The sequence below is a fragment of the Borostomias antarcticus genome, assembly GCF_949987555.1.
Source record: "Borostomias antarcticus genome assembly, chromosome: 11".
Taxonomy (NCBI): domain Eukaryota; kingdom Metazoa; phylum Chordata; class Actinopteri; order Stomiiformes; family Stomiidae; genus Borostomias; species Borostomias antarcticus.
Window position 1 is genome coordinate 18,145,608 of NC_140244.1, and position 71,511 is coordinate 18,217,118.

At 44.4% G+C, this 71,511-nt stretch overlaps 5 protein-coding genes across 8 annotated transcripts in view; all 5 read left to right on the forward strand.

Moving 5' to 3' along the window:
* The window catches only part of klhl12 (kelch-like family member 12), an 11,610-nt gene extending 6,709 nt beyond the window's left edge, over positions 1–4,901 (forward strand). For both annotated transcript variants that reach the window (XM_084446027.1, XM_084446028.1), the window contains 5 exons: positions 1,123–1,318; positions 1,480–1,638; positions 3,205–3,303; positions 3,389–3,575; positions 3,970–4,901. In XM_084446027.1, the coding sequence (XP_084302153.1) occupies positions 1,123–1,318; positions 1,480–1,638; positions 3,205–3,303; positions 3,389–3,575; positions 3,970–4,099 (771 nt within the window). In that variant the 3' untranslated portion in view covers positions 4,100–4,901. The remainder of the gene's footprint in view (positions 1–1,122; positions 1,319–1,479; positions 1,639–3,204; positions 3,304–3,388; positions 3,576–3,969) is intronic.
* An 802-nt stretch (positions 4,902–5,703) lies between these two features.
* On the forward strand, positions 5,704–9,497 carry LOC311315444 (tubulin alpha-1 chain-like; the record flags this gene model as incomplete). The annotated part of the gene is made up of 5 exons (XM_084446114.1): positions 5,704–5,712; positions 6,784–7,009; positions 7,839–7,987; positions 8,102–8,782; positions 9,076–9,497. The coding sequence occupies 5 exons, from the start codon at positions 5,704–5,706 to the stop codon at positions 9,370–9,372; spliced, it is 1,362 nt and encodes a 453-aa protein (XP_084302240.1). The 3' UTR covers positions 9,373–9,497.
* A 1,680-nt stretch (positions 9,498–11,177) lies between these two features.
* On the forward strand, positions 11,178–30,728 carry kdm5bb (lysine demethylase 5Bb; the record flags this gene model as incomplete). The annotated part of the gene is made up of 28 exons (XM_084445967.1): positions 11,178–11,330; positions 13,176–13,253; positions 14,015–14,137; positions 14,242–14,412; positions 15,029–15,085; positions 15,529–15,720; positions 15,955–16,048; positions 16,221–16,306; positions 16,722–16,880; positions 17,193–17,312; positions 17,400–17,558; positions 17,810–17,991; positions 18,237–18,399; positions 18,876–18,995; positions 19,093–19,287; positions 21,018–21,199; positions 21,413–21,537; positions 22,154–22,304; positions 22,429–22,543; positions 22,913–23,268; positions 25,672–25,810; positions 25,985–26,164; positions 26,248–26,406; positions 26,745–27,230; positions 27,801–27,885; positions 28,003–28,208; positions 29,305–29,577; positions 29,822–30,728. 28 exons carry the CDS (start codon positions 11,178–11,180, stop codon positions 29,957–29,959), a joined length of 4,647 nt encoding a protein of 1,548 aa, XP_084302093.1. The 3' UTR covers positions 29,960–30,728.
* Positions 30,729–39,427: 8,699 nt separating this feature from the next.
* On the forward strand, positions 39,428–45,224 carry LOC311314909 (ras-related protein Rap-1A). 3 transcript variants are annotated; one of them, XM_084445438.1, is made up of 9 exons: positions 39,428–39,505; positions 40,557–40,702; positions 42,130–42,218; positions 42,395–42,463; positions 42,762–42,818; positions 42,916–43,056; positions 43,582–43,725; positions 43,833–43,961; positions 44,506–45,224. In XM_084445438.1, exons 3-8 carry the CDS (start codon positions 42,162–42,164, stop codon positions 43,920–43,922), a joined length of 558 nt encoding a protein of 185 aa, XP_084301564.1. In that variant the 5' UTR covers positions 39,428–39,505; positions 40,557–40,702; positions 42,130–42,161; the 3' UTR covers positions 43,923–43,961; positions 44,506–45,224. The 3 variants fall into 3 exon arrangements, with proteins under 3 accessions (XP_084301564.1, XP_084301563.1, XP_084301565.1); XM_084445437.1 differs by having other exon boundaries at positions 43,833–43,948; XM_084445439.1 differs by having other exon boundaries at positions 39,444–39,505; positions 40,643–40,702; positions 43,833–43,948.
* Positions 45,225–47,170: 1,946 nt separating this feature from the next.
* Positions 47,171–52,250, forward strand: xkr7a (XK related 7a; the record flags this gene model as incomplete). The annotated part of the gene is made up of 3 exons (XM_084445975.1): positions 47,171–47,752; positions 50,689–50,888; positions 51,298–52,250. Exons 1-3 carry the CDS (start codon positions 47,226–47,228, stop codon positions 52,248–52,250), a joined length of 1,680 nt encoding a protein of 559 aa, XP_084302101.1. The 5' UTR covers positions 47,171–47,225.
* Positions 52,251–71,511: the final 19,261 nt, after the last annotated feature.

Here is a 71,511-nt window from a genome sequence, read left to right on the forward strand (position 1 = left end):
TTAGGTTGAGGGAGGTGGTGAATTACAAAAGGAGAGAGAGGACAAAGGTTTAAGGTGTTTGGAAAGCAAAAGGCAGGGGACTGGATCAATAGGTTTTAAGAACAAAAGCTGAGATCTGAAAGGTCTTGAGGCCAGTTGTAAATTCTATGACAGGCTGCATGTGACAAATAAAGGAATCGTCAATGCTTAATCTTCAGGAGAGATATGCAGGCTACTGGAGGGGGGCCGGCATGCCCACCGTTGTCCGAGTTCGACCAGCGCGTTATTGGTGCCATAATAGGGACAACAGCACTGTTGGGTTTGCGCGCCGCTGGCAATATGGATACAGACACCAGGGACACGGACTACCACCCTCTCCGCAGCAGACTCTCCGTCTAGCGCACTAACAAACATCCAACTGTAGAATCGAGGTGACCGCAATCACCAATTGATGAAATGGTCATGGATTTGTTGGTGTTATATATACAGTACAGCGAAATCTCACGGTGCTTTTGCAGAACGGTCGAAGAATTAAAACAAAACACAACACTCATTAATTTACACCAAAATCACAAATTATTAACACAATCTAAATATTTTATCAACATCTTCAAGACTAATCAACACGAATAACAAGCAATTCGGTGCGAAATGATTTAAACGATGACATATCAGATATTCTGACGCACACGTTTACAATGGAAAAAAATATGGTTATGATTAGGACACGTTATTGGGAATTATGCAAATATAATTGTATTTCAATCATATATCATCCAACTGTAGAATTGAGGTGACCACAATCACCAATTTTGCATAGTCTACATTTCCGCACTCAAATGGCCTACTTGCGACTGCTATTCAGTGTTCGTATATTCTGTTCTTAGCTGAGAACAAATCCCAGATGAGAAACCATTGGTGAATGCCAGAATTTTCTTAGAAACAGCGTAAGTACAGTTTAAGAAGAAATGCTTCTTAAGAACTTCTTTACTTCATTGGTGAATGAGGCCCATTGTACCTACTATTAGAACAACGTAGTATATGTCTTATGTTATGACGTGGCTTTATTCAAAGTGCATCTCAAATGGCGCTTAGTTGTATCTTTCTGACCTTGTGAAGTGACCTCCAGACTTATTATTACAGAACATTGCTCGGAAGAGGCGCTATGTGGCCACGGTGGCCCTCAATGACCGCGTGTATGTGATCGGCGGCTACGACGGCCGGTCCAGGCTCAGCTCTGTCGAGTGCTTGGACTACACAGCAGATGAGGATGGCGTCTGGTACACGGTCGCCACCATGAACGTCCGTCGTGGCCTCGCAGGCGCCACCACGCTCGGAGGTAGAGGAACCTCTCTGATTGATAGCTTGCACCCCAACAGGTGCTGCTGTTGTCAGGCACTCACAATAACAAAGTAATCTGAAGGAAGTTTGACCGTCCCTGAGGTCTTGACCTGAAGAGTTTGATAATGACATGAGTGTTGTTTGTATGTTTTTCTGTAGACATGATCTATGTTGCTGGAGGCTTCGATGGGAGCCGGCGGCACACCAGCATGGAACGCTATGACCCCAACATCGACCAGTGGAGCATGCTGGGGGACATGCAGACCGCCAGGGAGGGAGCTGGGCTGGTGGTGGCCAGCGGACTCATATACTGCCTAGGTAGGTCAAGATGTTTCTTGAGGTATGAAAATAGTCTACCGACGGCTATTATCATGCCTTGATGCAGTGTATCAAAGCTAATGCAAACTGATGTGAAACTTTGAATCTTTTTTTTAATATATATATATATATATATATATATATATATATAGTATATATATATACTTTTTTTTTAAGGCTTTTCTGCTTTATTATGATAGGACAGTGTAGATGACAGACAGGAAAGGTGGGAGAGAGAGAGAGAGAGAGAGAGGGGAAGACATGCAGCGAAGGGCGTGGGCCGGATTCAAACCCATGCCGCTGCAGAAAGGACTAGCCTTTACATGGTAAGCGCCCCAGCCCGTTGAGCTACCGGGGCGCCCCCAGTGTATCAAAGCTAAGGTGTAAAACATCCCTCTATCCATCCTTAATCAATCAATCAATCAAAGCTTTATTTGTATAGTGCATTTCATACCCAGAGGCAACACAATGCGCTTTACAGAGAACAAGGGAGGTGGGCATACGACCCACTCTCTACATATTCCAGAGGGAAGCAAAAAAACAGTAATCACCCGGGGGCCAGATAAGTGAGCTGTAAAAATTCTTCCCTGACCCCTCTCAACAAGGCGATCGAGCAAGCTCCAGGAGTATGTTTGTCTACCAGCTAAGAACATTTATGAAGCAATACATTGCATTGAATTACATTTCAGAGTGAGAGAGGCTAAAAGCATCATAGGAGAGAGAATATTCTACAGACATGCTACATCATCCACAGTAGACACAGGGGTATCTATCGGACTTTGTGAGGTCTGCTGGTGACAGTGGGGCATCCACTGAACCTGGTTAGAAGATAGGAGGGAGAGAGAGAGGCACCAGGGAGAGGGAAGGCAGAGGGAAGGCAGAGCAGGGTTAGTAGCACATAGAGTCATTCAGACCACACAGATATTGAAACAGGCAACCTGGGGCAGGCTCCTGGAATATATTTGTCTAATGGCTAAGAACATTTAAAGAACAATAAATAATAGTAAATTAAGTTTAAATTAAGTTTTCGGAGCAAGAAAGGCTAAGAGCATCAGGTCCAGGCCAAAGCCGGATGTGGACTGATGTGTGTCTTGTGTGTACATGTGTGTGTGTGTACTAAATACTACGATATCCACAGCTCCGCAGCTGACACTGGACCTGGTTAGAGGATAGGAGGGAGAGAGAGAGACACTAGGGGAGACAGAAAAACGGTTAGTAGCACACTGAGTCATTGAAGCAACACAACAGTCAGAACAAGCCTGTTTCAGGATAACCAGCTTCTGTACACTACTTGATATACATACATTGCATAGCAGGACAAGTATCAATGTATACAGAGGATTCACAGGTAGGTTTGAGGCTGCCTTTCTGTATCTCAGGGTCCTAGCTAGTGATTGTAGGCTAGGTCGAAAAGGTACGTCTTGAGGTCTCGCTTGAAGACCTCCGTTGTTTCAGCCCTTCTTAGGCACTCCGGTAGAGTGTTTCAGAGGTTGGGGGCATAGAAACTAAAAGCTGCCTCTCCATGTTTCTTGGACCCGGTTAATGACCCGGTTCCTGTGTTCACAGGTGGGTACGACGGGCTGAACATACTCAACTCAGTGGAGCGGTATGATCCCCACACAGGACACTGGACCAACGTCACTCCCATGGCCACCAAACGCTCAGGTGGGGTTTCCGGGGGTGACAGCGGAACTGGATCACCTGAACACGGTGTTAGAGCTGCGTGTGACCGGTCTGCTCTCTGTTGCAGGGGCGGGTGTAGCCTTGCTCAACGACCACATCTATGTGGTCGGTGGCTTTGATGGTACTGCTCATCTGGACTCTGTGGAGGTTTATAACATAAGGACAGACTATTGGACCACGGTGGCCAGTATGACCACGCCCCGGTGTTATGTAGGGGCTACCGTCCTCCGCGGGCGGCTCTACGCCATAGCTGGGTAAGCGTGCATGTCCAGTATGAATGGTCTTTGGAATGTCTAGTATGAATGGTCTTTGGAATGTCCAGTATGAATGGTCTTTGGAATGTCTATGGTCTTTAGAATGTCCAGTATGAATGGTCTTTGGAATGTCCAGTATGAATGGTCTTTGGAATGTCTATGGTCTTTAGAATGTCCAGTATGAATGGTCTTTGGAATGTCCAGTATGAATGGTCTTTGGAATGTCTATGGTCTTTAGAATGTCCAGTATGAATGGTCTTTGGAATGTCTATGGTCTTTAGAATGTCCAGTATGAATGGTCTTTGAAATGGTCTTTGGTGTGATTGGTGTAACGCCATACAGACCAGGTTTGCATCTGGTTAATTCTCCTGTTCTGTTATTCATCTGTGTCCAGGTATGACGGGAACTCCCTTCTCAACAGTATTGAATGTTACGATCCGGTGATCGACACCTGGGAGGTAGTGGTCACCTCCATGGCCACACAGCGCTGCGATGCAGGGGTGTGTGTCCTCAGAGAAAAGTGATCTTCACCATGACCAACCTTAGAAGAGAGGAGTCAGGTGGAGAGGACAGGCAGCTTACTGCTGGATATTCATGTGCCACTGCCATGGAGCAACAGAGGATGTTGAGTCCAATTTGCAATAGGTGCTCCAAAAAATCTCCGTATTGCAGCTTCATCGGACTTTCATACCTGAAATTGAACCCCCCTACCAAGGGGCTGCAACAGAGATTAGCAACAGTGTGCAACAGACTTTATATCACTGGAAGTCTCCTCCAAGAACCCCAAATACCACTTGCATGACTCTTTGGTGATACTTGTTGCCGTGGTTTCCTGTGAGATTACAATTGTAATGTCTTCAAAGTGCAATATATTTCTACTCAGAAAAATACACACGGAGCAGAAAAGTACAGACTCCTGCTGCTATTTGCCTTATGCCCCAGTGGCTCTCATGACAACACCTACATGTTGTGTGTAGACTATGATGATTGTTATCATGACATCAAGTACTGTATAATCATTAAGCATTAGCCAGATTATTAGATGGTCAGTACACTTTGTGACTAGTTTTTGTCATTCTGTATGAAGAGCTTTTAGCAACAAATCAAATGTAATATTGTTTTAAAAGTTGTTGTTTTCAATATAAAGAGACATACATAAGCTAGATCTGATTTTATGGAAAGGACTTTGTGGACTGCTGTACATGTCTTGTTCTGTCTTGTTCATCTCAAAAGAACAGTGAGTGAGTGTATGGTTCTTCGAGACACGCAAGTCGCCTGACATGTTCCATTTAAAAAATAATGTCCAGTCCACAGTTGTATCAGTCATTTGCTCTTGTTTTGAAAGTAAATAAACACTATGCCGATACATAACATTGAATGTGTGTCTTAATTTTTAAGTTACCAATTTACCTTTGTTCATTAGTGTTTTAACAAAGCTGATCTTATACCCCCAGGTGAAATTGAATAGGTCTACATTTCCATAAAGGTTATGTTAACTCTAAACCACCGAACCTAAACCTGGTTGAGTCGTCTACGGTTTAGCCTCGGCTAGCTTACCCTTCAAATGAACTTCATATCACTTGTTTGTTTGCGTACCAGCCACACGCATTAACCTGAGTCGTTGGGGTTGTTCATCGCGCAGGATTTGGGGGTCGAACAGAGGGATGTATAAAAGCAACCCTCGCATCTACTCGAGGCAGATGACGTTGCTGTGTTGGCGGAGACACGTTGCTCGTCCAAGTCGACATTGCTGAAGCGTATTTAGTCGATTGAAAGAGCCTTTTCAACTCCTGATTTTACGCACAACAGCTATCAGGACAATGGTGAGTATTAACCCTACGACGTATGTTTTCCCGGATGAAATAAAAAAAAAAGTTATTTGTTTGTTAGCTGAATGTTTATTGCTTTGACTTGAAAGGCCTTGCAGCTCCAGACAGAACCATTCCACAAAATAAGAATCAAACAATAAACATCACAAATCTAAAATCGCATTCAACCGCTGTACTAGACTATTTATTAGAAGCAGAGGTGAGATAAAGCAATGCGCTATTGTTCCTGTATGTCGGAAATAAATGTGAAAAGGACAAGAGAGGAATCTGAGGAATCTTGTGGAGAGCATTGGGTGAGGATGTGGAATGTATGGCCGCAGCTGGTTGGGTTAGCCAAATGCCTGAGCACTTTGAAAAACTCTTAAACCTATTTCATATAAAATACTATTGTTCCACATGACCCTGGTCTATTTATATAAGGGGGTCGTATCATGTAGGCTATAATAACTATATAAATATAATAACAAAAGTTGAGTGGTTGGCATGACCATTGGACATCATTTAGACTAAGGATTTATCTGCTTTGTCAAACACCAGCCACTAAAAAGTATCAGAACACTTCTAAACATAGTAGTAGGATTTGTTACTTTCATTGATAGAGCAGACAACACTTTATAATGACTACTCTTTATGACTTAGTGAACACAAGCGTACATGCTTGCAGTTGCATAAAACTGTGGATACTTTTTATCATATGTCAGCAAATGATCATTGCAAGAACCTAATCCCCTTCCAGTATACAGATACATAAGTGTGCAATTGGGACAAGTGGAAACATGTGTCAAGTTATGCCAGAAGCACTTCATCTCGTTTCTGAAACGTGACACCACAATTTGTGCTTTCAGGACAACCCAGTTTTTAAAATGGTCGTCATGGACGCCTACGTTCTACGTTCTCTCTGTTTCAACCCTTAGAGCATCAGCAGGCAACAATAAATTATTTCCTCCCTCAGAACCCTGAACCTCAAGCCAGGACTGGTTTATGTCACATAACATGTTCATTTGAAGTCGATCGCTCACCCGGTCACGATCTGCAATCAAACCCGTTCCCCGTTCCCTTCCCCACTCAGGATCTTTCTCCCCTTAGCTTACCACCACAAGGACACAGGACCATGGAATGACATTTCCATGGTCACATCGCCCAGTCTACACAACATCTGTAAATTCCTGGAAATGGCCCCATTCCAACATAGCATTCTCAATAATTTCAGTCCCTGACAAAAAATCCTAACCTGAAGGTCTGTTGTGGTGGCAGGGTGTTACCCTGCCCTAAATCAGATGTATTTTCTTTGGTCACAATCAGTCAGGATATTTTATGGATATACACACACTATTATGGTTTGTTTCAGCGCTAACCCAAATGTTTTTTTCTCCCGACAGAGAGAGTGCATCTCTATCCACGTTGGCCAGGCTGGGGTTCAGACAGGCAATGCCTGCTGGGAGCTCTTCTGCTTGGAGCACGGCGTGGCACCTGATGGTAACTTTCAGGATGTGCCAGCGGACTCTAATTCTCGTCCGGATCCGTTCAATACTTTTTTCAACACCGGAAGCTCTGGACGCCATGTTCCGAGGGCCATATTCGTGGACCTTGAGCCAACGGTGGTTGGTAAGCGACCCGTTTTCTGAACTCTTTTGTCTGCTTTTCCTCTCTCTGCACCCTAAAAGCTTGAACTATATATGTGGTTACATGTATGGGTCACACAGAACTGTACATTGGCAAAGCATGCTGGGAGCTGTACTGACTGGAGCAACAGGAGAATTGGTGGTGGTGGCGACGCCTGTAACACATTGTCCAATGAGAGGGGCTGTGGAAAGCATGTACATTTGCCTGTGTTTGTGGACCTAGACAGTTATCAATGGTAAGTAGTGCTGAGAGTATAGAGCTAAGGGAAAATGAAAGGGGAGAAAAAAAGGATACTATAATAGTAGTAGCAGTAGCAGTAGTAGTAGTAGTAGTAGTAGTAGTAGTGGTAGTAACAGTAGTAGTGGTAGTAGTAGTAGTAGTAGTAGTGATAGTAGTAGTAATAGTAGTAGTAGTAGTAGTAGTAGTAGTAGTAATAGTAGTAGGTAGTAGTAGTAGTAGTAGTAATACTACTAGTAGTAGTAGTAGTAGTAGTAGTAATACTAGTAGTAGTAGTAGTAGTAATAGTAAAAGTAGTAGTAGTAGGTACTTTATTGATCCCTGGGGGGATATTGCACTGTTACAGCATCAAAGGACAACAGAGTAACACAATAGCACATGCCAGACTAAATACACATTTACAATAGATGCAAAATATACAGAAATCCAAATACTGTATACAAGAGTGCAAATAAACAAGTGTTTAACAGTAGTAGATTTCTTAGCATGCCTAGACTGTACAAACATGCCTAAGGTGTGCAAGTATGCCATGTTTATCAAGTAAAAGTACAAAATGTATGGTATATTCTCTCAGATGAAATAAGAACTGGCAAGTACAGACAGCTGTTCCACCCTGAGCAGCTCATCTCTGGGAAGGAGGATGCAGCTAATAACTACGCTCGTGGACACTACACTGTTGGGAAGGAGATCATCGATGGTGTACTAGAGCGGGTCCGTAAAATGGTGAGCATATAGAACATTGTGACACCCGGCTGTAAAGACAAATAAAAGTCTTTATAAGATATATGCATTTTGAATTAGCTGTTGTTTTAATGTGTTAAAACCATCTGTCCTCAGACTGACCAGTGTACAGGCCTTCAAGGATTCCTGATCTTCCACAGCTTTGGAGGGGGAACCGGCTCTGGCTTCACCTCTCTGCTGATGGAGCGCCTGTCCGTCGACTACGGCAAGAAATCTAAGTTGGAGTTTGCTATCTACCCAGCACCGCAGGTGTCCACCGCTGTAGTGGAGCCATACAACTCCATCCTGACCACCCACACCACCCTGGATCACTCTGACTGTGCCTTTATGGTGGACAATGAGGCCATCTATGACATCTGCCGTCGTAACATGGACATTGAGCGTCCGACCTACAGCAACCTCAACAGGTTGATCGGTCAGATAGTTTCCTCCATCACTGCCTCCCTTCGCTTTGACGGAGCTTTGAATGTTGATCTGACCGAGTTCCAAACCAACCTGGTGCCCTTCCCCCGAATTCATTTCCCTTTGGTGACCTACTCACCCATCATCTCAGCGGAGAAGGCCTACCACGAGCAGCTGTCTGTTGCTGAGATCACAAGTGCCTGCTTCGAGCCAACCAATCAGATGGTCAAATGTGACCCTCGTCATGGCAAATACATGGCGTGCTGTATGCTGTACCGTGGTGATGTAGTCCCAAAGGATGTGAATGCTGCCATCGCCAATATTAAGACCAAACGCTCTATCCAGTTTGTCGACTGGTGCCCCACTGGGTTTAAGGTACTGTATGTGACATGAGTGTGGTCATTGCGGTATTGCACAGACGTGGGTCAAAATACTTTTTGAAATCCTTTCAATTTACTTACTGTTTGCTTGAGTCTGCCTCGCGTGTCATTTTGGCGGAGCCTGCATTTTTGGAAACATTCCATTGGTTCCATTGTGTCAGACAAGAACAAGCACAGATAAGTAACTAAAATAATTTCAAAAATGTATTTCAACCCAGGTCTGCTAGAAACGGCTCACACACGCCACAGGTTTCTTGCTTGCTTATTTCTCTCTTTGTGTCCGAACAGGTGGGCATCAACTATCAGCCCCCAACCGAGGTTCCCGGGGGCGACCTGGCCAAGGTCCAGAGAGCTGTGTGCATGCTGAGCAACACCACCGCCATCGCTGAGGCCTGGGCCCGTCTGGACCACAAGTTTGACCTCATGTACGCCAAACGAGCCTTTGTGCACTGGTATGTTGGCGAGGGCATGGAGGAGGGAGAGTTTGCTGAGGCCAGAGAAGACCTGGCCTGTCTTGAGAAAGATTATGAGGAATTGGGCAAAATGAGTGGTGATTCTGAAGATGAAGCCTGCGAGGAATACTGAGCCACAATGCCTGCAGCAGCTGTCAGCAGCATACAGCGTTGAGCAGATAAAGGGAGTAACAATTTCTGTTTTTTTGTTTTTTTTACATTTCTGCCATTTTCATATTAAGTTGTAGAAATTGTATCCATAGCCAAATACACGTGTTTATTATTACCTTGAAAGTGTCAATTTCAAAGGGCTTTCTTTGCGATTATTTTTTGCAGGTTTAAGCCTCTTAATAAAATCTTTATAGTCATACTGACTTCTCTCCCCATAATTGAATATATTCATAAATGTTTGAATTTATAAGCTTTTCTTTTTTCTATATAAAGGCAGGCCAAGCTGGCTCGTTTGTCCAGCCTATAAAATATTGTTGTGTCCTGTTGATCTGTTAAAAATGTAGCAGCATGAATGATTACAACATTTGTCCAACGTTTCCAATCTAGACGTCAACACGCCTTGGGCAGAGAGGGAAGATAAACCGTCACGGGAAAAAGTAGCCATGTTTCCATCCACACGTTTTATGCGAATTAAGTCGAATTAGAAATGCCTTATGGAAACAGTAAAATTCGATTAAAAGTCATGAAATCGACAAAAAGTGTGTACTGTCGATTTCGTCGGATTTTCTCTTGTTCGATAAAAGGCGTTTGTGATAAATGATTTATCCGATTTAAAGCTCTAGATGGAAACGCACGTTCACCGGCTTTATTCGCATTCATATTTTAGCGATCCTCACATAATTCGATTGACAAGTGGATGGAAACATGGCTCGTGAATCAGACTGCAATGTACGCCCATCTAAGTCAAGAACCGGCTGTACACGGGTTACTAAACGGGTGAACCCAAATCATCCATAGTGACTATTTAAAGAACAAGTCCGGGTAGTGGTGAAGGCACCTGAAAGTATTCATCCGCGCAAGTAAACACAGCTAGAAACATCACATTGCCTAATTGATTACACTTAGAATTAACGCACCAACAATAATGTTTCATATCCTCGATAGATCGAATGATATTGGCCCTGGGAGGACGCGATGTTTTACTGCCAACACTGAACTTGAAGATGCGTTTAATCTGTTTGGCTGGGCATAGCTCATCATGATGCACAAGCAATAGTAGCCTATGTGTGACACATTAATTTACAACAACATTGTATTGGGTTTAGATTCTTTTGTAGGCCTATCTTAATAAATGTTGCTCTCTCAATTAATCAGCATTGCCATAATCAGCATGCACATCACGTACGACATGTTTTGAAAGTAATGATTAAATCAGTAATTGAAATCGAATGGATCATGGTGTCGTTTTTTAAAATTAACATTACATATGTATTGCCCAATAAAATATTAGGATGAGGAAACGACAAGCTTGTTGTTGCGTTCCATAGGGATTGGAATAATGAATATGACCAACATGGAAATATAGGCAACATATCTATGTTATCAAAAACATCTTCAGCAATCCATATTAAACCATTAAACAGTTCTGTTTAAGTTGACAAAAATTCATAAAATATAGAAGATGAATCTTATAAATTGCACAAGATTTAGACACGCTATTTGGTATCTATTTCTTCATGCGGACGTGTTCACTGCCTTAGAACATTCGTTTCACTGTGGATGCGTGTATGTGTGTATGTGCGTGCGTGTGTTTGAGAGAGAAAGAGAGAGAGAGTGTGTGTAAGCTGTCTCTCATGTTAGTCTCTGTCGAGCCGAAGAGAATCTGACGTTGGAAAATTAGTACACTTCCAGACAATTCATAGCACGGTGACACCTTGTTGCCATCGGTCGACCTGTTTGTTCTAGCTCCAAGATCGGCCCATAACGATGACCCAGCCTCGACCGGACGAGTTCAAGTCTCCTCCGGAGTGTCCAGTTTTCGAACCCAGCTGGGAAGAATTCGGTGATCCTTTTGCTTTTATCAATAAGATCCGTCCAATTGCGGAAAAAACTGGAATTTGCAAGGTTCGCCCACCTCCGGTGAGTGTGACTTAAGTGATTCCCACTAATTCAACAGATATTACATTTTTTTACTTACAGAATAAGGATGGATAAATCACAAGCACTGGGACCGGGGTTTAAAGGGACTTTTCAACATGGCGGAAAGAAGGCTATGCTGATTCTTTTGTGTAGCAGCAATCATAAAGTTGAATGTTTCTGATATCATATTTATAGTTGATAATGTTAATAAACGTGAATATAAATAAAACCCTGCATATTGGCAGGCTATCGATATTTTACCTAGCTAACACGGTGACGCCTTTGCTAGTTTGACAGCTCTTGTACTAGCTAGTAGTGTATGATATGGTATGGGACCGGCTAGCTAGCTAGCTAGCTACGCTATAGCATGGTAAGTTATGGGGTATGGTGTGGTGGATAACTAGCTTGGTAGCTAACTATAGCTCGTATACCTCTTCATCCGATTAGCTATCTGGTTTGGGTAGCAGATGTCAAGTAAGCACTCCTGAGACTGAAAGCAGTGTATGCTTAGCACCTGGAAATTAAATAGCTAACTTGCATAACGCTGATACAATACAGTAACGTTACCCATCAATATTAGTTCAGGCCTCCTTGCTAAAGAAGCCTACAGTAAGCTAGCTAGAGAATTAAGTTAGGCTAGGTTCAAGTTGATCGAGTGAGCGAGCTGTCATATAGCTAACGATATATCTGTCTATCATAAACTAACCCTAGTTCATCTCATCAGACACTACTTGGTAGGTTGTTTTGAGATTGGTTTCTTATTCTTAATCTCCTTTTTGGCTACAGTGGTATCTCTGGAATAAGGGCATTCTTAAATTAATATAGTAAACTAAACTCTAAACCAAAGTCATATCATGACATCCAACTGTATCCACATACAATCAACAATTATGTGGAAATGTCACCCTTGGTGCCACTTTGTTAGTGGAAGTGCGTCGTACCTATGGATATTCACTCAACAAGCCTTGTCTTGTGTGTCCTCCATGTTGGCTTTGTGGAGCTGGGTCTGTTCAGTGTGTTCCATCTGGCCATTTTGTGTGTCTGTGGGAGATGTTGGCTGTTGAGTTCACATGAATTGGTACATTTCTCCAGGTTGCTATGTAGTAACATGTTAGCTACCTTTGTCCAAGACAAAACTGTTTTTTGTACAATCTAGGCGTCCTTGATTTTCTGTAGTAAGAGTGGGATCAATAACAATCGACTCTTGCCTATACAATACACAATAACAGTTGACTCTGTACAACTGTGTACTTGAATTTTAATAACTGCACCGCCTATATTATGGACACAGTCACAGTCATCCATGATTGGATGGAATAAGTAGATGAGGGTCAGTTTGATAGACTGCTAGACTACAGGTAGTAAATTGCCAGTACCTTATAATGTCTAGTTGAGTACCTAGGAACTGGAATGAGGAATTGATTGGTGCTGATAAGATATTGTAGGACAAGGGATAACAATATATTTTTTTAAATCCTACCATCTGTAATCAATGGACCTACTAGTTTAGTCTAAAGGGTTTCGTTTATTCTTTTAGATTGATAGTCCGAAATTTGTGACATCATATATTTATGTTAAATACTTTGATTAATCAAATTAGATTAGCCTATTTCAGTTGTCCTATATGTAAGGAGATAGGATCATCCAGATATCAAGGCCTCTTTTTGCCAATACATAACCCTGGCTTAATTAGCTTGCTTCCCAACAGGAGCATTTATATGTAGTGATGACCTTCTCTCAATAGATACATTGTTACAGTTAACGTTAGCTAGCTTTTGACTTAAGTTTAAACCTTTTTCTTGTCTTTTTTGTTGTTGTTGTTTTTTGTTTTTTTTTCCTTCATAGGACTGGCAGCCTCCATTTGCTTGTGATGTTGACAAACTTCACTTCACTCCCCGGATCCAGAGGCTCAATGAACTGGAGGTAAGTCAGCCTGCTCTTTCCTTAATAATGTACCCTAATGTTTTACATAGTTATCCAATATGCTTTGATGATGTCATAACCATCTTGGGGCCATTAGAACACCTAATCTACTAATTGTAATATGATAACCTAGAATAAATAATAGGCCTAGTATAAAATGTACTCTTATACTAATAGCATTATTTGGCGTTCTTTTATGTAAAAATAAAATATAAAAAGAGCAATAATTGTATTAGCATGCTGAATATGGAAATAAGATATCAAATCAAATTGTATTAGCCCCTAGGGGACTAATGTCCATAGGGTTTTAGGGCCAGTTACCTCAAGGCCTTAATCATAATAGTATATTCCAGTGGCAGTAGTAGGCCTATATCAACAGCACGTGGTATACTGTAATAAAGGTAAATTACAAGTCACTCATAGGGTTATGCACACAAATGGATTATGATCTATGATAGAGATTATGATTATGAACTATGAAGTCTGTGGTACTATGGGTATCTTAAAGGTCTGAACAGATTGCCCAGGAAATCTGTCAATGAGATGTACATCTGTCCTAATGACATATTACATACAGTAATACTAATAAAATGGGACTATTGTTTGTACATTAACCACCCCAATTGAAGCTTTGCTTTATATGTCTTTGTGGTTGATGGGGTCAGTCAGTAAAAAAAGAGGTATTTTTACCTCATTAATTGTCTACAATTCCATTTTTATGGTGACTATTGTCATTGTCACCCATTTATCCCTGTCCCTAGGCACAGACCAGAGTCAAGCTTAACTTCTTGGACCAGATCGCCAAGTTCTGGGATTTGCAGGGATGTGCCCTAAAGATTCCTCACGTGGAGCGGAAGATTTTGGACTTGTATAAACTCAATAAGGTTGGATCAAATTACGACATATTATTTATTGACCACACGGTTATGAGCAGGAAAACTAAACACCTATCCACTCGTAACCTAATTTTGAGAAATATGTTTTGCAGCTGGTTGCAGATGAGGGTGGATTTGATATAGTATGCAGAGACAGGAAATGGACCAAGATCGCGATGACCATGGGCTTCGCTCCGGGAAAGGCTGTGGGCTCTCACCTACGCTCACACTACGAGAGAATCCTTTACCCCTACAACCTCTTCCAAAGCGGAGCTAATCTCCTGGTGAGTTGGACTGATGCATCCCATTCATAGTTAATCTGCCTGGGACTGTTGAATTAGCATGTAGAGAGCTCTCAATGCTAGCTGCTGTTTCAAGCACTAGTGCAAGTGGTTTGTGTGTAGGTAAGCCGAATGGTGCTTAACCCTGGTTTGAGGCCTGCCGGTCAACCCAAACAACATAAACTAGACAAAAGCTTCATTATTTTGTAATTTTGCGATTTCTGTATTAATTTAGTAAACCCAAAGCCTAAGGCCATGTCAATATACTTGCTAAGACAAAGCACTTATCTCTAGCTGATGAATTCCAGTATTGGGTTTTGGACATGGATAACATTGTGTAATATGTTCATAGATTGAATTGGTGGTGAATGTCAGGAGATGGAGAAATGTGATTTGTCCCCTTCTGAATACTTGGAGAGGAAAACTGTGGCGTTCAATAAACCTATTGAGCACTAGTAGCTTATCTTCTTGCGTCTAGTCACTAGACAAACCAAGACTCTGAGCCAATACCTCTGCAAGAGAAAACCTATTGAGTGAGAATGGATTGGATCTACATGGCCTCTTATGTAGAGGTCACTCTAAATTGTTGTGTAACTATCCAAGCTTTCTCTTGCCGTAGGCACCAGAGATAGCATCCAAACTGCTATGTTTAGTGGCTGATCCCGAGCTTGAGAAGGTATGTTTGTGTCATGGTTAATAAGTCAGTAAGTGTCCAAATTAACCGACGTCGGTCTAAACGCATGGTATTGGAGTGCAGGACAACTGTGACTCAACCATTATTCCAATTAATGAAATGTACATTTCCTTTTGGTCGCACACTAACATAATAATAAACTGCTTGACTTAAGCACTCGGCTCTCTAACCTTTCATGGGGAAGTTAGGCTCACGGGTGAATGTATGAAGATGTAAAACACGGTGCCTCTACGTCCGGCAGATTAGAGTTTAATACCTTCTCCACTACTGATTTATATGTTATTAGTGATGCATTGAGGCCTTTTACACATTTTGAAGTGTAGTTAGGAAATCCTTCCTACTTTCTGTCTACTGTTGGAATATAACTTTTTGTAAGGTCGTAATGCGTGAAGCTAATATCTTTGGTTTGGTACCTGTTCCTCTAGCCGAGCCAGAAGCCCCCCCTGCCTGGGGATGCCAGCAATAAGGAGTACAAACCACATGACCTGGCCCAGCGCCAGTTGGTCCTGCCGGCCGAGACCTGCCCCAACGCCCGCCGAGCCAAGCGCATGAGATCCGAGGTGGACGCTCTTGAGCAGAGCCTCACACTCTTGTCAGAAGAACTCCTATTAAAACCAGTAATTCAAATCACACGTCTACCCCACCCAACCCCCCCACTCCACCCCCCACCCCCCTCTTTTACTTGTCCATGTTAAAAGTAACATGGAGGAGTTGATAGCGAAAGACAGTTTGAATATGATTTCCTCCTCATCAGCATGCATGACGCTGCTGCGTTATGTGTTTATTGTGTGTCAGGCTCTCTGGAGTGTTGCTCTGTAACGATGGATGAAACTCTGCTCCTCTCCCTCTAGGCTGGATGTGTGAAGACCGAACCCGGAGAGCCTGGGGAGAACAGGCCCAACCTGAGGAGGAGGATGGGCTCTTTCGTAGCCAAGCCCGAGCCAGGTGAGGCAGCACACTGCAAACCGCTCATTCGATTAAACAAACAGTGCGATTAATCACGCCCTAGATAAGGTAAGGTCACATATTTGAGAGGCACACTATGTGTTCTTACTTATATCATTTAGCTCTCGTTATTCCTCATGCACGCCTGTATATGCTTATCTCTGCCCTACAGAGAAAGAGATCCCCATCCTAGTGAAGCAGGAGCCCCTGGAGAGTAAGGCAGACAAAAACAAGAAACCTGCTCCTGTAATGAGTACAGTAAGTTTTCATTTTGTTATACTATGCTTTTAAACCTGTAGCACTCTGAGATTTTTTAAATGAAAAGTGTGTTACAAATAAAATGTATTATTATTATTATTATTATAGTAAGTGAAAGTCTTTTCCTCTCTCTCGATGGGCAATCATTAATAAAATCCTCTCTTGGCTGTACACTTGGAAATATATATATATATATATATTGTATAACCATTTTCTGTGTACAATTTGGAGTTTCCCATCTCTCAACGAAGGATGAGTTATTACTGTTGCTTGTTTTGAGGGGATGCTTTGTCTCTGGGGAAAGTAGAGCCTGCACACAGGATTTTTAATTGACACCGCTACAAGCCCTTCTTCAGATGCTTTGTCTCTGGACCAGCTGTGTCTCAGCCCCCGTGTCCGTCCCGTGTCCCCCCAGGTGGACCTGTACGTATGCCTGGTGTGCGGCAGCGGCAGCGACGAGGACCGCCTCCTGCTGTGCGACGGCTGTGACGACAGCTACCACACCTTCTGCCTGATCCCCCCCCTCAGCGACATCCCCAAGGGGGACTGGCGCTGCCCCAAGTGTCTGGCTCAGGTGAGAAGGGCTCTCTGTTTACCTCCTCACACAGACTAACACTTTTTTCTAACACTTTTTACCTCACTAATGATCCATGGAGCTTCCCCGTGTGGGGAGGGGGTGTCTGGGAAACGCAGTCTTCTCTAACACTGACAAATAGTCTGTTGTTGTATGTGAAAAAAAGTTTGTATAATTTGTCATGTTTTTTCATCTGAGTTCAAGTGATCCTAACTCTAACTATAGGATTTAATATAACAGCAAATAAAACGGCATAGCATGCCAGAAGAGTAGCACGGTATTTAACGTGTGCCCCGTACCTCTTCTGAACAGGAGTGCAGCAAACCTCAAGAGGCGTTTGGTTTCGAGCAGGCGTACAGAGACTACTCCCTACGTTCGTTCGGGGACATGGCCGACTCCTTCAAATCTGATTACTTCAACATGCCGGTTCACGTAAGTGGAAGATTTTAGGTCAGATCCAGGCTCTAGTTGTGTTGTGAACGTCGTGCACGTCAACCTCTTGTTGTGTGTTTGTTCCAGATGGTTCCCACAGAGCTGGTGGAGAAGGAGTTCTGGCGCTTGGTGGGGGCCATCGAGGAGGATGTCACTGTGGAATATGGAGCAGACATAGCCTCCAAGGAGTTTGGAAGCGGGTTCCCAATCAAAAATGGAAGATTCAAGGTTGCCCCTGCAGATGAGGTAAGCCACACAATAACCTTGGGTCTATCGGCGTACCCATGTTAGTCAAGAATGACCTTTTTAAACATGTTTTTGTTCTGCTCTGTCTTTCCTTCTGCTGTAACGCCCTCATTTCCCCTCCTGGGATTATTAAAGTCATATCTTATCTTTCTTTACATTATTCAGCTGTGAAATGAATGACCAGTGCGCCCACAACACACACAGTAGACGTATGCTAAGCCTAAGCTCTTGTCTTTCTCTCTCTGGTGCAGAAGTACCTGAAGTGTGGCTGGAACCTGAACAACATGGCCATGATGGACCCGTCGGTGCTGACCCACGTCACGGCAGACATCTGTGGGATGACGCTGCCCTGGCTCTATGTGGGCATGTGCTTCTCCTCCTTCTGCTGGCATATCGAGGATCACTGGAGCTACTCCATCAACTACCTGCACTGGTGATGATCCAGCTAACCAATTTCTTAAGATGCAATATTGAGAGCACACTCTGGGCCTATCGGCTTAGCACACAATGTTTTGGATAATGTCACATTTCTCTCATGAAAGGGGATTTTAAATCATCTTTGCAGAGAATATTTGATGTGACTTTGTGTGTTTTGATAAATGCACATTTTAACACTTAACAGTGGGTTTTATGTTTAAAGAATCAGTTTGTGTAAATCTTTGTGGTTTCCCTCCCCAGGGGGGAGCCTAAGACGTGGTACGGAGCCCCTGGCTTTGCTGCGGAGCAACTGGAGGCGGTGATGAGGAAACTGGCCCCGGAGCTGTTCGACTCCCAGCCAGACCTGCTGCACCAGCTGGTCACCATCATGAACCCCAACACCCTCATGTCTCATGGAGTTCCAGTAAGACTCGACCTCACTATGTTCACATCAGAACCTCGGAGATCCAAACCTCAGAGATCCCAAACGTTCACATCAGAACCTCGGAGATACAATCCTCAGAGATCCCAAAAGTCTGGTCAGCTGAACGGGTGTCAAAACTGGAAGTAGCCGTAAAATTTTACTATAATGTGACAAAATGGCTAGTAAAAAACGCAAGTATAGTTGGTTATTTGATTGCATTTTCAATGCCTTTCCGATTGTTATAGAGGGTATTTATAGATTTATTCTGAGTGTAAAGAAAATAAAATATTATATTTTGTAAAATTGGTGTATTTTGACGTCACTTTAAGAGTTTCAAACATTCCAGAGATCCGATTGACGCTCATTCCCCACGGGTCGGGATCTCTGAGGTTCTGCTGGACTCGTTTTCCTCAGGTTTGAATACTGTGCTGTTTTCAGTCCTTTAGAATTCACCCTCCTTTTCTTCTGCTCACCAGATTTACAGGACCAACCAGTGTGCAGGTGAGTTTATCATCACCTTCCCCAGAGCTTACCACAGCGGCTTCAACCAGGGCTTCAACTTCGCCGAGGCCGTCAACTTCTGCACCGTGGACTGGGTACGCCTCCCTTCTCAGCGACCGTGGTTGTAGGTGCTGTGAATCTGTTGTAAAGTGGGCTGTGGGTAAACGTCACCGTCCTCTTGGGTGGTTCCAGATGCCGTTGGGCCGGCAGTGTGTGGAACATTATCGTCTACTGCACCGGTACTGCGTCTTCTCCCACGACGAGATGATCTGCAACATGGCCTCCAAGATCCACAGCCTGGATGTGGTCCTGGCCTCCGCCATCCATAAGGACATAGCCGCCATGATCCGGGTGGAGAGAGACCTGCGAGAGAGAGTCAGAAAGATGGTAGGAGACAGACTTCACTTGTAGGAGTCAAAAGCGTGTATAGTTGAGACTTAAGCTTCATTTATACTCAGTCGACAAGCGTCGTACGACAAATGTCTGTTGACAGAAAGTCGAAGTCGACCGACATTTCGCATTTATATTCAGTGAAGTGTCTGATCACCTTCATGGTAACTTGCAGACGCGTGGCTGATTGATCCATGGCAACGAACGTGCCTTCTATCTAGCTATCCAATCACAGCTGTGCGACGAAAGTAACGGCGTCTGCGACATTAGAAAGTTTGGCAGGTGCAAGACACCCCTGTCCGACACAAAACAGTATAGACGGTGAGGTCCTTTGAAGTATAAATTGGCCATTATCACCAAGATATTTCAGCTTTGTGCTGTCCCCCTAGTGGCTAGCTACTGCAAGTGCATTGCTGTAATACATAATAAACCAGACTTTTGCCTTTGACCATTCATTAGCTCACTTAAAGATTCTGCACAGGATCATCACATTATTTTGGATATGATATGAGAGTATATGTATGAATAGGGGGTATTGTGTGACAATTCCACTATTATCAAGCAATAATGCGCTAGTGTTTGAGCTAATGAGACGTGGTAGTGTCAATAGTGTGTCAAGCACCTAATGTATTTGAATTGTGTTGCTCTTGCACTTTGACTTTAGCGCTAGATTACACTGTTAGTCACTTGTTTAGAAAGGAGATGCACTTGTGAGTTCTGTTAAGTAGTTGTACACTGACTTTTCCTAAACTAAATGCAGTTATTGTAAGTCGCTTTGGATAAGTTGTGAGTTCTGGCAAGTAGTGGTACATTGACCACCTATGTTAAATGCAATAGACCTTTCCGACCTGTCAATCATGTGGAGAATAATAACCAATAAGGTTGCTTGATTTCTTAAGACCACGCCTTTGATGTCCCACAAATAAAGCTTGTCCCGCGTTGTGTTCATAGATTAGACATTAGTTTGAAGAAAATGGTTCTTAAAACATACAGAAAACCAGCCTGCAAGCTGCTGAACCATAATGTTATAAGAAAACAAGCTGCATGATACTTTACACCTCCCTCCACACATCAGTTTACAGCAGCGCCGACACAAATAGCTACAAAGCTAGTAACGCTAGGTGCTTGATGTACAGTAGCTAATTAGCCCATATCTAGTAGCTAACAGATCATTCCCTCAGGCCTATTTTCTAAGAATGGACGCCACTAACTTACTCACCCTGCTTTACATGTGCAGTTAGACTCCTCGATTTTGTCCTGATGAATTTCAATCTGGAGTTTGTGAGGCGTCTGTGCCTTCCGCAGAGATCACCAACACCTGCTGTAGCATGAACTCGTATGTTGTCACCTTCTCCATTCGAAATCGAAATCTCACGGATATATCCTTGTGTAAAATGGTTCAGGCCTTCTTGTAGAATTCTCTTAGACAAAGTAGGCAAATAACATACAGCAATATTGTCAGGAATCCTTGAGAGTATCATTAGGTATACATTTGCTGTTCGATGGACATTTTATTAACTTGCTCCAAACCCTGTGGGGCATAGCAACAGTAACTAGGGGGGGGGCGAAGGTCTGTTATTGTAAGTCTCTTTGGATAAAAGCATCTGCTAAATGGCTGTAATGTAATGTACTGTAGTGTTATCTCCAGTTAATGTAAAACCACAGCCCAGGCTCTCCCTGTGGGCTCTGTGTAAAGCCATGGCTGTGTTGTGGTCTTGCTCCCAAAGGGGGTGTCGCGTTGTAAGGAGGGGAAATACGATCACCTCCAGGACGACGAGCGGCAGTGCGCTAAGTGCAGGACCACCTGCTTCCTGTCCACCATCACCTGTCCCTGCAGTCCCGGTGCGCTGGTGTGTCTCCACCACGCCCAGGACCTCTGCTCCTGCCCCGTCAGCAGCTACACACTGAAGTGAGTCCTCATTGAGAGGGACCAGACACTCAAACACACACAGAGGACAAAACTAAATAAAGAAATGTTACGTATTTGATGATATTATAATTCTCTGTGACAAAGAAGATCTGTGTTCCACCCGACGCATCTCGCAGCGCTCTGTTCAAGTCCACCCCGCTTAAGAGACCCATACCAGCGAGTTAAACCCATTACGTTCCTCTCCTCCTGTAGTTACAGATTTACACTGGACGACCTCTACCCCATGATGAACGCCGTGAAGCAGCGAGCCGACCCCTACGACGAGTGGGCCTCCCGCGTGACCGAGACTCTGGAAGCCAAACTGGACAAGAAGAAAGGTGAGCGATGAGGTCGGCTCCGTCGGCGTCGCGGCGGCGTGCGTCCGTCCGTCCGGAGTCTGTTCACGCGGACATGACTCTGATCATTCCGCTCCGAGATTTATTACAGGCGATAGTTATAACACTCACCATTCCATTCTTTATCATAAAGTTGGCTGGCCATCTCTGTCTTCAAGGCGTAACTATCACTGGTTTATGTTCATTTATAAAAGCATTGCTGGCAGACCTCCACTGCACCTGTCATCTCTGCTGGTTCGGAGTGTCGGCACTCATCACACTCGATCAAATGATCTTGTTTTTAAGGTTCCTCGTTCTCGTACAGAACCTGGATGGGCTGCATTCACTTATGATGCTCCGTATACCTGGAACTCTCTCCAACAGACATTGTATGCTTCCCTCCGATACGGAGTTCAGAGACATGGCTCTAGACATTGGTTCATCAACTTGTCACTGTTTTGGATCTTAATTGTGTTATTGTTGTAAATTGCTTATGTTTTGTTGATGTTTGTGTTTGCTTGTGAGCTCGTCGGCATTGGAAATGAGGGAAACCTCAATGGCCCCACGAGTTTAAATAAAGGTTTGAATTGAATTGAATGGACCCTCCTCCTTCTCTCAGGCCTGCAGGTCTTCCGCTCCCTCATCACGGAATCCGAGTCCGATATGTTCCCCGACAACGACCTGCTCCGCCAGCTGCGTGTGGTCACTCAAGACGCGGAGAAATGCACCTCGGTGGTGCAACAGCTGCTCAGCGGCAAGAGGCAGACCAGGTAGAGACCGCTCGGCGCCATCCGGCTAGCGGCTCGCACATTTCGAGCTTCGAGCGTTTAGTTCCCAAAGCACCGGTTTTACTCCTAGTTTTGTCTAAAGACTTGTCTGGCGTCCCTGTCCTAGGTATCGCTTTGGCGGAGGGAAGTCCCAGAGCCAGCTCACTGTGGAGGAGCTGAGGTCATTCGTTCGACAACTTTACAACCTCCCCTGCAGTCTGAGCCAAGCTCCTCTGTTGAAGGTAGGTAGCGGGTGACACAGCGCTTCACGCCGTCGCTTCCCAGGACAGCGTCTGAAACAAACATTTGATTAAACAATGTGTTGTATAGGGGGCGCCCCGTTAGCTCGTAACCCGATAACCCGGTAGCTCAACGGGCTGGGGCGCTTACCATGTAAAGGCTAGTCCTTTCTGCAGCGACGTGGGTTCGAATCCGGCCCACACCCTTCGCTGCATGTCTTCCCCTCTCTCTCTCCCACCTTTCCTGTCTGTCACCTACACTGTCCTATCATAATAAAGCAGAAATGCCTTAAAGAATATCTTTAAAACAAAAAAACAATGTGTTGAAGACATGTTAGCTGATTAATATTTGAAACTTTTGTCTCATCTCAGGAGCTCCTGAACCGCATCGAAGACTTCCAGCAGCACAGCGAGAAGGTGCTGGAGGACGAGGCGCCCAGCACGGAGGAGATCCAGGCCGTGCTGGATGTCAGCTTCGACTTTGACGTGGAACTGCCCGAGCTGCCCCGTCTGAGGGTCAGGCTGGAGCAGGCGCGCTGGCTGGAGGGGGTCCAGCAGGCCGGCGTCCAGCCCGCCGCCCTGTCCCTGGAGACCATGAGGAGGCTCATCGACCAGGGGGTGGGCCTCGCCCCCCACCCCTCCGTGGAGAAAGCCATGGCGAGCCTGCAGGAGCTGCTCACGGTGTCCGAGCACTGGGAGGAGAAGACTAGCAGCCTCCTGAAGGCCAGGTGAGGCTGGCGTGTAGGCCTCTATGTTCTAGGGCTGCACTGCAAACTTATGTTTTATTGATAGCAAATTATCCAAGGCTGTCATGCTCTGTTAATAGTTCAGATAGAAAAGAGTTTCAAATCCATTAGCAGAGGTGCAAATCATTATATCGCTCACAAGTTTTAATCATAGATTGTCCTCGTCTTGCTTTCATTAATGTATACAAATATGCACTGATTTTTACTGACTTATTATGTAGCGTATTGTCAGTGCCCCTGATTGTGCCTCATTTTAATTACAGCTAGTGCAAAATGCTGCCGCTAGAATATTCAACAAGATCAACAAAAAGTGAGCATGCATATCTAGTTCTGCCTTCATCCCATTGGTGCCCGGTGCCTTTTAATAACCACTGTCACCAGCGTTCTCAAAAAGCTTTTAATGGCATGGCTCTCAGAATGTACATCTGTGCGCTCCACATACCCACAATGAACTATTACTGAGTCGAATGTTTGATTTGTGCATCTTAGAGCTAGAGGCTCATTTAGATATTTTTTGGGATATTATTTACGAGCGTAGAATGTTGGCAAATTCTGCTCTTGGTTTGCTTGATAGTTTGGTTGTTATGAATCCTATCAGTCTTGGTTTTTTGTTTTAATCAGTTTTAATAATTATGCGTAGCTCGTATCACAACGTTTGTATATGCAATGGTTTCAGACTGTATTGTGGCAAGGAGCCTGTCTAGTTATCTGTTTTAAGCTTCATGGTCCACTACTGTCACGCTGTGATGTCCGCCTTCACTCAAAAGATCTAATGTTTGCCAAAGGTGTTTCTCACGAGTGCGTAACTTGGGAAATCTTGATTTATTGTTCTGAGCAAGAGTTTGCAGCCATCTTTACCAATAATTATCAATGCACCTCAGAAAATGTCTTCATACAGTACTGTACAAGGTCAATAGGCTGTCCTTACCACCTGGTTGTGGATGATATTGGGTGGAAGGGATTTTAGATCGACTCCTGTACGTCGCATTTATCAGAGCCCACCACTGGGGGGCGCTCGGCACAATTACTTTTTCCCATTGCCAAGTACATTTTGCTTTGTACTTCAAAAACTATGCTTGGTGTCTCAGTAAGAGTAGTCTATTCTAATTAGAAGCCTGTCTACTTTCTAAAGCCACAGTGTTCAGAGCTTGAGGTGTTTAGTAGCTCTTTTGGTGCTTGTTCTAAATGTTAGGATTCTCATAGGTTAGTATCGGGGTTAGGTGCATTGTGGGTATCTAAAATCAACGTTGGCTATTGTCGACATTATCTTGTTTTGATAGTTGCGAGAGCTGGCTGACTAGTATGCTCTTCTTTGGAAAATGTGGCGCGCACCATGGGCCCACATTTCAGTGGGGTAAATAAAACAGTTTGATTAAAGCTGATCAAATGATTTGAAGACGTTGTTCAACTGTAAGTACATTTGTACAGGGTAGCCTGCATTTAATTAAATCTAGCTAGCTATTTGAGGTTCACACGATTAAAACTGGCCACAGTCGCATTCTTGTTGCAGCAGTAGAATAATGGGTTAAACAATCACATTCCCGAACTCAAATTCGGAGAGCATGCGCCAAAAAGTCACGTTAGTCATTTCAAGAACAGTGTTGTGGACACATTTTAAAAGAACAGTAGATGATCATACTGTGACGATCTGCAGCTCAGGTAGGGCGAGTAGAAAACAGACGAGAGAGATGCGATATAGAAGGATGACACCATTTAACGTTACACACAAGTTACACACACAGGGGCAATAGTGACTGCACCAACACAATAAACCTGACTAGCTGGCTAGCCTAAACTCTCAGTTCCTCAGCCGCCCAAACACAAGAGAGTAACATATCTTGTGTAACATCTCTTGTGTAACAGCTTTTATATCTATCCTATAGTGGTGCATCCACTCCCCCTTGACCAGCATTTCCCTGCCCCTCGAGCAAACCCCTCCTAGTTAACCTGGGGCTCGCTACGATACATTGCATGGCATTTTTTCATCCTTTTTTAATTATTTTTTTTATATTGTCGTCTTCATTACATATATTTTGTCCTACAGAAAGTTTGTTTGACTTAACTATTTTAATCACTGATATTTTACTATTCACTACTTAACTTTTGAATAAACTCGTACATTTTAGACCAAACAGAAAAGATGATGTGCCTATATGCCGGCTCTATAGATATATTTAAACTAGAAAAGCCCACTCCGCTTACACATTCAACAACTGCACATGCTGACGACATGCATCATGGGTGGGGGACGACAGCTTCACTGTGCACCTGTTCCAGGAAGATGTGGGCCCTGCTTCTGGGCCTCATTTTCACCCAAATTGTAGTGCTGTGTGCAGGTTGTCCAGTCTCCAGAGCCAACTGCTGTTGTGTTGTGCTCTCTACCAGGCCACCCCACCCCCTAGAGACCCTGACCGAGGCTGCTGAGAAGGCAGCCTCCATCCCCGCCTACCTCCCCAACTGTCTACTGCTGAAGGACACCATCGACAGAGCCAGAGAGTGGCTTCAGGACGCTGAGGAACTCCAGGTATGGAAGTACATGACTTTTTTTGCGAGAAATACTGGCTTCCAGGCTACATAACCATGGTATGGGACAGGTTGACTATATACTTAAATGACTAACCAGGAAATACTGTTGGTTCTAGATATGGGCTATAACAGGATAACACTGCTGATTAGAGCATGAATGTTTCTGTTCCAGGTCAGAGGTCGTATCCCCGTGCTGGACAGCTTGTCAGACATAGTGCTGCGGGGCCAGGCCATCCAGGTCCACCTGGAGCCTCTAGAGGCCCTGGAGGCCCTGCTGGCGGAGGTGCAGGCTTGGAAAGAGGGCGCAGCTAAAACGTTCCTGATGAAAAATTCTCCCTTCACTTTGCTTGAGGTACAGTAATGCCCCCAATATTTGTCGGATCAATTTTCCGGAGAGTCCTATAGAGGCGCTAGAATTAAATATTTATTTTACAGGTCCTGTGTCCGAGATGTGAGGTTGGACATGGGTCTCCCAAAAGGAAGTCCAAGAAAACGAGAGACAGCCCTCAGCACAGCAAGAAGAGGATGGTGCGTCTGGGTTGTCTGAGTGATGTGGAGAGGGCCCTCTCAGAGACCAAGGACTCTACATCTGCTGTAAGTGTGCTAACACTGTCTCACCACCTCACATCTCACTGTACATGACAGGGGCCAAGGGCTTGCTAGGTGTAACTGTAACTAGACTTGCCCATCAACTAGATTATGCCTTGCTTAGAGTTTATTAAATAAATATATATCTTATGAATAATATATTTTTAATCTCTACTTTTTTATTGACCTTTTTACTGTTTTTTTTCAACATATTATATGATATTTTTTTTCTTTTTCTTTTTTGTACAGCGCTTTGGGTTCGAGAAATGCGCTTAATAAATTAGATTTATTATTATTATTATTATTATTATTATTATCTTTAAATAAACCAATCTCTTCACCAGATGGCTACTCTGGAGGAGGTGCGGCTAAGGGAGATGGAAGCTCTCTCTTCTCTCAGGGCAGCTAACGAGTCGAAGCTCCTCCCCACCGCCGACTGCATGGACCTGAAGGTGTGCGTGTGTCAGAAGACGCCCATGGGCGCCATGTTACAGTGCGAGCTCTGCAGGGACGCCTTCCACAGCGTGTGTGTGAGGGAGGCGTCCGGCGCCCGCCTGGCCCAGCCCTGGCTCTGCCCGCTCTGCCTGCGCTCGGAGAGGCCGGCCCTGGACGAGGCCCTGGAGCTGCTCGCCTCGCTGCGGCGCATCCCGGTGCGCCTGCCGGAGGGCCACGCGCTGCGCTTCCTGGTCCAGAGGGCGGTCAGCTGGCAGAACCGGGCGCAGCGGGTCTCGGACGCCTGTGGCCTGCCGGAGCTGGAGGAGCGACCGGGGACTCCGCCCACGCCGCCACGCTGGGCGCTCTCCGGCCACGCCGCCGACAACAACCTACAGGTCACTCGCCGGCCATCCTCTCCACTACTGCACACACACACACACACACAAGAAACATCGGTCCTGATGACGGTCTAACCAAAACGTTGGCAGATTAAAAGCAGAGAAAAAGTGTGTGCGGAGGTCATTCTTCATTTGAAACTTTTAAGGGGATTTACTCCCAGCACCACAATTGTGAGAGTGTGCATGTTGGTATTTTCACTTCCTCTCCACTACGCCTGATAATCTAACAAATAACCATCCATTCTAAAGTGCTATGAATAAACTGTGAAACATTAGCTTGTAAAAAAAAAAAAAAAAAGAGATGATTTCTGTTCCATAACTAACCCTAACGCCATCAGCAGAGAGGTGCTTTAATCATAGATTGTCCTCATCTTGCTTTCATTAACGTATAAAAATATGCACTGGTTTTTACTGACTTATTATGTAGCGTATTGTCAGTGCCCCTGATTGTGCCTCATTTTAATTACAGCTAGTGCAAAATGTTGCCGCTAGAATATTCAACATTACACACGAAACATTAGCTTGTTAAAATAAAAAGCTGATTTGTGTTCTTCTCTTTGAACACAGGCCCCGTATTTGACTCCAGAGTGGAACAGGACAAGCCACGCCCAGACGGTCTTCTACACAGAACAGCCATGCATACCTCTGCAGGGTGAGCGCCAGTCCAGTCTGACCTAGACTATCACATTCACACCGTAACGAGGGACAGGGAGCCGTAGTGTGTTGTGTTCTTGGTGGTGTGTGTTCTGATGCCCGGTGTCGTCGGCAGGCTTGCGTCCGGACCTGGAGGAGCTGATGGTGGAGGGGCTGCTGCTGCAGGTGTCCTTGCCAGAGATCCAGAACCTCTACCACGTGTTACTGAACGGCGTGAATACCCAACACACCAACGGACGCACGTCGCCACAAGAGGAGCCCTCGGACCGGGACGGCCGCAAGCAGTGCAACTCTCAGGGAAGAAATCTGCCACAGAATGAGGTGAGTAAGCGCTCTGTTAAATGAAGGGAACAGAGTTCAATTCAATTCAAATGTATTTGTCACATACACAATTATACAGAGTACAATGCACAGTGAAATGCTTAAAATACCCATCCGGCAAACACAGTTAAAAGAATAAACAAGCAATAGTTTAAAAGATTAGTACATATCATAGAGTTGTATGTTCATCATGTCAAATGCATGACCTTTTTGACCTCTGCTCCAGCAACAGCGCAGGGCAAGAGGTCATGTTTTCAGCGGCGTGTGTTGATTTGTTTGTTCGTCCATTCGTCCATTAGAAGGATTACGTAAAAACTGCCAGACCTATTTTAATGAACCGTGGTGGAGTGGTGTAGCACGAGCCAACTTAGAACCCATTAAACTGACATATTTCAACATGGGAAAGTCACAGAGACACGTGGTTTGGACTGGCATAAAGCTCTCGACCTAACGAATGCAGCGATACCAAATATGTCCTCCTCACACGCACGTGAGTGTGCACAGAGCCACGAAATGCATTCATGGGCGGAGGTCTGTACTCTCCGAGCATCACTTATAGTTCGGACTGTGATGGGGTTCTGTAGTAGAACGCCAGTAGAGAACCAAGATGGCGCAGACCTATTCTGCAGCCGCCTTGCCGGCTCCACAGAGATTACGCTATTTGTTAGTTAATTGCGTCTTATTACTGGATACTTGCTCAAACAGTTGTTGTAACACTCACCTATGACTATCAGACACTCCTAGACATTGGATATAAATCGGCCGTATAGAAATGGTACTTATTGTGTAATTAGCAAATTTGTAACATGCAACATTTCACTGTAGCTGTACACATACATTACATGTGACAAATAAAGAGATCTTGATCTTGATCTTGAAGAAGACTTGAAAGCCGAACGTCCGTCTATTAAAGAGATATGGAGCCAGAGTGTGTGACACTTATTTTTACCCACTGTTAACGTTTATTTCCAGTGATCAGCACCTCATTACCCTTGGTGTGTGTTACTTTTCCTACAAACTGTAGTATATGTTACCCATTCTTGAATTTCCAGTAATGGAGTAGACATGAACAGTGTGCTGTGTTTGGTGTGTTCAGGATGGAGGTCCTGATGCTCAGAGGGAGGTGTTGAGTCCAGCGGAGAAGAAGGCCAAGCGAGGCGCGGAGAGAGCCGCTCTGGAGGCCAAGCACAGAGGCCAGGCCAAGAAGCTCCAGCACAAGCGACGGAAGATGAACAAAGAGAAGAACATCGAACGCAGGGCGGCCTCCACCTCCTCTTCCCCTCGCTCAGACTTCTCCCAGTCGGATGACTCCGACGAGGAAATGGCCGTGTGTCCGGCAGAGAGATGCCAGCTGCCAGAAGGAGACGAGGTGAGCCGAAGCAGCTTGGACAAACGGGCTGAATTAGCCCTACATGTGCATCTCACACTTGAAGTTCCAAAAGTAAAAACATGAGTGAGCTACTCACTCATCAACAAGTGTGCTGGTGGAAGTGGAAGAGAATACCTACCATTCAATTACATATTGATATCTAAATTCCATATTGATATCTGGCTTCATCTGAGCCATATTAGGTTGGTATGAGCGTCGGTTCTGAAAGGCGTTCTGTTTCCAGGTGGACTGGGTCCAGTGCGACGGAAGCTGTAACCAGTGGTTCCACCAGGCCTGCGTGGGCGTGTCGGCCGAGCTGGCGGAGAAGGAGGACTACGTCTGCGTCAGCTGTACAATAAAGGACAGACACATGAGGAAGTGAGGAGGAGAGAACACACAAGGTTATTTTTTTTGAAGGAAAGCTGGAGGTCTGCCCGTCTTCACTCCATTAGCAGCCCCCCCGTCTGGGTGTGTCACTGACCCCGCCTCCGTTATGCCCCCCCCCCTCCCCCCCCCACACCCTCCCCTCCCTGTCCTTCCCTCTCCGTCTCCTTTGTAACAACGGTGCTATCTCCTCTTTATTGGATTGTTGTCCAGAACTATACTGTTTGGTTACTTTTTGTATTTTTACATATATTTCTTTCCTCCTATGAACTCTTTGTGGTCGTCTAATAAGTATCGGGATGTGAGAGTGTGGTGCATGGGTTTCCATCACACCGGTGCAAAGGAGCCAATCATGACGCACCCTATAAAGGTCAAGGGTCAATATTGTCTTCTTTGGAACCTCCTTGCATGCAAAATCAGAGACGGGGAGAGGATAGAGGATTTCCCCTTTAAAATAATGAATAAATAATAGAAAACCTTTTTTTCTTTCTACCCCAGTGTTTAGTACATGCATCTTAATAATATAATTATTCCCATTTTTTGTAGATTAGTTTTATTTATCTGAGCAATAATGTTTGTTTGAATTGACTTTAATGGCTTGATCTCCGCTGAACTGTGTGTTGGTTCTTTAGCAATGGTTTGATGTACAGAAAGCTAATAGGTTGTTGGATGACAGTTATGGAGTAGCAATGTAGCAGACTGAAGGATTAAAAAACTATACATTTTTGCCCCAATATGTGCTTGGGTAGATTACTTTGGGTGGAGAGTGTGGGGTACTTTGGGAGGAGAGAGAGTGGGATACTTTGGGAGGATAGAGAGTGGGATACTTTGGATGGAGAGAGTGTGGGGTACTTTGGGTGGAGAGTGTGTGGGGTACTTTGGGAGGAGAGAGTGGGGTACTTTGGGAGGAGAGAGAGTGGGGTATTTTGGGTGGAGAGAGTGTGGGGTACTTTGGGAGGAGAGAGAGTGGGGTACTTTGGGTGGAGAGAGTGTGGGGTACTTTGGGAGGAGAGAGTGTGGGGTACTTTGAGAGGAGAGAGTGTGGGGTACTGTGGGAGGCGAGAGTGTGGGGTACTTTGGGAGGAGAGAGTGTGGGGTACTTTTGGGGGAGAGAGTGTGGGGTAGATAAAGACATTGCCGTTTATATTGTGGAATAAAATCTCTTGTTCTAATATTAAAACGTATCAAGCTATTTTCACTTGATCATTTAACCACTAGATGTCCCCATAATAAACGTTTTTTTTGTACAATACTCTCCTTTCGGCTGTGGCACGATGCGTTTGGAATGCATGTAGCTGGATAATGTGGCTGCTCGCGACAAGAAAAGCACCTGTGCAAACTGCATCGTGTGGGCAGAAGACGGTGGGTTTAACTGGGAAAAATAATTGTGGTTGTAAAATCCTGAAGACTGTTCCCAGATGGTTGACTAATACATTATGATTATGATCTATGATCTATTTCACATACCCTATTTGGGGTGGCCCTTGCTCTGAGGCCTGACGGACTATTTCAGTGCACTGCTCAGATCTAAAAGAGAGCGGTGAGAGGCGGTCCGGATGGGTCCACCTGATCGGCCGACATTCTAGTCCCAATGCTCTCACGAGAGGGGTGGACTCCGAAAACTGCAACAACCTCGTGTTGAAGGCCTTTTCATAGCTTACAATTCGCATGTTTTGAGGAGAACGTACGCTGTCAAAGACAACTAAGAGCATTCTCGCGAATAACAATGTCCAGGATAAAGTTGCGGAATAAGACGGTCCCCGAGAGGCAGGAGAGCGAGGAGGAGGACTGCGACATTGATAACCTGCTGGCCTCTCTAACCGCCGCTGAGGTGGAGGAGTTGGAACACGAATTGACGGACATTGATCCGGACCCGGCTGTGCCTGCGGGTCTCAGGCAGAGGAACCAGACTGAAAAGCAACCGTCAGTCAAATACAACAGAGGGGCCATGCTGGACTTCTGTGAGCGCGAAACCAAAAAACTAATTCAAAGAGAGCTATCCTTTGAGGTAGGAGGACACCATTTTACTTTACCCATAGGTCCTGAGGAAATATAGGCCTAGTTTACTCTAGTTTGGCCTGTACACATGAGTGAATGTCATTATGTCAGTAATTGGGGACACTGCAATTGGGTTCTACTCCAGATTGTCAAGGCTTTTGTCAACATTTGATAACTCACTTATCTAATATAGCCTATAGGCCTACTTCTCTTCAATTGAACTGTAACAGAAAATGCAACGATCAATGGCCATGCTCTAATGACTGAGAATAACCAATGTAGATTACACTCTTCCGTGCTAGTTTATTTGTTAAGATTCCACAGAGAAAAGATTAAGACCTAATTTGGGTTTCTCTGAGTCAGCCTTGTGGCCATCGGCTATAACAGGTGGCAGGAAACATGATCTATATGAAGACAGCTGGCAGACCCCTAATGAGAACTCTTGTTGTTTGTGAAAGATCCAGGGCAAGTCGATGGAAAACCCAGTGAGAAAAGGCAGAATGCCATCGGCTCACTGGGGCATCATCACTCTCAAGAGTTGCTAGGCAGCGCCATTTTTCTTATAAACAAACGATCCCTTATCAGGGTTCACTGTTGATGAAAAAATGGTTTTGTTGTCTTTATTTGAGGAACACAATAAGGTGAAGAATATATTTGTATGTGCATAGATGATAATATGCACATATCATGTCATCTAATAGGTTGACCACTAAAATATAGCATGCCAGGCCTGTTTAGCCTATGAAAAGTGGATAGCCTAATTGCTCACTATTAGAATGTGTCGACAAAATTAAATCTTACATTCCATCGCTCTTTTAGCTCCTCTAGTTCAGGAGAAGGTTTCGCTGATCTCTAGTGGAAAGGACAACTTGGAATAATGCAGGCATCCTCGTGCTGGCATGCTGCTCACAATTTGAAGACGAATAAAATTCCTGACCAGAGGCTGCAACCCACACTGCCTTTTAAGGACACGCATGCGGGAGTTCTTTAGACAGTGGCTTGTAAATCCCTTCCAACACATTGCGTGCCGAGGGATACAAAACACGGACTTTTCATAAACAGAGGTTAGTTTAGATTATATTTAGAAGGTTACTATATAGTTGGGATCTCACAAAATTACATTAAAAAGAAAATGGTAGTCACAGTGAAATAAATACAACCAGATGCAAGGGATAATGATTTTGTAACTCATATAATGTGATGTACAGTAGGCCTATAGAAACTACAATCTTTTGTCATCACTGTCCCTCTGAAGGGGGAGCTGAGGCCTGCCAGAGGGAAGAGGAGTAACCTGAGGAAGATGGGGAAGAGCTGCGAGAGTTTTTTCTCCATGTCAGACGACCAGAATGACCTGGACTTTGACGGTTTTGATGGGGACAAGAAGCAGGACAGACCCAAGGACACAGAGGGAAAACTGTACAGCAGAGAACTAAATGATGTTGGCAAAGGTCAAGGGGTCAACGAGGAGAGAAGTCAACTTAATAGGTTGAGAGAGGCTGAACGAGATAAAGGTGTTGAGAAAAATCTAACTGGAGAGGAGCAGATAGGGGTGAAGGAGGAGTGCGTAAAGAAGAAGAGCGATTTCAAAACGCTTGACCTCATCTCCAAATTACAAAGCCAAAAGGACAATAAATCCGAAAAGGACAAAACAGAAGACTGCAGAAAGAGAACAGGCTGCAAAACAAGAGAACTCGTTTCAAAGATGACGAGGGAGAAGGAGGTGAAGGAAGCAGACAGGAAGGAGAAACCACAGAAGTTGAAGTCTAGTAAGATAAGAGGAATGTTTTCAAAGGAAACGGACGGGGAAACAGATCTTAGGGGAACCGACGGGGAAACAGATCTTAGGGGAACCGCCATGAAGGAACAGAGGGATACTGAGAAGGACCATGAGAGACGTGACACCGGGTGGTGCAGTAAACAAAGTCGCCTCCAGAGGGAGACAGCGAGAGACGACGAAGAGACAACAGAAAAAACTGTCAGTAAATCCTGTCATTCCTGCCAGGTAGAAGGAGAGAGCAGCAGTGGGAAAGAAAGTCCAGCAGGAGAGGAGGTAACTGAAGAGGGAGAGGAAGACGTCTCCGGCATGTTCGACGAACTCCTTGAGAGAGTCAGAAAAGACGATCCGTCATTGACCGAGCTCAATGTCAACAACTCGGAAGTCATAAAGACTCGGACTCTCATCCAGTTTGCGGAGGCGTTATTAGACAACAAGCACGTCAAGACCTTTGCTTTGGCCAACACCCGGGCTGATGACCACGTGGCCTACGCTGTTGCCTACACTCTGCGAAGCAACACCTGTCTGACCAGCGTCAACCTTGACTCCAACCACCTCACAGGTAAAGGGATCCTGGCCCTGGTCTACTCCTTACAGAGCAACGCGACCGTGACCGAGCTGCGCTTCCACAACCAACGACACATTTGTGGGGGGAAAACAGAGATGGAGATGACCAAGACCTTGAGGGAAAACTCCACGCTGCTGAAGCTAGGATACCACTTTGAGCTGGCCGGCCCGAGGATGACCATGACCAATGTCCTGAGCAGGAACATGGACCAGCAGAGGCAGCGCAGGATGCAGGAGAAGAAAGAGGCGGAGCAGAGAACCCCAACATGTCAGAGCACCCTGTCATCCCAGCGGGCTAAACCATCTGGAGGGGGAACCCCAAAAACCCATCTGGACATGGAGCACACCAAGAAGAAAAAGAGCACATTGCCTCTGACCAAAGAGAAAGGGAAGCCTATTTCTAATGTCTCCTCGGTCGAACCCTCACCGAGACTCTCCAACAAGGTGACCGCTGAAGCAGGTGGTGGACGACCTGGACCAGCGTATCCTTCGCCTCCCCCTCCTCCACCGGCCCCTGTGTTGGAAGGCCTGTCCTTACGGAAGACCCTCACGCCAGTGTCCCAAAAAAAACAGAATGGGCAGACTTCACCCCGGGACAGAGGGAGGAACTCCAGGGACAAGCTGCTGTCCTCCATTCGTAACAGCGCTATGACGGTTCTCAAAAAGGTTAGACCATGTGAAAAGTTGGCTATGCATGTTTACCGTGAGATGTGGTTCTGCCGGCAGAGAGACTCAAAATGGAATTAGTTTGCGATGTAATGTGACAAATGACAGGAATTAATTGTATATCTTTGTTGCGTGTTATTGACCATAATATCCATTAGAATCAGGTTAATTTCCTTATAATTACTGAACACAGCAGCCTCCTTGATCAGCTTGTTTCTCTCTTGCAGGTTGATGTTCCAAAGCTGCTTCGTTAAGTTCTCACTGCTGAGATGCCGGCGAGATGTCTGATATATTATCTGATTCTGATATGTTATGGAGTAAATGATTTTTGTTGAAGTATGTTTCTTCTCTGTCAGTGGAAGGGGTTCTGCAAAGTGGACAGACTGGTATCTAGCCTGCCCTCATGAATCTGTGGTCTCACATGTTACTACATCTTCTCTTTCACTTCAGAATGTCTTTACACTTTTGTCATAAAGCTCACAAGAGGAATTCAATTACTGTATATTCACTGGAATCAATGGACCATTAGAGAGAAGAGTAGGGCAGAGCAGCACATTAGGCTTAAACAGGAAACCACCAACCACAGTCACCATAACAGGAAGTTGTGAACCTGGTAAGATGGAGAGAGAGAGACGTTATATGTACTGTAGGAGCCCAAGATGAACTGCAGTGCACAGTACTGTATATAAAATCATGACATGTGAAATAGGGAATTCTGTTTTGATGGGACATTAACTTGTTTGTTTGAATGAAAGTTCCACTTTGAGTAACGTGCAACATGAGGTATGTAACGGGTGTATTTCGTTTGCAATCACAAATGTATGTCTCCCCCAGGCTATCCTGACTGCAGACAGTCTCGTGTAGTCTCTCTCATAGTCTCTCACTGCCCTGCATCCAGGAGATGGCCATATTTGGTAACTGCTATGAAGATGATATGATGTAAGAATACGTTCTCTGTTCTCTTTAATTGGCCTTCTGGGTGATGTCCAGATGGGGGCTTTGTTCTTTCATGGTGGACAAAAGAGAGAGGAGGAGGAGGAGGTGCATGGTAAAGAGAGAGGAGGAGGAGGAGGAGGAGGAGAAGGTGCATGGTAAAGAGAGAGGAGGAGGAGGAGAAGGTGCATGGTAAAGAGAGAGGAGGAGGAGGAGGTGCATGACAAAGAGAGAAGGAGGAGGAGGAGGTGCATGGTAAAGAGAGAAGGAGGAGGTGCATGTTAAAGAGAGAAGGAGGAGGTGCATGGTAAAGAGAGAGGAGGAGGTGCATGGTAAAGAGAGGAGGAGGAGGTGCATGTTAAAGAGAGAGAAGGAGGAGGTGCATGGTAAAGAGAGAGGAGGAGGTGCATGGTAAAGAGAGACGGAGGAGGTGCACAGTGGTAAGAAAGGAATGGAAAAGGCCAGTTCTGAGAGCACAGTGTCTTCTGAGAGCAGTCTCTTTTCCCTTTGAAGAATAAGCTGTTCTCAGTAGTTTACAGTTACTGTTGTCTACCTGAACTCATTCACATCATATAACAACAATCCAGAAAGTGACATATATATCTGTTGATTAGTAATAAGTAAATGTGAAATGAGGGTGCAAGTTTATATTACATATAGCATAAGAGTTCAGCCTCTGCTAGCAGTCTACAGGGATATGGGCTGTTAACAGAGAGAGGAAGGAATATGCTAATTATGTTCTTAAGAATGTTGAAGATTTTACATACTGTGAGATGTATTTAGACTTTATGGTAGCTTGTGATTAATTTGATCCCATAGTTCAATTGAGACCCAGCACAGTCTGCCCAGTGTAATTCAAATTCAATATTTGTAACAATGGCATTTACAATGATTTTGCAATAACATGTCTCTTCTCTTTCAAAGTATCGATGCAAAAATATAATTCACAGCTACATTTGTAGGCACCTATCTAGTAAGTAGAGGGCAGCTGAACATTTAGGTGTAATAGGAGGACATACACAGACTGTAGTTCGATATGATATTCAAATAAAATGCACTTTGACAAACCCATTGGTACATACACAAGTAGACACAGGCTATCAGGTTGTAGGTTTAGAAGAAGCTGCAAATGGTGGATCTGTATCTGTTTCCGATGTGTGCATCATAGAGGCTTGTGATTAACCGTCTGTGGCACATCCTTCCTAGAATTAGCAACACGTTATTTTCACGTCTGGACAATGTCTTTGGACTCAGCAAATTATGGTATTGGAAAGGGGATGGTTTCTATTTTTTCTTGCAGTGAAATGATTTATGTGTAAAAAGACAGTTTTTCTTGCCAAGTGAGTTTGAATGAAGTACACATCTGAATTGTGATATTTAAGTCAAGTGTCAGTTATGAGTTTGGCGGGTACAGTATTTGTTTTGTTAGACTTTGGGATGAGATAACTTTTTTTCTACCTGTATTTTCATTCATTTATTTTCATTCTTCCAGTGTGATGAAAAGTTACTGTTGTGTTTTCTTTTATCAAGTTATATTCTGTGATACAAGTGGACGAAGCGAAATTGCAGCACATTGACCAGAAGGTGGAGGTTTAAGACATTGCCTGTGCATGCATGTCCAGATGGATATCAGAATATACCTAAATACTTGTCATGAACCCCACCGCCTTCATTAGAACAGCATCAGAAGTAGGCTATCAGATCCAGTTAATGTTTTGCACGCAAGTTATTTTCCCTCAAACTGATATGATATTCAAAATGGGTCATATTTTGTTTGTACATTAGCGTCCTCCCTCCTCTATCTTTTTCACATATACACACCTACTGCAACTTTGTTTTTCAGGATGAAGATGACACATATCATCTCTATCAGTAGAATAGAATAGAAAGTTTATTTGCCATGCGTAACAAGTATGGGTACAGGGACATCGGAGTTCTTGTACTCACTTGTCCTCACAGTATCTTATAATTTCATTACATTACATTCATTTAGTTGATGCTTTTATCCAAAGCGACTTACAATAATTGCATTTTGTTTAGGAAAAGTCAGTGTACAACTACTTAACAGAACTCACAAGTGCATCTCCTTTCTAAAACAAGTGACTAAGCATAATCTAGTGCTGAATGCAAAGTGAAGAATAGCAAACTAAAAATACAATAGGTGCTTAAGAGGGAGGATCCTGGTAATACTTTTTGAAGAGATGAGTTTTGAGCCTGTGGCGAAAGAGGGGCAACGACTCTGCTGTCCTGACATTAGTGGGCAGTTCATTCCTCCACTGTGGGGCCAGAACAGAAAAGAGCTGTGACCGTGTCGATCGACTGCAGGGGCCTCAGAGTGACAGGGCAACCAGTTGCTCTGAGGTAGCAGAGCATAGTGGTTGGGATGGGGTGTAGGGTTTGACCATGGCCTGGAGGTGGGAGCTGTTCCTTTCATTGCCCTTTAGGCTAGTACCAGAGTTTTAAACTGTATGCAAGCTGCGACGGAGCCAGTGTAGAGAAGGGAAGTTGTGTGGGAGAACTTGGGGTGGTTGAACACCAGGCAAGCAGCAGCTTTCTGGACAAATTCCAGGGGTTTAATGGCTGATACCAGGACCCCAGCAAGGAGTTGCAGGCGGGAGATGACAAGGGCCTGGATGAGCAACTACGCCATTTCATCAGTGAGGAAAGAGTGAATCCTCCTGATGTTGTAGAGCAGGAATCTACAAGAGTGTGTAACGGATGTGATATGTGCGGAGAACAACAGTTGGTCACACCCAGATTCCTCGCAGTCCAAGTTGGCATCACCAATATGTCTTTAATGATTATGGCCTAGTCTCGGTGTGGGCAGCCCTTCCCCGGGAGGAACAGCAGCTGTCTTGTCCAGGTTGAGCTTGAGTTGGTATCGCCATCCACTCCAAGAAGTCAGTCAAGCACTTAGCTATGTGTGCCTCCCCTTGTGTGTCAGAAGGGGGTGTCATCAGCATAGCAGTGATATGAGAAGCCATGCGAGCGAATGACAGAACCCAGAAATATAGAGGGAAAAAAGGAAAGGACCCAGGACAGACCCTTGTGGAACCCCCGTAGTCAGACTACGTGGTTCCGACATCTACATTCTCCATGTCATTCTCGTTTTATTAATGCAGATGCTATGCTATAGATTATAATTCGCAAAGAAAACTGAAATCCATAAACACTTTACTAATTTATGTTATTATTGCTTGCTGGTTGTAAGTGTGGAATGTGAGATTTTAGTTTCCTGCAATTGCAGTCTCAAGACACAGGAAAGTTGCAGACATTATTCCTGAAAAACCTGCCTACTGTTGCATTGATCAAATTATTATTAATTTTGTTTCTGGGAATAAATTTATTTCACCCAATTAAGTGTATTTGTTGGTTTTTCCAAAGTTGTGTATACAATGTATTATAAAATCAGATTACAGTTCACTATCACAGTGATGTTTGTGTTTATTACTATGAAGCCAACTACTTTCTAGCTTGTTGAAATAAACCCCGGTGGGATGAGCCCTCGTTGCCATTTAAGGTTTGTCAGTTCGGTGGGGATGACGTTTGCAGTGTCTGCTTTGCTAAAGAGGTTCAGCTGAGAAGCGGCGAGGAGAGGAAAACACGGTGAGTAGCTACAACATCTAGAGAAGCGTGTAGATTTTCATTGAAAAGCTAGCAATTTGACAATTTATGTTTTGACATAATGTGACGGACATTATAAATTGAGCTTGGTAGTGACCTTGGTTAGATCAAATCAATATAACATATGGTTGTAGCTACGATCAAGTATTAGCTAGTTAGCTATCTTTTGCTAAAATGGCTTTAAGTTCGCCTAGCTAGGTGTTAGACAGCAGCATTACGCTACTCCCACATCCTGAAAGCTCTGACTAGTTAGCTAGCTTTATCTAATGTAGTGCTACATTTTAGCTGTGTTTAAGTTGGGTCGCATTTATCTGCAATCTGAGTGATGTAGCCACTAGCCAGTTATCTGGTTAATGTTAGCTAGCTAGCGTACCCATTTAGGCTAACGTTAGTTGGCTAGCTGCATGTTGGTCATCTAAACTAGCAAGCCGGGTGGTAGAAGGGAGGCTAGCATGTGAGCTAGCCTCCCTTACGCCCAACGTGCTACCTGCTAGCTAGCTAACCAACACAGCCGGCTAGTTATTCAAAGTAGCTAATTAGTGCTAGCTAGCTATGCGGACTGAAGGCAACTAAACTAGCTAGCTAACGTTAGTCAAAAGTGTGAAAATAAGTTGTTGCGGGAAGTAATCGCTTTTACGTTGCTAATGGTAGCTAGCGTAACATTAGCTAACGAGTTAGCTACATATTTGCTAGCTAATTTACTTTGGGAGCTATACATAGTTGGCGTACTCCTTGCTAACAAGCTAATCGGCCCAGATCACTGGATACATGTTATTGGTACCTAGCTAGTTTAAGTGACCACACATCCTTCTCACTAAACAGGACAGGCCTCATGAATAGAAATGTAGATGGATAATGGCCTACAGCTCAAACCAGTTACCATAAAATATTGTATTTCAAATGTTTTTGAAAAACGTTAGGCTACGAATGTATCATGTTCATATTGGTAAATCGTTCTCAGTATTATTCTCTGCATCCAAACTTACATTTTAGATCAAAGTTTAAAATCTATGTTTCTTCCAATTTCTGTCAGGATCCTTTGGAGTAGCCCGACCTAATTTGTTGGCTCCCACTACAGCCTCTACACCTGCCCACTGACACTAGTGTGCTCTGCTCTAGGATCTGCTGGCCCCCCTCACCAGATGTAGTGGGGAGTTGTCATCTGCAGCCGTGTATACGGTAGGAGTTATTTTGCTGCAATATATCCAAGTTAATTGCAGAAACCACATAGCTGGATAATACGCTAATAAGTGTCTGGACAATTTGTTTCAACAAGCTATTATGTGGAAGAATGTAGTCTGCTAGTGGCTGGCTGACATCATGGCCTCTCAATATGGTAGCACTCCATATCAGATACGATTGGCAAGAATTCAAAGATTAGGATTTGCTATGTTCTTAAGGTATGCGAAATGCCATTTGTGCTAACCAATTGACTTTTACAACTGTGCACTTCAGTATCGCGCTAATGTTGGAATCTTTACACAAGTAGTTTCTCTTGGTCTGGTAGTAATTCCAGAGCCATCATCGTGCTCCTGTGATCTCTGATCTCCACATGAGCGGAGGAGGCCTGTTGCAGTGTTGTGAGGGTTGAATGGTCCATTGTGATGTCCCTCCTATGTCTGTGTCTCATTGTGGGCTTCTGGTGCTGCCTCGTGCATCTTGGTTAGAATTGCAAATGGCCCGGCGTTGTGTAACAGAGTGTTTTTTGTATCGTCTGCTTATGAAACAAAATTCTCTGAGAGATGATGGAGGGAGATCTGAGCCTGTCGGAACCTGCGAGACGAGTGAAAGACAAACTGGTTTCTCAAATTAGTTTGTCTCTGTGGTATCACTGCCTCACACTTACATTTTAGTCTCAATCTCTTGTCAGTGTCACTAAACAAAGAAATATGGAAGGAGAAACTCCTATAGGCTATTTCTGTACCTCATATTCTTGAGCTTTGTAAAGATAGTTGTAACCTGAGGGACTGATTAACGTGTTTAATGATTTAGTGCTAATTTAACTAGACCTTCATGCGTTAGGCTGATTGAGGTGGTGACTCCTCCTCACCCTACACACAGTTGTGCATGCTAATGAGATCAAGCTATTTGTGGCACTGCACTAGTACCTACTCACTCACTCCACAGAACACTGCTGTGTTCAGAATATAGGGCTAGATCCTTACACTAGTTTGTTAGGGGGGGGGGGGGGGGGCACGCCAATCTCTTGTGTCCCAATTCTCCGCCCAAAAGTGTGCACTTTTGTACGCTCATACTTCTTTTTCACAGCCCAACTCTTTGCTGTAAGTGTACTTTTCAGGGAGAATTGGGGCCCAGATATCAAGCTTTTCTCTGCTTGCTTATGTTGAGAAAGGAACTGGGCCCCACCAGCAGTCAGCTTGCGTCCCAGGGTAGTGGGTGGGAAGGAAAGATCATTCTTTTGGCAGTTTCCTCCCCTGATGTCAGCTGCGAATATTTGTCAGATACTGTACTTGTGGGTGGGTTAAGGCTTAGCAACTCTGTTAGGAAACAAATACTAATATCCATAGCTGGCAGTTTGCATGTTATTCTTAATGGAATTGTGCATCTATTCCTTGAGCCCACTCTCCCTGTCTCTTCTCTTGCAGACCTTTGTGCTGTTCAGTGAAGCTTCGCTACAATGCGTGAATACAAGTTAGTTGTGTTAGGCTCAGGAGGTGTGGGCAAATCTGCACTGGTGAGTAATGCTTTATGCTGAGCCTCCAGTAACTGGATCTATGAGAAGTATCTATGTATTATTCTATCAATGTTGAATTAATGTAACCTTTAATGTAGGGATGTACTTTCTACACCGATGGTAGTGTTACCAGTTCTCAACACAGTATAATTCTCTCCTGCCTTCGTCTCTTCCAGACAGTCCAATTTGTACAAGGTATTTTTGTGGAAAAATATGACCCTACAATAGAAGACTCTTACAGAAAGGTAAGCTTGAAAAAGCAAGTTTTATTTATTTAAGATGCAGCTTTATTGTCCAACCAAGGTTGGAAATTTGACTTTGATATCATCACAGGGTAAGCCTAAGAACCTAAAAAGCAGCACATCCACTCACATTCCACAATAATACATAGATAATTAATTACAGGTACATCATACATCTGTTGCCTAGTGTTATTGAGGAGGCTGATCGCACCAGGGGCGATGGACCTCTGGTATAAGCCCTCTCTATTTAGACTGTCCACTGTCAGTGTTGCTAATCATTCTCTCCCTCTTGCTCCCTCAGCAAGTTGAAGTGGACGGGCAGCAATGCATGCTTGAAATCCTTGACACAGCCGGAACGGTAAGTAGAACATGCTCACGCTGGATAATGGATTGTAACATGATGGCGAAATTGTGACGGCGTTTGTCATAGATCCTCCCCTGCTGCTGCCCCACAGGAACAGTTCACGGCGATGAGGGACCTGTACATGAAGAATGGCCAGGGCTTCGCCCTCGTCTACTCCATCACGGCACAGTCGACGTTCAATGACCTCCAGGACCTCCGGGAGCAGATCCTGCGAGTGAAGGACACCGAGGACGTGAGTGTCCACTTGAAATGGGTCTCTTCTTCCGGCCCTTTGTAGCGACAAAGGTCAAGTCTTGTTGTTTCTGCTGGTTGTGGGTATAGAGGGCTCTCTGTTCCTGTAGCTCCACGTCCCTGGCTGCCAGACATGGACCCCTGTTCATTTCCCAGCCTCATTAGAGTCCTCGTTGTGGGTGGGGTGGGGTGAGACAGGGTGGGGGGGTGAGACGGGGGGGGGGGGGTGGGCAGTTTGTAACAAGATGGAAATGCCACGGCTGCTTCATCTCCTGATTTAGAAGGAGGATCAGCAGCCCGCTGAGTTTATAAATGATTGATCTACGGGTGCCCTGAGAATGCTGGATGGTTTTCTGTTTTTGAAAGACTAACTGAACAGTCCCTAACAGGCCATTAAGACTTAGAATAACGCAAATATAGAAGGACAGCAAGTGTGTGCATTAAGATGAAGTGGTAAAAAATGTCTAGGAAGCTGGGGACTAGCCTTTCAACCCCCCCTCCTCTTGTCTGCTTTGGTACTGGCCAGGTCCCCATGATTCTGGTGGGAAACAAGTGTGACCTGGAAGATGAACGTGTGGTCGGCAAGGAGCAGGGCCAGAACCTGGCCCGACAGTGGAACAACTGTGCCTTTTTAGAGTCCTCAGCTAAATCAAAGATCAACGTTAATGAGGTGAGCTGCCATAATTACCGGTTAACTGCGGATAGCGGCTCTTGAACTCGTCTCATGTCTGAGTTGACCAGGGCCTTTTTCACAGCTCATTTTATACTTTGCTCTAGATTTTCTATGACCTGGTCAGACAGATCAACAGGAAAACGCCGATAGAAAAGAAGAAGGCAAAAAAGAAGTCGAACTGCACGCTGCTCTAAGGCTCCTCAGCGCAGCTCTGGGCCAGGTGAGTGGATGAGGTGAGCTCTGGGCCAGGTGAGTGGGTGAGGACCGAATGGTCCAGAGATGGATTCAGACATGGATTTCTGTCCATTGATCTCAGACAGTATTGACACTTGAAAGAGTGGAAATTGCAGATTAGAATCAAATGGCTCCATCTGCTGTTCATGCTTTGGTATAAATGCTTTCTGTCAGAAATAAATTGCATACAAATTCACAAATTACTACTCACACCTGGGGCCCTACAAGACTCCAGATCTGTTTATTGCCATGTATCTGGTTCACACATACCAGGAATCTGACTGGGGTTAAGGCATATGTTTTTGAGATGACACAGGACAGGGTGCAGGACAGGAGAGTGCAAAACCGTACAAAAAAATTTGCAAAAAAAATCTGTGTATTTCGTACTACTTTATCTGAAGTAAATCTCTGGGGGAAAAAAACTGCTGTAGGCCTTGAGGTTTTCCCAGTCAGGTCATGGGGTCAGAAAAGTATCTGGACCCCAATAGTTTTCATCGGGAGTGCAAATAAAAATAAACTTTTACATCTGTCTATTCCTTGCAGGATGCTGTCAAGATAAATGGTTGCCCAGTTGGAAAGTGCCAGCATTCCAAGTCCCCTCATAAAAAGTTTGGAACATCTCTACATGGCAGAGAAAAGACACTCCATTTCTCCACCCAGTGGGCAGAATGAGATTGTTCCCAGAAAGTCTACTCTGCTTTTTAATGGTTAAGAGATTCAAACCTTTATTTGTTGTTCATTTTGTCAATGAGTCAACCTTGTAGTGACAAATTATCCCTTTCCTAGGTTCTCTTTTGGACATGGCAATTTAAAGATGAAAACAGACACAGCAGTGCATATAATAATGTGTTGATTGTTTTCTTAACAATAACATCAGTGATCTTTGGCACATTTCAAATGACTAAATGTTTGGTAAATAAATTATGAAATGTTGGCCTTTTTCATACCTTTCTGCACTAATTATGTCAACAGAAATGCCTAAATGTCCATACATTTTCTTGCCCCTAATACTTACAAGAATTTGTATTCATCAGTAACATCTTTCCTAAAGTGACTTTGTTTTCTATGGAGAGCTGCAAGCCTTTCATATTTCCCATAATATATTCTAATTCCATTTTTTGCATAATGAAGCTACGGAAATTAGTATTTTATAGAAGGAAGGGGGAAATGACAGACTTGATTTCTGTGTCTTGAGGCTGAAAAAATATTGTACTAAACCAACTCTAATATTGCATCTTGTGTTACCCTGTCACAAATGATTTTCCAGCTTTTATGAATGATTAAATTTTAGTACATTTTCATTAATTTATGCCCTTGTCTTTTTTTTACTGTGCTGTGTTGCTGATGTTAATGCTGATTGTCCCTCACTGTTTACACCTCCCCTTTGTTGAATAGAACTTAGGCCACGCGTTTTCTCACACTAATGTATACACACACACACACACAGTGTGTGCTACAGGCTCCAAGAAGGAAAAGCATGTGTTTTGCGTGAAGTTGGACTATTTTCGTGTCTCAAAACTGAACAAATCTTTATCTGCTGCAATGAATGCATTGTGACGTGAGTAGAATCAGAATGGAGTCTGTTCCATTAGAAGCACAAGTCCATCCAAATGCGTAGTCTTCAGGGTAGGCCTATTGATGCAATCTAGTTGTGAATCTAGCAGTCTACTCATCACAAGAGCTGCTGATGTGAATCTCAACTCAGAGTGAGAAGGCTATAATATGGCAGATACGGCAGCCAAGCCCGAGAAGTTTCAGCCCAAAAATTGTCGGAGTGCAACAGCATCGCAGTTTCGTGGAATGTGCGCCCAGCAGAAGGCTCGCTACTTGGCTTATGAGGAGCCACTCAAAGAGGTTCAAGGTGCGATGGCTGCAGCGCGGCAACGAGTGTTTTCTAGGCTGACAGAGCGGAAAGGTAGAGTGGGCGAGATGAATGCTGCGCAAGCGGCAGAGAATGAGAGGAGGGATACTACAGTTGGCCAAGTCAAGGCAGCAGAAGCGCACAAAAGGGATCGTTTCAAGAGGCTACGCCACCAGAAGATCAGGGTGAGACATGCACACAGCACGGATAGCCGGGCTCACATCCCACTAGACCTCTCACTAATGGCCTACTGGACTGTCATTCATTTGAGTCACTCACTTCTAAACAACCACTGATGTAAAAATAGTAGGCTATATTACCAACTTCTTCAGTCACTCACCACTACATGTTCTCTCCTCGAGGCCCAAGAAATAAGTCTGATGATCGCCTGCCAGTCCACGGCTCAGAGAGCTGTCCGCCTGGAGCGCCTGTTGCCGATGGCGGAGGCCGGACTCAGCGTCCGGGACGGACTTGACAAACTCCAGGTGAACGCCGCTGATGCGTCTACATCGCAAGTCACACAAAGTATATCTCAATCTACAATATTGCAAGCCTTATGCTAACTTAGACTGCGTGTGTTAGGCTGCTGTGTGCGTGGTGTGCATGGAAAAGTTCTCACAGTTTTTACTTCCTCTCTCCAGAGGAAGAGGGTCGAGGAGTTGATGGAGGACAGTTGGGGGAGTCTGGACAGAGGCTGACGATGGCAAATGATGAGTGCCTTCAATAAAAGTCACTCTTGTCCCACGGGTCTACCCACAGTTTGAGTTGCGAGTCCTGCTTTATGGAGATCGCCCGGTGGGGCGTGCAGGAGGCTAGCCTGCACTCATGGGAAGACGTGGGCACTCATCCCCCTCACCAATCTATGCTTTATATTTACGCGTCCAGAAGGTGACGGTTGGTCTTTTATTCTTGCGTGCCGAGCGTAACGCAGATGTGCCTGCGGAAGTGGGAAGTAGCCTACGCTCTACTGTACTTAAAAAGCAGAGCTCAGTGAGTGGTAGGCTTATCATTTGTAGGCTATAGTGAACACCATTAAATATGACAGTGTGTGTGTGCCTTTTTCATGCGGTGTCCTGAAAACATCGCATCTGAGCTGATATAGCCCAAGGCGCTGACCCATCAAATCAAAATGTAACGGAATTACGACTGCAATGTAGCTACCGTATTTCTGAAATATCTTAGTGTCACACTCCAAAGTGTCACACAGACTAAATCAATCTTAATTTCAGTCAGGAATAGGCCTAATGATGATCGAGCTTTCTCACCTCCCCTCGTCATTCCTCCCTCCCCCTTTCCCACACACGCATGCATGCACACACAGGCTGTGGCAGCTTCACGACCCCCTCCCCCCTTCCATCATTTTCCCATCTCTCGTACCCATTCTGTTCTCTCTACAACAAACATGGCGGCTAAATCTGATGGTGCGCCCGTCTCTCTGCGAGATGAAGTACCGCCCGAGTGCCGCCCAGACCAACGTTCCCCACAGTTCCGTCCTGCTGGGAAGCGTTACTCGCCCCTCGACTGCTGCTGGACACTGTGTGCCCTTTTGGTGTGCTTTTCGGACGGGGCCTCAGACCTGTGGCTGGCCGCGGACTACTACCTCAGGCAAAAATACTACTGGTTTGCATTGACACTGGTCTTTGTGGTGGTTCCATCGTTGGTCGTACAGGTGTTGAGTTTTAGATGGTTCTTCTATGATTATTCGGATACCGCGGAGAGTGGTACAGCAGCAGCCGCTGTAGTGGCAGCATCGGGCACGGAGAGTCATTTCAGCACCAAGGACAGCGAAGAGCGGGGCGCTGGCCACGCCGCTGCGGTCGGAGTGTTGCCTGCCACGGGCAGCAGGGGAGCCGCCCGGCGCTGCTGCAGAGTCTGCATGTGGCTCTTTCAATCCATCATCCACATCTTTCAGCTTGCACAAGTTTGGAGGTAAAATAACCCAGATATGGCTTCGGACACTTTGCCCCCCCCCGTGTGTGTGTGTGTGTGTGTGTGTGTGTGTGTGTGTGTGTGTGTGTGTGTGTGTGTGAGAGAGAGAGTGTATGCGTGTGTGTGCGTGCGTGTGATTGCGTGCGTGTGTGCGTACGGAGTAACTGAGATACTGGTCAGAACATCATCTGCACTTTGTGGGAACGGGACTGTTCCGCCAATATGGAAAAACAATTGACAAACAAACGTTTTTAAAATACGTGAAATGTATTTGTTTGATGTCTCCCGGCTATAGGCACGGGAATTACAAGCTCCACCTCCCCTCACGCTCTTCTAGGTCAACAATCTCCTGGGGAAAACGTCACTCATCCACACCAACTGCTTTATGAATACACCAAAATCCTTTTGTCTTTCAGCGTTTATATGAGGAAGTGCCTCTGTGTTGTGTAGATGAGAGCATGTCTGGAGAGATGACAAATAACAAATTCCCCATGACTGTGTTTGGACAGGGTGATTATGCACACCTTACCTCAGCACATTCACCGTCTGTGTTTATGTCACTCTCCCACAAGGTATCACTGTTCTCCAGGATAGTATGTCCTTGTTTTTCATGAGAAAGAGGTCTGCACAACAGTCCTTAAGTGTTTACTGAGTAGGCAAAAAAGTACAACGTTTCGACCTGTGGTAGGTCTTCGTCAGGTGGAGAATCACAGTTCCCCAGTCACAGTCACAGTCTACCCCCTATATAAGTGACTGGGGAACTGTGATTTTCCACCTGACGAAGACCTACCACAGGTCGAAACGTTGTACTTTTTTGCCTGCTCAGTAAACACTTAAGGAGCAACTTTTGTGTGGACCTTTCTCTTTCTCAATGATACCACATTGTCCAGCACCAGGTAGATGTGCTTAGCAACCCTCTTTCAAAAACTGTTTTTCATGAGACCTACCTTATGAACTCACTCACTACTCGTACAGAGCTTGGGGAGCGATGTTTGTACAGTTGATCCCCATTTGCTGATCAGGCTCTTATTGTGGAAAACAATATCATATATATATATATATATAAATCATTGGCATTTCATTCAGGCCCAGTGTGGGTCTGCGGGCCAGTGTGGGTCTGTGGCCCAGTGTGGGTCTGTGGACCAGGCGCTCCAGTCAGCCAGTGATAGAAGGCAGACTTCAGGCTTAGATAATCACTTTAGACCAGCTGGACTGCTGCCAGACAGGGGCAGACTTCCAGCTGAACTGTGGTAGGAGGAGGGCTGGATTAATAATATCTACTATCAGACAAAGATAATGTGGACTTCAGAGGCAAGTTCATTCCATCTGACCTACTCTCTCTAGATTTCTCTCTCTCTCTCTCTCTCTCTCTCTCTCTCTCTCTCTCTCTCTCTTTCTATTTCTCTCTTTCTCCCTCCCCCACTCCTTTGCTCTTCCTTTATATCTCTCTCTTTCTTTCACAAAGTAGTAGTAGAGGCGCAAAAGTAGTTTACCATGTTGGTCAAGTAAAAATGAAGAGCTGGCCTTGAGATCTTATTACTGGCACTCGCATGCATAGTGGGTTCATGAACAGATATGGGAGTATTACTGTATTTTGATAGATTGAGGGAAGCAGCACAGCACGACTGATTAAAAAAAATGAGATTCTGTCTTTTCCTTTTCTCTGTCCGTCTTCCTGCCTTCTAGATAACGCTAAATGGGGGCAGTTTTTTATTGATTCCCTGTTTCCTCTTACAGACTGAGATGTAGCTGCATGTATGTCTTAGGAGGAATGCATTGATACTCGCTCCGTGATAAAAAAAGGAATTCCACAGCATCATTAAAGCTGTTGTTTGTGCTCTTCTCGGTGCTGCTTTCTGACCGGCTTGTCTGAGCATTAAGAGGATTACCGTGGTGTCTTTTACCCTCAGCCGTTAGCTCTGGAGTGAGCTGTCACTGAACCAGTCAGGTAAACTGGGATCAGGATGGGGAGGCTTCTGGAATGACATGCCTCCGGTTCAGAGACCAGGACAGGCTCAGAGGAGGGAGGGAGGCTGGTATGACTGAATCATAATGCTCAGGGGTCCACAAATGGTCAGCCTTTGTATGCGTGTGTGCGGTTGTGTGTGTGTGTTTGCATCTGAGCCTGATGGCATATGGTACAGCGTCTGACATCCCAAGGCACAGTTGTTTGTTGAGTAGAAATCAGAAGGTAAAAGGTTACACAAACTCCTGTGTGGTTCACTGGGCTCATTGAGCCAGCAGGGTCCTTCTAGTCCCTTCTCTCTGGGGCACATTCAGCTTCTGTCTCCACCGTCAGAGGAACTAAAACATTTCACCATACAAAAACAAGAAGATTTCACATTATGTCTTCTAAAAGGAGTGTGTGCGTGTGTGTGTGCGCCAAGCCCCCAGGGTTCGAACTCAAAAGTGAAGGCCTATTGAACCGCGCCATCTTGGCAAATTCTGTGTCGTTTGACGTATGTCCGGTGACTTTTGTACTTGCACAGTTGTGCTAAGTACAAAAGTCACCGGACATACGTCAAACGACGCGGAATTTGCCAAGATGGCGCGGTTCAATAGGGCTTCACTTTTGATAGCGGTCAGTGAATGGAGTGGCTGTATCCAGTTCTATTAATACATCCATGGTGTGCGTGCACATGTGTGTGTGTATGTGTGTGTGTTTGTGTGTGGACATAGCGTTCGTGTGTTGAGGGGTTGAAATGGGTTTTACATCAGAGTGTCAAGGAAGGCCTACGTGTGACTGAGAATGACAGGGAGCTCTTCGCTTGTACTAAAAGAGAAAAGTACAATAAACTACCCACAATCCTTAGGAGTACTGGAGAGTCTTGTTTCTCTAGATTCCGTGAACAGATGATTGCATTATCTTACAAACATTCACACCTCTCTCACTCTTTCCCCTCCCCCCTTCCCCTCCTCTCTCCTGGGTGTCTCAGGTATGTCCACGCCCTCTACCTGGGGGTGCAGAGTCGTTGGCACGGTGACCGCGAGCGCCGTCACTTCTACTGGCGCATGATGTTCGAGAGCGCCGACATCAGCATGCTGCGCCTGCTGGAGTCCTTCCTGAAGAGCGCCCCCCAGCTGGTACTGCAGCTCAGTATCATGCTCCAGGCCAACCAGGTCCTCTCTCTCCAGGGTGAGTCACCCAATCAGAACGATCGCCACTCCCTCATTACCACCTCAAAAATCCCCCCCCCCACCGACACTGCACATCGGCGCTAAAAGACCCCCGCAGAGTGAGATGGGAAAATGGGTCGCTGATTTCATACTTGACTGGATTGTAGTCCCCTTTAGCACTAATGAATTTGATCTATTGTTTCAAAAGAGGACATTTTCAGCACGACGCTCAGCCTTTTCACATTCTTCACCCCCCCCCCCCCCCCCTCTCTCCTTCTCTCTCTCCCTCTCTCTCTCTCCCTTTCTCTCTCTCTCCCTCTATCTCCCTCTCTCTCTATATCTCTCTCTCTCCCTATCTCCCTCTCTCTCTCTCCCTATCTCCCTCTCTCTCTCCCTATCTCCCTCTCTCTCTCTGTTCCTCTGCCCAGGTCTCTCAGCGTCAGCCTCGCTGGTGTCTTTGTCTTGGATGATCGCCTCCTATCAGAAGGTCCTGAGGGACTCCAGAGATGACAGACTCCCCATGTCCTACAAGGCGGTCATCGTCCAGATCCTCTGGCACCTGTTCACCATCGGCGCTCGCGCCATGGCCTTCGCGCTGTTCGCCTCCGTGTTCCAGCTCTACTTCGGTATTTTTATCGTGGCCCACTGGTGCATCATGACATTCTGGATCATCCAAGGCGAGACAGACTTCTGCATGTCCAAGTGGGAGGAGATTATCTATAACATGATGGTGGGCATTGTGTACGTGTTCTGCTGGTTCAGCGTGAGGGAGGGGCGGACTCGCTGCCGGCTCCTCATCTACAGCGTGACGGTGCTCGTAGAGAACGTGGCGCTCACCACCGCCTGGTACCTGTACCGCGGCCAGCGCATCTCAGACTTCTGCGCTGTGGTCTTAGTTTGTGTGGTGGCCAGCAGCTACGCCCTGGGCACTTTCTTTATGTTGGTGTACTACTGCCTGCTCCACCCCGATGGCCCGGTCTCAGGTTGGGGCTTTGTGGTGGAGGAGGAGGTGGCTGTGGAGTCCCTGGCCTCCCCGGGGTCCACGCTCCCCCCCGACGGGGTGGCAAGCCCCCCCAGGACCCTCCAGAGGACTAAAGGGGGCGAGCGAGAGGGGGCGGGCGTTGACGGGGATGTGTTTCAGGTACGTCCTCTCAGAGCGGCGCTGGCCTCCGTTCCCCGCCTCGCCCCCAGGGTCGAGGGGCCGGTCATCCGCATAGACCTGCCCAGGAAGAAGTACCCGGCCTGGGACGCCCACTTCATCGACCGCCGGCTACGCAAAACCATCCTGGTGCTGGAAGGCGCCGCTCCGGTCTCACCCAGGATCCAGTACCGCTGTCTGGACTCTCCCAAGGAGGTGATGGAGTATGAGACCACGGTGTGAGTGCGCTAGGTGCAGTAGCTCAGCTCGCTGTCGGTCGGCTGCCCCAGAGCGCCACTCCAAGGACGCTCCCCGAGGGTCCGCTCTGGTCCGGTCCGGTCCGGCGCCGTCACTCTCAGTACTGCCAAGTCACCAGGGGAGCAGTGCCAGAGAAGGGGAGGTCGCTTTTTACATCCCCAAATCCTCTGACGCTGCCTGAAGCACGAGGCCAGGTGTGTGTTTGGGTTCTGGTGTCATTTCTCATGTCAAGGGAGGGTACAGGTCGAGATGGGCCAGGGTTCAAAGGTCAGTGAGGAGACTTTCGGTCCAGTAAACTTGCAGAGGGCCACTGACAAGAGGTTAAGCTGTGTGTTTATCAATCAGAGGCAGGTCAACTATCCTCAGTGATGGTGCTTGTGAATGTCATCTTAAGGCAAATACCATCAGAGACAAGTCTCAAACATATATGAACATCTATGGCACCTGGTATTATTACTGTATATCCTTGTGTATTATCACCTTATAAACAACCAGAAGCTCCAGCATGAACATTAGACAAATCATTTGGATAAGCGTCTATCATATCTATCTGAACGATCGTCCAGAACACGCGGTTCTGATCTGAATCTGACCCGATCAGATCCCTCTGCCTTCTGTGCCCGGCCATAGCTGTTCATATACCGTGTGTCTGAGTCTCACAGTCGTCTCACAGAAGGCCTTAACAGATTCAAAGAACGTTTTAAAAATTAAGAAACATTTGAAAAGAGTTGAATGTAACATGAAATATATAGTTCTGAGAGTAAACATTTTCATACTGTTAGTGTGATGTTATTACAACTTGCCTGTACTAGTACAGCATTTGAGCAATTATGGAATGATAAAAAACGAAAAGAAAAAGACATCAAACTAATTGTGAAATATTTGGCTAGTTTACAAACCCGTTTGTTGTTTTTTTGGCCATCAATACCATTTTGCTGTAAGCACCTAGGTATGTAATGTGTAAGAAACATGATTATTTCCATTACATGTACGGTATGTATTTGAATGGCACATTCACATAGAGTCTCATACTGGTTCCATGTGACATTGCAAATACAGTGCCAACTAGACATTGGTCTCTGTATGTAAATTTAAATGAGGATGGATAAATGGCAAATATTTAAAGTGCAAAATGACTATACTGTTCTAGCTTCTATGTTGTCTCAAATGTAGAAACATTTTGACTCCTTCCCCTTTAGAGAATAGCTTCATCTTCAAAACAGAACAGTCCCAAGAGAGAACAATCACAAGGTTTAGACATGGAGATGAGATTGAGACAGAAAGCATATCTGGAACTGATTAAACCAATTACATTTGTGGTATGTGTGGAGGGGTGGCTGTGTGTGTGTGCGTTACTGTATGTTGTTGTAAATTAGAGTTCATGTGATATTGTATAACTGAAATATGAAACATTTGCTCTGAAAGCTGTTCAGTCAGTTCCATTTCCCATTTGGCTCTGAGACGGATAGACACAGCACTGTTATAAACACAGTACTAGGAACAATGACAGTACTAGGAAGCCACCGACTCAATGATGGTGCAAACTGTTGAGTCTGTGTAAGTTGACAGTGTTCTGGATGAAGGATAAGGGGTTTGCCTGGGCTGTACACAAACACACTAGAATCAAAGCCTTAAACTGGTTGTGCCAGACTATTTCTGTTCCCAGCAAAAAAGAGAGAAAGGAATCTCATAATGTTATTGTTGTGGGGAAAATAAATAACGAAGTGTCTACCTGCCTTGAATGTGTTGTCCCATCAATATTTCTTATCCTGGATAGGAACCATATGAATGAATGAATCTTTTATTTAATATGGACATCACAGTTACATTGGAACAGTCAGTGGACAGACCAGATGCATTGCTTGAGTGTTTGTAGCATAAGTGCTAATTTTCAACACCAGTCCATAGGAGGCTTTTCTCAAAGATAATAAATAGAATAAAATATGCAGTACGAAACCAAAGAGTATACATACAATATAGAGTTATATTATATGCAGGCACAGTTATCCAAGAGGTATCAAGATACGACACACATACTAAGACCTAGGCCTACAGTAATGCAACTATTGCATGGAGAGAGGAAGGCTGAGATTGATATGTCCTGTTTAGGAGACAGATTGTTCTGATTAGATTTTGAGAGGCTTCCTTCCTGTTTCATGTAGCAGTGGATCAGTGGATTTCTAAACTAGCCTGCTGCATGCTGGGATCTGAAGTCATTGGAACACATGACCAACACAATGATAACCACATCTGTCCCTCCTCCCCACACCTGTCCCTTCTCCCCACACCTTCTCCGCACACACAGACACACACCAGTGTTTGCCATACCTCTCCCATGATGCTCTTAGCCTTTCTTGCTCTGAAAATGTAATTTGATGTAATTTATTACTCTATAAATGTTCTTAGCCGTTAGACAAATATATTCCAGGAGCTTGCTCCAGGTTGCCTGTTTTAATATCCGTGTTGTTTTTATGGCTCTGTGTGCTACTAACCCTGTTCTGCCTCCCCTCTCCCTAGTGTCTCTCTCTCTCCCTCCTATCTTCTAACCAGGTCCAGTGGATGCCCCACTGTCACCAGCAGACCACCCTGAGTCTGATAGATACCCCTGTGTCTGCTGTGGATGTCGTAGCAATTAGTTAACACACACGTACACACAGACATACACCAGTCCACTTCCGGCTTTAGGCCTGGGCCCAGTCCCCCCTTCCCCTAACCCTGTATCCTTTTTCTACCCCCTCCCTACCCCTGACCCCTGCCTCTACCTGGACCCAGGCACACTCACACAGACATACACCAGTCCTGGGCTCAGATCCCCTTCCCCTCACCCTAACCCGGGTCCGTAACCTTTTCTTACCCCCTCCCTACCCCTACCCCTGCCTCTATCTGGGCCCAGGCACATTCACGCACACACAGACATACACCATCGTGTTTGCCATGTCTCTCCTATGATGTTTTTAGCCTCTCTTACTCTGAAAATGTAATTTAATGTTATTTATTGCTTTATAAATGTTCTTAGCCGGTAGACAAACATACTCCAGCAGCTTGCTCGGTCGCTTTGTTGAGAGGGGTCACAGGAAGAATTTTTTACAGCTCACTTATTATCTGGCCCCTGGGTGATACTGTTTTTTTTTTGCTTCCCTCTGGAATATGTAGGGGTGGGACGTATGCCCACCTCCCTTGTTCTCGGTAAAGTGCATTGTGTTGCCTCTGGGTATGAAATGCGCTATACAAATAAAGCTTTGATTGATTTGATTGATTGACCTGTCCCTTCTCCCCACACCTGTCCCTTCTCCCCACACCTGTCCATCCCCCCCACATCTGTCCATCCTCCCCACACCTGTCCCTCCTCCCCATGTTTGCTTTTTCACCATCGTCGACAGAGACTATCAAACGCTGCCAGTGTTATTAGATATCATCAGGAAAACGGTATAACACCTTCTATTATTATTATTATTATTATTATTAGTAGTAGTAGTAGTAGTATTAGTAGTAGTAGTAGTAGTAGTGGTAGTAGTAGTAGTAGTAGTAGTAGTAGTAGTAGTAGTAGTGGTAGTAGTAGTGGAAGTAGTAGTGGTGGTAGTAGTAGTAGTAGTAGTAGTAGTAGTAGTAGTGGTAGTAGTAGTAGTAGTAGTATTTGATTTTTATTAACAAAAGAGCAATATATAAATATTCATGAAAAAATAACAGCACATATGTATCACATTTAAAACATTTAAATGTACATGAGGAAAATCCTTCTAATATTAGATTTGATACGAACCAGCCTCGCTTATGTGCGTGGCTGGTTTGTTTCTGTTCAGGACTGGTAGGAAGGAAGCTAGTAATGCCACTGAAATAGCTGTGACTTGAAATAACATGAAATAATGTCTGATAAATTAAGATGGGTCTTGTTGCCTGGACATATCAGTTCCAATGCTTCCAATGCTAATCCAGCACAATGAGAGCGGGATAGCCAATTATATGAGCTCACAACAACTAGCAGCAGCTTCCATAACCTTAATGGTAGCTCTCAGTGGCTAAAGCAGTTACACTGATGATTCCTGTAATGTTAGCTATTTGGCTGCAATTGGTTCAACCTGTTTCTGGACAAAAGTCATTACCTGCTCTATGCACTTCCCTTTAGGGGGTGAAGTAAGTAGACCAAGACACAGTGGCTTATCTGGACATCTACTTGATTGAGTCAGCAGGTAGCAATGTTGTTTGTAAATAGCTAAGTTTTAACAGGTCTGATTGTACTATACATATACAGTATATGATCTTGATATTATATTCAGATGTTTGGTTCAAATTAGTAGAACCCAATCCCCACTCATACTGCATGAAGTCTAACCCCACCCGGTCTCCTAGCCCCACTCCCCTACTTATCAGCTCCCATAATCCCAACCCAGACCCACCCCTGGAGACCCCTACTACCCCTGACCCTAACCCATCCCCTACAGGGGACTATGCACCTATCTGACAGTTTGGCGTAACATCAAATCACCCTATAGTGAGATCCCCTGTCTCATATCACAAAGATATCAGTCATGAATACATATGTCAGTGCTGCAGAGGTTCACTTGATCAGACAAAGCAACACTACACACATAAGGGACTTCTCACCTACAGTATCTGACGGTCTCATTGAGTGTAATTGAAACTGGTTAATGGTACAAGAATAGACGACTACAAGTCCATTCCTTCACAATGCAGGCTATGTTGATGAGCCCTATCTATGCTTAAATCAGATGCTGATCGGCCATGTCTATGCTAAAATAGCACTTCCTGGCATATTGTGGACGACAATGAGAGACATTTGGGTGTATTCATGCCAGGTCGCATAGGATACACGTGAATGGAGGTGTAGCCCCCACCTGGACAATCAGTGGTCTGTACATTTCATGGATTGTACAATTCTATCATTTCACCTTGACTAAGGGTCCAAATAAATAACATGACACATTGTATTGTCATACACATGTTCCCCCAGAATCCACCTCAGTAGAAAGATATTGGGGGTACCTCTTCAAAATACAGGAGGGTGCTCGGTGATATCCCTTGAGCATTTTCAGATATTAACCCCTTCATGCCTGAAAATGCCAAAATCACACAAAAATAGAGACTTATGATATTGCATGATGCATTATAGGATTAAATGGATCATCTACAATGACTATTAATAAAGGAGGTCATGTATTCTAAATGAATACTGCAGAGGCGTAGCCACAAATCACCTGGTTTTGTAATGCACATGTGCATAAGTGTGGGTGCATACTCACTGGGTGGGATGCACTTGTTTGATTTTGTTAGATACATTTTGTGGGGGGAAGAGCTGCACCCCTTTTCCTGTTGCTCATGTTTTGTTGCCCATATCAATAAATGGACCAACACAATGCAAACTTGAGTTGTGTGTCGCAGCTAATAACTCCTGCTACAAAAGTTGTTTTACAGGCCTGGCTTGAAAGGGTTAATACTAATCATTTGGAATGCAATACATTTCCCATCACCCCTTGTATGAAAAAAACATTAGAGAATGTAAATTGGATGCATTTAATTTATATATTCAGCATGGAATATCATAAATCTCTATTTTTGTGTGATTTTGGCTTTTTCGGGTATGAAGGGGTTAATATCTGAAAATGCTCAAGGGATATCACCGAGCACCCTCTTGTATTTTGAAGAGGGTGTGTGCGTTACTGTATGTTGTTGTAAATTAGAGTTCATGTGATATTGTATAACTGAAATATGAAACATTTGCTCTGAAAGCTGTTCAGTCAGTTCCATTTCCCATTTGGCTCTGAGACGGATAGACACAGCACTGTTATAAACACAGTACTAGGAACAATGACAGTACTAGGAAGCCACCGACTCAATGATGGTGCAAACTGTTGAGTCTGTGTAAGTTGACAGTGTTCTGGATGAAGGATAAGGGGTTTGCCTGGGCTGTACCTCGGACACAAACACACTAGAATCAAAGCCTTAAACTGGTTGTGCCAGACTATTTCTGTTCCCAGCAAAAAAGAGAGAAAGGAATCTCATAATGTTATTGTTGTGGGGAAAATAAATAACGAAGTGTCTACCTGCCTTGAATGTGTTGTCCCATCAATATTTCTTATCCTGGATAGGAACCATATGAATGAATGAATCTTTTATTTAATATGGACATCACAGTTACATTGGAACAGTCAGTGGACAGACCAGATGCATTGCTTGAGTGTTTGTAGCATAAGTGCTAATTTTCAACACCAGTCCATAGGAGGCTTTTCTCAAAGATAATAAATAGAATAAAATATGCAGTACGAAACCAAAGAGTATACATACAATATAGAGTTATATTATATGCAGGCACAGTTATCCAAGAGGTATCAAGATACGACACACATACTAAGACCTAGGCCTACAGTAATGCAACTATTGCATGGAGAGAGGAAGGCTGAGATTGATTGGTCCTGTTTAGGAGACAGATTGTTCTGATTAGATTTTGAGAGGCTTCCTTCCTGTTTCATGTAGCAGTGGATCAGTGGATTTCTAAACTAGCCTGCTGCATGCTGGGATCTGAAGTCATTGGAACACATGACCAACACAATGATAACCACATCTGTCCCTCCTCCCCACACCTGTCCCTTCTCCCCACACCTTCTCCGCACACACAGACACACACCAGTGTTTGCCATACCTCTCCCATGATGCTCTTAGCCTTTCTTGCTCTGAAAATGTAATTTGATGTAATTTATTACTCTATAAATGTTCTTAGCCGTTAGACAAATATATTCCAGGAGCTTGCTCCAGGTTGCCTGTTTTAATATCCGTGTTGTTTTTATGGCTCTGTGTGCTACTAACCCTGTTCTGCCTCCCCTCTCCCTAGTGTCTCTCTCTCTCCCTCCTATCTTCTAACCAGGTCCAGTGGATGCCCCACTGTCACCAGCAGACCACCCTGAGTCTGATAGACACCCCTGTGTCTGCTGTGGATGTCGTAGCAATTAGTTAACACACACGTACACACAGACATACACCAGTCCACTTCCGGCTTTAGGCCTGGGCCCAGTCCCCCCTTCCCCTAACCCTGTATCCTTTTTCTACCCCCTCCCTACCCCTGACCCCTGCCTCTACCTGGACCCAGGCACACTCACACAGACACAGACATACACCAGTCCTGGGCTCAGATCCCCTTCCCCTCACCCTAACCCGGGTCCGTAACCTTTTCTTACCCCCTCCCTACCCCTACCCCTGCCTCTATCTGGGCCCAGGCACATTCACGCACACACAGACACACACCATCGTGTTTGCCATGTCTCTCCTATGATGTTTTTAGCCTCTCTTACTCTGAAAATGTAATTTAATGTTATTTATTGCTTTATAAATGTTCTGTTGTTATAAATGATATCCCTTGAGCATTTTCAGATATTAACCCCTTAAATCACACAAAAATAGAGACTTATGATATTGCATGATGCATTATAGGATTAAATGGATCATCTACAATGACTATTAATAAAGTAGGTCATGTATTCTAAATGAATACTGCAGAGGCGTAGCCACAAATCACCTGGTTTTGTAATGCACATGTGCATAAGTGTGGGTGCATACTCACTGGGTGGGATGCACTTGTTTGATTTTGTTAGATACATTTTGTGGGGGGAAGAGCTGCACCCCTTTTCCTGTTGCTCATGTTTTGTTGCCCATATCAATAAATGGACCAACACAATGCAAACTTGAGTTGTGTGTCGCAGCTAATAACTCCTGCTACAAAAGTTGTTTTACAGGCCTGGCTTGAAAGGGTTAATACTAATCATTTGGAATGCAATACATTTCCCATCACCCCTTGTATGAAAAAAACATTAGAGAATGTAAATTGGATGCATTTAATTTATATATTCAGCATGGAATATCATAAATCTCTATTTTTGTGTGATTTTGGCTTTTTCGGGTATGAAGGGGTTAATATCTGAAAATGCTCAAGGGATATCACCGAGCACCCTCTTGTATTTTGAAGAGGTACCCCCAAGCTACAAGAAACAGCAAAGAAAAAAATTCCACCCGACAAAACATTGGTTCAACCCCATGGCTCCCGGACTACTTTACGAGTCTCTCTGTCTCCCTCCCCCTGTCTCCTTCTCTCTCTGTCTCCCTCTCCCTCTCTCTGTCTCCCTCCCCCTCTCTCGGTCTCTCTCCCTCTCTCCATGTCTTCCTCTCTCTGTCTGGGGGAAGGAGACAGAGGGAGAGAGGGGGAAGCGGACAGAGAGAGGGGGAGGGAGACAGAGAGAGAGGGAGACGGGGAGGGAGGCAGGGAGAGAAGGAGACAGGGAGAGGGAGACTCAGTTTTTTTCTTTTTTTCAACCTTGACATTTTTCCATATCCTTTTTGTCCCCCCATGTCACTTCAGAGGCTCCGTACTTTTTGATAGTCATTCAATAAAATATTTTTTGCACTTTCAAGTCATTTTGAGATTGTGTTTATTGCCACTTGGAACGAACACCTTACACGTCATTATATTACGACATCTTTCAGTTGTCTGGGATGGTTTTCTTGCTCAGGTACATAATGTCTATTCAGCTGTCCACACCCCAGGAACATCAGCAGCTTACTGAACTGTGGACACACCATCTCACACACAACCAAACTATGTCATTACATTATGCAGAATTATACATATCTAATAAGATCAACAATATCACATCATAAACTAAAAATAGATATTATACCCTAACTATCAGATCAATCACACTGCCCTCCTTTGAGCACGGTGATCATCATCATCAAATGTTATCAGTCGAAATGTAACCTAATCTGGATTTGCCAAAATGCTTAAAAGAGGGCGTAGGGTATGCCTGCTCCCAGTGGCCTACATTGGAATTCCCAGTGACATTTTAACAGTTATGATTGTCTCGCCATTCATCTGTCTGTCAATCACCCGAGGAGAGCCTGATGACGTGAGGCTAGTCAATCACAGTCACGTCAGCTATCTAGCTAGCTACTCACCGATCAACATGGAAAACGGAGATCTACAACATTTGTTGAAAAATGATTTTACAAAACTAGCGCCAGCTCAGATGATTGATTGCTGGGATGGTGGATTGGACTAATGAATCAGAGACGCGGCATTAGATTGTGTTTATTTGAGGGCAAGTTTGAGTCCATGGCTGTGGAGCTACACTTTCACTACTCGAGACTTGGACAACGTGCACGATTTGGATTTATCTTGCAAAACAGCACGAGAAGGGACTCCTCATAAATACTGCAGTCAAGTGAGCCGCACTTTTTTCTTCCACGGTCAAGTGAGCCACACTTTTTTTTTCTAAATTCAAAACAAAAATGGGGTGCGCACCTATTATGGTACACAGTGAACCGGAATTTTAGATCGTCATTGCAGCTTTTCCTTCGAACTGACTCACACATTGGGACATTCATGTATATAATTTAGATATAATGTAGAATAAACACATTTTTATTTTATTTTGAATAATCCCATCACAAAGTCCTACTGTAAGCACATTTTGACTGTTTTTCTGAACTTTGACAGGTGATTATAGAAGAAATATAATTTTGTTCATGGGAGTGTCTCATATCCCTGAGTTCAGGACCTCTCCCTCTATCATGTCATGCAGGAATATTAGACTTTTACAGTGTAGATTTTGAATAATCCCATCACAAAGTCCTACTGTAAACACTTGTAAATGCACTTGTTTGATTTTGTTAGATACATTTTGTGGGGGGAAGAGCTGCACCCCTTTTCCTGTTGCTCATGTTTTGTTGCCCATATCAATAAATGGACCAACACAATGCAAACTTGAGTTGTGTGTCGCAGCTAATAACTCCTGCTACAAAAGTTGTTTTACAGGCCTGGCTTGAAAGGGTTAATACTAATCATTTGGAATGCAATACATTTCCCATCACCCCTTGTATGAAAAAAACATTAGAGAATGTAAATTGGATGCATTTAATTTATATATTCAGCATGGAATATCATAAATCTCTATTTTTGTGTGATTTTGGCTTTTTCGGGTATGAAGGGGTTAATATCTGAAAATGCTCAAGGGATATCACCGAGCACCCTCTTGTATTTTGAAGAGGTACCCCCAAGCTACAAGAAACAGCAAAGAAAAAAATTCCACCCGACAAAACATTGGTTCAACCCCATGGCTCCCGGACTACTTTACGAGTCTCTCTGTCTCCCTCCCCCTGTCTCCTTCTCTCTCTGTCTCCCTCTCCCTCTCTCTGTCTCCCTCCCCCTCTCTCGGTCTCTCTCCCTCTCTCCATGTCTTCCTCTCTCTGTCTGGGGGAAGGAGACAGAGGGAGAGAGGGGGAAGCGGACAGAGAGAGGGGGAGGGAGACAGAGAGAGAGGGAGACGGGGAGGGAGGCAGGGAGAGAAGGAGACAGGGAGAGGGAGACTCAGTTTTTTTCTTTTTTTCAACCTTGACATTTTTCCATATCCTTTTTGTCCCCCCATGTCACTTCAGAGGCTCCGTACTTTTTGATAGTCATTCAATAAAATATTTTTTGCACTTTCAAGTCATTTTGAGATTGTGTTTATTGCCACTTGGAACGAACACCTTACACGTCATTATATTACGACATCTTTCAGTTGTCTGGGATGGTTTTCTTGCTCAGGTACATAATGTCTATTCAGCTGTCCACACCCCAGGAACATCAGCAGCTTACTGAACTGTGGACACACCATCTCACACACAACCAAACTATGTCATTACATTATGCAGAATTATACATATCTAATAAGATCAACAATATCACATCATAAACTAAAAATAGATATTATACCCTAACTATCAGATCAATCACACTGCCCTCCTTTGAGCACGGTGATCATCATCATCAAATGTTATCAGTCGAAATGTAACCTAATCTGGATTTGCCAAAATGCTTAAAAGAGGGCGTAGGGTATGCCTGCTCCCAGTGGCCTACATTGGAATTCCCAGTGACATTTTAACAGTTATGATTGTCTCGCCATTCATCTGTCTGTCAATCACCCGAGGAGAGCCTGATGACGTGAGGCTAGTCAATCACAGTCACGTCAGCTATCTAGCTAGCTACTCACCGATCAACATGGAAAACGGAGATCTACAACATTTGTTGAAAAATGATTTTACAAAACTAGCGCCAGCTCAGATGATTGATTGCTGGGATGGTGGATTGGACTAATGAATCAGAGACGCGGCATTAGATTGTGTTTATTTGAGGGCAAGTTTGAGTCCATGGCTGTGGAGCTACACTTTCACTACTCGAGACTTGGACAACGTGCACGATTTGGATTTATCTTGCAAAACAGCACGAGAAGGGACTCCTCATAAATACTGCAGTCAAGTGAGCCGCACTTTTTTCTTCCACGGTCAAGTGAGCCACACTTTTTTTTTCTAAATTCAAAACAAAAATGGGGTGCGCACCTATTATGGTACACAGTGAACCGGAATTTTAGATCGTCATTGCAGCTTTTCCTTCGAACTGACTCACACATTGGGACATTCATGTATATAATTTAGATATAATGTAGAATAAACAAATTTTTATTTTATTTTGAATAATCCCATCACAAAGTCCTACTGTAAGCACATTTTGACTGTTTTTCTGAACTTTGACAGGTGATTATAGAAGAAATATAATTTTGTTCATGGGAGTGTCTCATATCCCTGAGTTCAGGACCTCTCCCTCTATCATGTCATGCAGGAATATTAGACTTTTACAGTGTAGATTTTGAATAATCCCATCACAAAGTCCTACTGTAAACACATTTTGGCTTTCTGAACTTTGACAGATGATTATAGGAGAAATATAATTTTGTTCATGGGATATGTCTCTTATAGATTTTGTGATGGGATTATTCCAAATCTACACTGTAAAAGTCAAATATTCTTGCATGAAGTTACAGAGGGAGAGGTCCTGAACTCAGGGATATGAGACACTCCCATGAACAAAATTATATTTCTCCTATAATCACCTGTCAAAGTTCAGAAAAACAGTCAAAATCTGTTTACAGATTTTACGGCTCACTTGACTGCAGTATTTTAGGGGCCGGGCAGCCTCAGCTGTCGGACCCCTCTTGTATTTGCCAATATTCTGAATCTTCCTTGGAAGTCTGACTTCCCATGCATGAAAAATCACCAAACTTTGCACATAGGTCCAGTCCTACGCCAGAAGTTTTTAACTGGCATAGGGGGCCAATTAGTCCTGATGGTGGCGCTACAGCAACAGTCTAAAGTTTAAAACATACAAAAATCATGACAAATCAGCCGTACGTGCTATCACTTTACAACCATCACCAACATGTAGGCCCAAGTGAGCAGAAACGTCCACATGCTTTGAGCTAGCAGGAATTGTGAAGCCCATCACTTTTTGTGCGAGGCGTCGCACCAACGAGAGGGAATGCCGGTTTGTCCTTGGCTCCGTCGGGTTGTTGACCTGCAGTTCTATGTTGCTACCACAAGAGGCAGTGGTCCCAAAACATCTATGACACCTCAGGTTTCCCAGATATTCAATAGCTTGGTGGTTAGGGAGTTTGCTTCTCAAACTGAATGTCACAAGTTCAAACCCTAATGGGACAGTAATTTGTCACTGGATGTTATAGGGGGGCTGCCCATAATTCCAACATCCCATTATTCCGACAACTCAATGTTCCGAAAATTACCCATTATTCCGACGTCTCATTGTCTCAACGTCCTGTTGTTCCGACCATATTAAACCCATTCGTCCAACGTCGCATTACACCGACCAACCTGGTCTCACTTGGCAGACTTCAGAATTCGACGTTTGTCCATCGCCTCCAAACGTAATTTCTAGATGGCATCATACAACATAACAGTTACAGTAGGCTATGATGAAAATAACGTATATGCATGGAGGCGCTTGGGCAGCGATCATTGAGCAACTCGGTATTGCGATATGTGGAGCGTGCCCACTAAGCGCCGTCCGAGTAGCTCCGGTGGTGCTATGTCAGTTATTGAATTTATGTGGTAGAGCCACCGCCCATAAATAAACGAGCGTGGGTCATATTTGTTTATTATAGACCCTTTTACAGCCTACGTCATCACAAGTATGTGCGCGCATTCTTGAAACAGTAGCAGGGGGAGACTGACGAATTCAGAGCAAGGAGCAGTAAAGAGCAGTATTTTAGTGCAAAGACTATTTTATATAGCCTACCATCAAGATGTCTGGCTGTTGCGTCTATGGGTGTACAAATCAGCGCTCTAGTGGATTCAAACTTTATTCGTTTCAAGAGGAAACCGGCCTTTTCAGAGGAACCGGAGTCGCCTGTGGCTACAAGCCATTAAGCGTATGGACTGGATTGAGGACATCATCAGAAATGCCCGCGTTCGCGGTGCCCATTTTATATCAGGTAAGTTATTTTGACTACCTGGTTTCACTGGAATGTCTGATTGAAATGTAGAGTAATATCTGAAGTAAACAGAGAAGCTAAGTTCAGGAATTGAAGCCTAATGATAGCTAGCTAATGTTAGCTAGTGCTAGCTAGCACACTAGCTCATGTTAGCTAGCTAACTCAAGGCCCGGGGAGTCGGAGATACTCTGCACTTTTCTAAGGTTAGCCACTACAAGCTAGCTAGTCCTTGTCCTCAACCCTTGCCTCCCAACGTACGTAGCTAAACTATTCACAGCAAGCAAACTTGTTGTCATCTAAAGCTATGCTATGTCAGCTGACTGGGACTGTCTCATGACTAGCTAACGTTAGCTAGCTAATGTAGCTAACCATATTGTGCCAGACAGCCAAAACAAGCGTCACATATATTTGACATTGCTGGCTAGAATAACCAGTGTTGTGAAATACGTTTTAACAACTGGTCAGTTGATATGTTGCACAGCAATCAAGCAGGAAAATATCATTAGGGCTAGGTTAGGTAGCTAGCAAAGTCATCTTGCCCAGCTGGTATGATTATAGGCTCATTCCTATGGGATAGCTTACAAGTTTGTTATTTAACAATGGGTTGACTAATCCCTAAATCAATATTTTCAGTGGGAGATAGGCCTTATCTTTGGCACCTGCTCTGCTCTGAGGAATCTGCTCTGACCACTGTTTTTATTCACCACCATATCATGTTATTATGGAGATTAAATGTACTGTATGTCTACGCAACACAAAAAAGGCTTTATATAAATGTTATTTTTTGGCTGAATTGTGTACTATGTTTTCCTTCACATACAAATCAAAATTTTGCATAATAGGTAATCTACTCATGATGTGGACTAGCCCCGATGTGACCCCAGAGATACGCTGTCGTTCCTCTAATCCGGGGTCACGTATATAAGGATATAGAAAAGGGTGACCGGACTATTCCGGGCGGCGAATTTCGAATCTGACGCTCTACCATGCATTCCTGTAGATGTCTTTTGTCATGTCGGGGCATTGTCCGGTCGTTTATAGGTGAAATAACCACTGTTATAGCCTATTTTTCACTCGTTTAGGGGTTTTCTGCTTCTTCTTCTACGCTCTACCGGAAATAGCGCGCGCTCTGTGCGATATGTCACAGTGCTGCCACCAATCGGTAAAAAAAGGTTTTATTTTAACAGTTAGTTAAAATAATTTATCCTATCCAGTGACACGGCATGCTTCCAATGAACGTATGCGAGTTGTGTGTTTACAGCCATTTCATTATGTCCTTAGGCATCTGCTCCAGCCCAGCTGACCTCCCTAGCCCAGCCCCAGACCACAGTGGAGTATTCAGATGATGACCTCTCCGGCCCAGACCCTCGATTCAGATGAGGTTGACCTCCAGCCCAGCCCGTCTCTCCCTTCCCAGCCCGTCAGGATGGATGCCTTTTTTGTAAATAGTTTTTGTAAATAATTTTGCCCTTTTTTCTTATCTTTTTTTTCCGTGGGATACAACGGTCTGTTCCCTGTCTGCCTGCCACAGGATGCGCACTTTCTTTCATTTTTGTTTTTAGAACTTTTGTATATGCAATTGTCAGATAATGGATTGCTAGCCAGATATTGTACATACTTTTTTGCGTAATGTGACAGACCATATGTACACCTCACCCTTGTAAATATGTATAGTTTTAATCTGTTTTGCAATGTACAGTAATAATTTATATGCCTAATAAAATGTTCTAAACTGTTAATGGTGTTCAGTCTCATCCTAGTTTGTACCATAATGCTTGCTGCCATATCCCATATAGCTTTAATTTGTTTTTGTACTGCAAATGCTAAATGTAGCCAGTGGTCAGGGTTTGGTAAGTAAATGACCATATCTGCACCGTGCAAAAAAAGACGTGCAGACCAAGTCATATGAATATGTGTAGATCTAGTCTCAGCCAAGTCCATCTACGACGGTACTCACTGCCCACGTGTAGATCAAGTCTTAGCCAAGTACGTCTATGACGGAAGTTCCTGCCCGCGTCATCACGTGCGTCTTTAGCACGTAGCCGCAACTTATCCGGAGCGGATGAATCGTCACCTTTAGCGGCCGTAAGTACAACGTTGCCGCTACTAGGTCGTGTTAGTAGGGATGAGCTAACTGGCTATCCCGCTCTCATTGTGCTGGATTAGCATTGGAAGCATTGGAACTAATGTGTCCAGGTGACAAGACCCATCTTTATTTATCAGACATTATTTCATGTCATTTCAATTCACAGCTATTTCAGTGGCATGACTAGCTTTCGTCCTACCAGTCCTGAACAGAAACAAGCCAGCCTCGCACATAAGCCAGGCTGGACCTGGCCTGGTTAATAAATAGCAGTCTTACCTCATCTTTGTTCAGTGAAGTGAGTTATGTCTTCTACGTGTAGGCTACGGCTCTATAGTATAGGTCTGATGTCTTCATTAAAAACAAACCTTCAAATGTGCACTTGTAAACGATAGGGGGAGGAGGGACGGTAAGATAAACAGGTGATCTTGTCGCTGTAATGTCATGTAAATGTAGTTAAGCTATTGGCGCTGATCCCCAAAGCAATTCCATTCCTGTGTAGGCATAACAGCAACATGATCTCTCTTGTTGCTTATGTTTTCAAACAGTTCTATTGTCACAATATGGTTATACAACAACTTCAACCAGTAGCCTAATCCAGTTTCCCTTCCCTTCCTGGAACTACAGCACGGTACCCTACTGGTATCCCTGTCCTTCTGAGTGCTCTTCAGAGAGACCTATGAGGTGAAATAATATTACAATAACATAGATAAATAGAGAGTGTATGTCTAGTTATGAATGGCTGCGAATTGATATATTGAGGAGGGAGTCTTTAGCATAGTCACTCACAGCAGGGAGGGCATGGGGCAGGAACCTCTGTCAGAGGAAATATTTTTTCAATTTTTTTTTTATAAATAGTGGAGAGGCAGTGTAATTCACATGAGGTGGCTCAGATACCTGTTGCTCTCTCTTCCACATGCGCACACACGCGCACACACACACACATGCACAAGATTGAACGCCATGCTTATACAGAGCCTATGGGACTTCATTCTGGGCCATTCAGCTCTGCTCAATTGACCCTCCCCCCCCTCTCTCTCTAGATGTCTGAAGCCATACCGTACCGTGTGCTACATGGTGGCGGTGGGTCTGGAGGGCCTCTGCTGTCTCTTCATCCCCCTACTATGATCCTTCGCCCTCCTGGTCCCCTTCTAGGTCCTCTATGGCTACTTCGACGGAGCCTATGTGGCCCTCATCCCCGTGTTGACCTTGGACGTGGTGGGAACGGCCTACCTGTCCTCCGCCTTCGGCATCGTCTACTTCCTGCACCCCAACCCTTACCTGATCAGCCGGCCAATAGGAGGGGGTTCTGTATGCTGTGGCCTATCAAAAATCATCTGCATGTCAGCGGGCCATTGATGTGTCGGTTATTTAGTTAAGGGGTCTTGTGTCATGGAGAGTTCATTATTATTATTATTATTATTATTATGAATTGGATTTATATAGCGCCCTTCATGATACCCAGAGCGCTTTACATAGTCCAGTATTCATTCAAACACAGTCATACCGGTGGTGGTAAGCTACTGTACATCTGTAGCCACAGCTGCCCTGGGGCAGACTTGACAGAAGCGTGGCTGCTAATCAGCGCCTACGACCCCTCCGACCACCACCAACATTCATTCATTCATTCACATGTATATGTTGCATGTCTTTACGATGTTCACAGCTTGGGAGAACTCTCATCTCTAAGATTCAGATTCAGACTCTGATTTTATTCCTCACATGTTTATGATAGGCTACAATGTACAGGGGAGGCTGTAGCTCAGTTGGTAGAGCGGGTCGTTCAGTGATCGAAGGGTCAGTGGTTCGAATTCAAGCTCCGACTGTCCACATGTCGAAGTGTCCTTGAGCACCCCCAATTGCTCCCAATGAGCAGGTTAGCACCTTGCATGGCAGCTACCGCCATTGGTGTGTGAATGTGTGTGTGTGTGTATGGGTGAATGAGAGGCCATTGTAAAGCGCTTTGAGTGCTGCTAAGGTGGAAAAGCGCTATATAAGTGCAGTCCATTTACCATTACAGTGAAAAGCTACTGTCAGCTCTGAGATGTGCTTTTTTTTTTTTTTACAAATACTGTAGGCTAATTATAAATGACAAGTTACACAATGCTAGTAATGAGTCGTGACACTATTGTATCTCATCAGTGTAGAACTTAAAATGTGGAAATGTTAAATGCCGTACACGTAACATTTACTGTACTCCACATTTGAATATCACTGGTCTCAAGTTTATATATTACTGTATCGTCCCCATATCAAATTATATATTACTATATCTCCCCCTCTTCTTCCCCCATTCTCCCTCACTCTCCCCTGTCTCTCTTCCTTCTGGTCCTATTCTCATGGGACTATCCCCTTTATGTCATGTGACATGCTGTCACTCATGTGCCTTTCTCTTTCAGGGCTATCATGGCAGACAATCAACCTTTTTCAATCATCTTGTTATTTGTCATGAGAAATTGGAGTAAAAACAACCTGTCTGTGATGGACATGTAATATTGTACGTTTCTGAGGATAATGCCTTTTGTGTAGTGCCTGGTACAGACAGGAGAGGGCAGTCATGATCCAAAGCTGCATAAATAAAGAACTAAGCTGAGTAAAAAATCATGTGCATTCATACATGTCCAAACATATATTATTATCAATGTTTTTCTTTGTTATGATGAACAGAATGGACAGTAACTGTGGGTGATTTGTCCTATGATGCAGTTATATCAGGGTTCAGGAACGCTGTGCTGTTCTACATTAGAACAACGTCTAGTGGGAGCCAGACCTGGGTCAGATACACAGATCAAATTCTCAAAGGTATGTGAGCCGTGTTTGATTGAACTCGGAGTGTGCACTGAAAGGACTGATCCCTTGGCTTCATGGCACTGGGTGAACTAAATCTAGTCACCTGAAGTGTTAGATGCTCTTGCTAATAGTACAGTATTTCACCAAGGTCTGTTGGAAACCTGAAGGAGCAGAGAACTGGTGTAACAGCCCCCTGCCCAGACTATACACGGGGTTAAAGTGGGATAGCCTATATTCCAGGCTAGTCCAGTTTATACCCTGGGGTATGTTATGGAAATGATTTATCTCACCCTGTTAACAGCTAATCTTTATCCCCTCTTGTGTGATCTAGTATTGATCAAACATAACTTCTATGGTAAAACAGCCTAATACATATCATTAATTGTTTGACTCCCCTGACAAGTTTGCATATTCTATTACTGTAACCAAGTGTGAAGGCCCATAACGACAGGCTGTCTCATTCATATCTCTTCCTAGAAGAATAGAGCTTCTGTCTGTTTAGCAAACCAAAAAGGCCAAGGTCAATCGGCCAGCGCTCCTCTCTGCATCTTCTGTTACAAACTGCTGATAAGTTGAGTTACTGACGCAGACTTGTCAGAGGGAGTAAAATTTATTCACGATAGGTGTAACTAATATTGGTCTTGTATAAATATCTGCTAAAACTGTTATCATTTTTGGAACACTCCTGTTCCCTGTGAACTCACATTAAAACAAAACTTAGACTGGGATTCTGGTTGGTATCTCTCATTTTATTGATTAATGAGCTGAAATAACGCAATTGATGATTAATCACTTAATTGCCAAAACAAGTATTATTTAGGCTTGGCTATTTCACACCCAGAACCCACTGGTTTTTAAGAAAAAGGTCAAACAGAGGCTGTTAGATAGTATCTCAAAGTAAGGATAGCCATACCAACATGACCAGTATTTAGACTAAAGAAGCACATTAGCATATTTGAATGTATAAATTTGAACTGTATGTATACATTGTGTGTATACATTTGAACTGTAGGATTGTGGTATAAATGTAAATGTTAGTACTGTATCT

Bases quoted from the DNA above. Each gene is read 5' to 3' on its own strand.
- LOC311314909 (XM_084445438.1), top strand. From the start codon at position 42,162: ATGCGTGAATACAAGTTAGTTGTGTTAGGCTCAGGAGGTGTGGGCAAA. The intron at 42,219-42,394 runs GTGAGTAATGCT...CGTCTCTTCCAG, and splicing joins GTGTGGGCAAATCTGCACTG to ACAGTCCAATTTGTACAAGG. The intron at 43,726-43,832 runs GTGAGCTGCCAT...ACTTTGCTCTAG, and splicing joins CAAAGATCAACGTTAATGAG to ATTTTCTATGACCTGGTCAG.